Here is a 72,089-nt window from a genome sequence, read left to right as displayed (position 1 = left end):
CCTCTGGGATGCGTCTGTGGTGATGGTCACAGTTAGGTTTGGAGGTGTCAAGGGTTTCCCTGTTGTGATGTTTTCCCTGTTCCACCATGTTATCTCTTCCTGCACTGCGTGCGTTACAACCATTAGATCCTCCCAACTTCCGTTTGCTTGTGACCATTGTTGTTGCAGCCATTCTTGGAATGGTCTCATGTGTAGGCGTACATTGGGGACTAGGTGTATGCATGATGCCATCATCCACATGATCTTGCTCGCCGTTCTCACTGTCAGAGCTTGCCCCTTCTGGTAGAGACGTGTCTCCTTCAGCAGGGCTTCTGTTCTCCTGTTGCTGGGCAGGACTGTGTTGTTTATGGTGTTGATCTGTGCCCCCAGGAAGATCTTCACCTGTTCTGGTTCCATTGATGATTTCCCCCAGTGAATCGAGAATCCTAGACTTGTTAGTGTATTTGTCACTATTTCTGCGTGTTCCTCGCACTTGTCGCAAGTACTTGCTTTGATTAGCCAGTCGTCCAGGTAAGGGTATACATGGGTCCCTTCCCTCCGAAGTTATGCTGCTACCGCTGCCAGGCATTTTGTGAACACCCTTGGCGCGAACTTGAGGCCGAATGCCAGGGTTGTGAATTGGTAGTGATCCTCGTTGATGGTGAACCTTACCAGGTTCTTGTGTCGACCGTTCTTCAGGATGTGCAGGTAGGCATCTTTGAGATCCACCGTGGACATGAAGTCTCCTCCTCGTAACTGGGGCAGCACTTCTTGCAGCGATGTCATTTTAAATCTCGGAGTTTTTATGAATCTGTTTAGGAACCGTAGATCCAGGATGGGTCTTAGTGTTTCGTCCACCTTTGGGACCAGGAAGTAGTTTGAGTACACTCCCTTGTTCCGTTCTCTGTATGGCACCGGTTCTATGGCCTTCTTTTGGAGCAGTTGCAGAGTCTCCTTTTTGAGTTGAGCAAGCTCCTGCCCGGAGCGTTGCCTTCTTTTTGGTTTCTTGTCTGGAGGCCTTTTCTCTAGCTCTATACAGTACCCGTACTGTATGACGTTCAGAATCCATTTGTCTGATGTTATTTTTTGCCATTGTTGAAGGTAAAGTTTTAGTCTTCCGCCTACTGGTGTTGCATGCTCGTAGGCGTTTGGTTTGTGAACCCCCCCTACTGTGTTCACTATGCGCTTCACCCCCTGGGGTATCCTGAGGGTGAGCCTCTTCTTTCGATGGAAGTCACTTTGAGGAGGGTTGGTCTCCCCCTCTTCTTCTCTGTCCACGTCCGTTTCCCCTCCCGCGAAAGGACTGGCCCCGAGGTTGGTACTGCCAGTTCTGCTTCTGCTGGCCCTGCTGGCTGTGACCTTCACCCTGCTGGAAAGTCTGGTGTGACGTACCCGGCTGGTTTCCTCCCCTTCCGAAGGGTCTCCGAGCTGTGGTGCCTCTTCGCATCCCTCTGAATTGCAGGGCCCCCATGGACCTAGCCGTTTCATTTTCCTTCTTCAGCTGGGAGAGTTTTTCGTCCACCGTGGCACCGAACAGCATCTCACTATTGAATGGTGTGTTCAGTATGTTGTTCTGGACCTCCTGTTTGAAGCCAGAAATTCGGAGCCAGGCTTGCCTCCTCTACGTAATACCAATAGCCATCAGCCTGCTAGATGTCTCTGCCCCGTCCAATGCTGTCTTAATGCATGAGTTAGAAATGCTTTTGCCTTCCTCGACCAGATGGGAAGCTCTCTGTCTGTACTGCTCTGGGAGATGCTTAATTAGGTCTCCCATCTCGTCCCAGTGTTGGTGCTGGTGCCTGTTCAGAAGGGCATTGGAGTTGGCCATGCGCCAGTGCATGGCCGCATTTCTCTCCACCTTCCTCCCGGTGAGGTCCATTCTTCTGCTCTCCTTGTCGGGAGGCGGCCCTGAGGTAGCCGGCACATTGGCCCTCTTCCTGGCCGTGGAAGCAATGATAGAGTCAGCTGTGACTGATCCCTTGATATATGGAGGATCCTGTGAAGAGTGCTTGTATTTCTTTTCAGTTCTTGGAGTGATGGATCTGCAAGTTCCGGGCTCCTTGAATGCCTCCTTCCCTTGGTTCCTCACGCTTTGGCGCATGGGGAGGAACTGGCTCCTAGTCTGGATGGGGAGCAGTGTTTCCAGTAGAAAGTCTGCTTTCTGCTTCTCCTCATCCAATTTCACCCCAAAGGCCGCTGCTGCGCTCCGGACGACCATGTTGTATGCTCCAATGTCGTCTGGCGGCGAAGGCCTCGAAGGATATGTCTCCACGGGCTCCTCGGAACTTTCGGCGTCGAGGTCTTGCCATTCCATCTCCCGAGTCGTCGACGGCGCCGAGCCGTAGATCGACTGCTGCTCGTCTTCTTCTCCCTCATAGTAGGCTTCCTCCTCCTCCTCTTCAGGATCTCTCGACAGATCTTCGGTGTCGAAGTCCTCCTGTTCCTCGACGACCTCGGTCGGCGGCCTTACTGGGATCTTGTACTGTCTAATTTTTTCGTCGAACTCCTTCCTCAGAAGGATACTCTCCATCTCCGCCTCGAGCCTTCTCTTTTTCTTCTCCATTTCGGAGGCGGGATCGGCGTCGAGCGCTGGTCTCTTCGACGGAGCTTGCGTCGACGCGGCCTTTTCCTTCGTCGTCGGGCGGCTCACCTCGAGGCCCTGCTTCGACGAACCCTGCTTTTCGGCAGGCTTCGGCACCTGGGAGTCCTTCTCGAAGGATCCGCCGGGCCTTTCGTCCTTGGATCCACTTGCGGTCGTCGAAATTTTCGGCGCCGGTGTTCCTTTCGAGGACTTTGACTCTGTTTTTCGAGAGTCACTCTCAGGTTTTCGGGGCCCTTTCGGGGCTTTCGTACTCGAAGAGTCTCCTACCTTGTCAGGCGTTTTCTTATCGGTCTCTGCGACCGTGAAGACGTCGGGTCCTTCGGCGATGTCTTCATCGTCGGTGGAGAGGCCCAGCTCGTACAGCGACGGGGCCTTACCCTTGCCTTCCATGTTGAAGTTGGCTCGTCTCTGCCTTTCTCTCACTCGGAGCGTCTTCGGTGTGAAGACGGCGCAGGCGTTGCAATCCTTGCTCACGTGGTCGATCGGCAGGCAATGGTTGCAGACTAGATGCTGATCCTTCTGTGCGTATTTGTGGTGGCAGTTACGGCAGAATTTGAATTGGTGTCTTGTCCATTGCGGTCAGAGTCTGAGTGCGCATTTTCCAATGGGCGTCGAAGTTTCCATGGAACTCCACCTTCTTCGTCGTCCCAGCTGTATGTTCTTCTTCTCTGTAGTCTTGTATACTTTCTCCTTCGATGAAACTCGCGTATTTATCTTTTCCTTCGTTCAAACTCTGGAGCTTCTCGATGACGATCCAGACCCAACGGCGGAAAAAAGAATCTGAAGATGGCGCACCCAAGGTGGGACTTCCGCAGGAAGCGCGCCGACGACACGAGAGGTACACCAAATGGTGAGACGTCGACGCCCACCTGGGCTACGAAAAAAACAAAAAAACAAAAGAAAGACTACGAATCCGGACCCAACCACAAGATCGCGGAATAATGCACAGCATAGTGAATCCAGAAAGATTCACGCTGCAAAACAGATTGTTCCTGTAGCAATACTTGTTAAGCGTTAATTCTTCTTAGTGCAATGTATGATAGTGACTAACAAATTAGGTTGGTTACTGTTTCCACAGTACCCCGGATCCCTTTATGGGATAGTTAGTAACCCAAAAACAATACTTATTACACATTTACTTGGGCTACATTAACTTGCTTTTCACATTCACTGTGGTGCATTGAACCAAGTTCACCTGTCCCAACCATGGTTGGGAAAAGCACCCCTTGTAGAGTTGCCTTTTTCTCACAGGCTTAAGGGAATGGAGCTCTTGAGAGTTTGAGCCAAGGGTTGTGGCAGATGAACATTTACAAGATGACAAGAGAGAAGAAATTGAAACAAACTCCTAGACCAGGGTGCCTGATGTGGCCCGAATAAGTGATTTTAATAATGAAATTAAATACTTCAGAGAATGATATGCCTGTGCCTGAACATTGAGACTAGATTTTGATGTCTGAACTGCATCATTGGTAACCACAAGCATTGGTAAAAATATATTATATTTTTCACCTCCATAGATCAGATCCTGAGAATTTCTGGTAGGTCGGGTAGTTTATCTATTTTGGGCTGGCATAAGCAGCAAACCGCCACATCAGGATTAGTGGTCTCTAGACCAAAATGTAGAGACCAGCAAAGGATGCACTGTTAATCTTGATAGTGTTTGCACTTTGTGATCAATAGCAGATATCATGGAGGCCATCTGCTGTAAAAAGTCCATCAGAAGTTCCAATTTAGCAGACTCGCAAAGAATTTTACTAAACTAACTTTAATACATTCACCCAGGACAGAAAATTACCACCTTCCCCTGTGGGAGTATCCGGAGAGGATTTAATGAAATTCCCTCTCCAGCCAATGGCAGCTGTCTCCAGGCCAGAGATGTTTTGTGATTATTTCTCAAATAATTAAATTTTAAATTAGGATTGGGGTGGCACACTTGTGTGCATGGTCGCAACTCAACTCGCAAGCTGGTTAATTTCCATAACAAATCTGGCTGACCTTGAATATTGCGCTATTTGTTTTTTCATTTTTTTTTTTTTTTTTTAGAGCATCAGCTTGACGATGATGCTATGGAGCGTCGCAGAACCATCCCATTTTAATACAGCAATTTAACACACATCACCACATGCACCCACCTCTTTGCATGAAGTTTCTAATTTGGGGGGATGTTATACTAGAGTTTCTCCCCAGTACACGAAAGGGGGTAGTAGGGAAGCCACAACAGCTGGGGCCCAGCCACCCAAAAATGGTTGTATTAAATTTCATAGAAAAGTCATTTCATAGCATGCCACTGCTTTGAAACAATCTCACCAAACCCATTCCAGAAATTGCATTTACCAGTTCTTAAAAACAAAATGTATTAACCAACATGGTTGAAATTGCTTTTGCATGCTCCTTTTTAAAAGAACCAGTAACGGTTACAGTTCAGTTTTTTGCCAGGGTTTACATAGATCTTCACCCCATACATCTGAATGCAGATCCTGCAATTATCTGTGCTACAATTAATCCTTTAGATGGGGGGAGAGGGGGGGATTGCCCCAAAACCACTTTATGACAGTTGTTTCCAGAGCACCAATTCGATACGATAATAGTTACAGTGAAATAGCAACGTTTGGTAGGTTTTGACATTTTTACAAGTTTCTTCCAAAACTGAGTTCTCATGTGGGGGTCTGCTACCATTTCCCACAATTAAAATTCTGTAATTTATACGGTCAGCTAAAAGGTTTATTTCTGTAGTTTTGATTCACGTAATCTTACTTAAAACTGTTCCATTAATTTGTAGTTCCACAGAAAAAGTGTTGCTCCAAGATTAAGTTTTAACCATTGGGTTATCAGGTTTTTGTCCATATATTTCAATCCGAAAGAGATGGCTAATCAGTTCCAGGAGGTCACTGACCCTCCTATTTTTACTGGTTCTCATTCTGCCTCCTCTTCCAGCTGAGTTGGTCCTGAACTGGTGTATAGGTAATTAGGACTTCAATATTGGTACTGGCTTCTCCATTTCCCTTCTTAAATTAACCCAAAATAGTCTACTCAAATATTAACTTTATTTTCCCCCTTCATATTAATGTCAGTCTAGTGATGAAGCGTACCCCACTATAAGACCAGTGTCCGATTATTCTGAATCTTCCATGGTCTTATATACCAATTGTGCCTCAAGAGCAAGTATTAGTATATAGTACATTTCAACTCCATACCTTCTAAGCCAGAGTTGCTTCCATTTACAAATCGAGGATTTTCAAAAATTGTACAATTTTGTTTTAACTATTAGCAGTTCTCTCAGAAGCAAGTGTGCTTTTACATTTAATTATGGAACACACCCCTCTCAGTCACTGGGAACAGGACTGTGTTGCTTGGGGTATCGCCATGTTTGTCTCGTGAGTTTCACTTAAGAGCCTGACAAACTACAGTGGCCACACCAAATTGCATACATGTTTACGGTCTAATTCATGCACTACTGTGTTACATTAAGATGAAAGTGATAGAAATGAAAACAAGTTACTTACCTGTAGTTCTCCAGTATAGGAAACTTTCATAGATTCATATGCTTAAATCACTCTGTCGTCGAGATGGGAGTCCCCGGTACATCAAAAAAGACAATGCTTAAATCAATACAAAGCAGAAATATAGCCTAGGCCTATTTCAGTTCTGTAACCCATAACTCTTGTTTGTAAAAAAAGAACAAAAATAATCCTTGAACCAGTCCGGACACTTCACCCTCTAGAACCCTCCTGAGAGAACCTTAGTCCTTCTAATTTGCGAGCACTTGTGCCAAAGACAACCCTGTGAAGAAAAAAAATCAAAATCAAAAAGGTGAGCCTCTCAGGGGAGGAGGGCGGGTCGCATGTGAATTTATGAAAGTTTCCAATACTGGAGAACTACAGTTACAGGTAACTTGTTTTCTTACTCCAGTATTGGAACTTTCATAGATTCACATGCTTGAATCAGAGTAGCTAGCAGTACGTACCACATTTTATACTGCATGAACAAATTAATTGTCCATTTATAGGGCGGAACATTTTTACCTGAGAAAAAACAAACTCCCAATCGCTAAATATTCCATGCTTAACCTGTATAACCATAAACACCGCAGAGAATAAACAGTTCTTTTGAAAACCACTTCATTATAAATCTGTACACAAAATATGCACATTTTATAACAAACGCATTTTTCATTAACAGTAATAAAATAAAATAAAAAAGGAAGGTGGGATGAAAGAACTCACCGTCACTGGAAAAGGTTTCTCAGCACTGTCTGTTCCACTGCCACATCATTGTCCGCTGCTGCATCCAGGCAATAATGCCTGGTGAAGGAGTGTGTACTCTTCCAGGTAGCAGCTCTGCATATATCCTGGATAGGTGCTCCAGCAAACAATGCAGTGGAGGTTGATACTGCTCTGGTCAAATGAGCATGAACCCGTGCTCCTAAAGGCTTCCCTGCTGCTTGATAGCAATATTGAATTGCACTTGAGATCCACCGAGCAATTTCTCTTTTGGAAAGAGGATATCACTTTCTGGGTGCCCTAAAGGATACAAAAAGCGGAGACTATTTGCAAAAAGCTTTACTTCTTTGTAGATAGAAATTCAGACAACACTGGATATCCAGCGAATGGAGAGTCCTGTGCTGCAGTAGTTGGTTGAGGAAAGAAAATCTTAAGGATAAGAGACTCATTCAAGTGAAAGTCTGATGGTACTTTGGGTTAGTTCGAAGGACTAGCCGATCCTCTCTGATCGGTAGAAAAGGTTCCTGAATGGCCAGGGCTTTAATCTCCCCAACTCTTCTGGCTGACATGAACACCAGGAGAAGAGCAACCTTCCAAGACCAGAATTTAAGGTCCGCCTTTTGAATGGGTTCAAATGGATGCTTCATGAGTTGCGATACCACTATATTCAGCTGGCAGAGGTTTGACTGGGGAGGGGTACGAAATAATCCTCTCTCTGTTTTATGATTTCAGACCATAACGATGGTCCTCAAGAAGTCCTCCTATAACTAGATATAGCGGCTTGATAAACCTTTGACGCATAGGCTAATCCAGATTTTGTCAAAAGCAGGATGTAAGGAAGAATTTCATGAGAAGCAGATTTCAGAGGATGAATATTAGACTCCTGGCACAACAATCATCTCCATTTCATCCTGTACGTCTTATTCATACTCGGGCATTTGAGAGAAAACTCCTGCATTCAGATGCTAGTTGTTTGTAGATGTTAAAATTCAGTGTTCAGGAGCCATGCTGCTAAACGTAGTGACTTGGGGTCTTGATGAAGCACTGTCCCTGCAACATAGTCAAGAGAGATGGAATGGGCTGAAGTAGAATCCGTCGAGTTTCGGAAAGGAGAAGCCATTATCCAGTGTTTTCTGTGCCACCATGGGGCTATCAGGATCATTCTGCACGGCTTGATCTTCGTGAGAAGATGTGGTAGTAGGGGAAATTGGCAGAAATGCGAGCACAAAGACGCCTGATCATGCCATCAAAAACACATCCCCCCCCCCCAGGATCCCAGTTGGTGACACCAATTTGCAAAGAAGCAGCATTTCCTGTTCTGAGCAGTCGCAAATCGGTCCACTGTTGGCTTGCCCCCACTTTGGAAAGATACTGTGTCAGGTTTTCTGATTGCTCTCCCATTCGTGACTCGAGTCTGCTTAACGTGTCTGCTTCAACATTTTAATCCCCCGGAAGGTGTTCTGCTTTTAGCTAGATTCCATTCTGAACTGCCCCTTTCCAGATTCTCTGGGCCGCTTGAGATATAATGCATTGCTGTGGTGTTGTCTGTCCTGATCAACACAGCAGTGTTCTTTATCCTTAGAAGAAACGCCAGCAATGCTAATCACACAGCTCTGAGTTCCAATAGATTGACGTGAAGTTGTTGGTCTTGACTCTGCCAACGCCCACGGACCTCAAGGACTTGAAAGAAGGCACCCCCCCATACCTTCCAGGGAAGCATCAGTGGTGAGGTCCACCAAGACACGGCCTGCATCATACCTGGTGTGATGTGATTACTTCCTCAAAGGATCCCCCAGTTTTACGGCATTGCCGATCCAGTTCCTCCTGTAATGGGTGCATCCTTAACCGGCAGGAAGGGATGAGAGGGTCACCCTGTTTATTGTGGTGCCCAGAATTGCCCCACAAGAACGTAATGCTCTGGGAAGGATGAAGAGCTGATTTCTCCCTGTTCAGAGTCAGGCCTAATTCGGCTAAGTGTTGTGCATGCCACCATGGACTACTCAGCAGCTGCATGTGAAGGTGCTTTGATCAACTGGTCATCCAGGTACAGGAATACCGGATGCCTTGATTTCCTCAGAACAGCAGCCACTAAAGCCAGACATTTTGTAAAAATCCTTGGGGCAGACTTGAGGCCAAATGGCAGCACCTTGAAGTAGTAATGGCTTCCGCTACGATAAAAATCGAAGGTACTGCCTGTGGGAGGTCATATGATCCCCTGGGTTTAGGAGTAGCAGAATGTCCTGAAGGGAAAACATCCAAAAGGACTGTTTTTGAGATAAAAGTATTTAGAGTTCTCAGACCCAGGATATGACACCATTGACGAAAGTTCTTGCGAACCAGAAAGAAACGGGAATAAAACCCCTTGATCCTCTGGGAGATTGGCACCTTTTCAGAGCATTGTAAGAATCTCCAAGAGCATGAGAAGTAGATGTTTGACTTCTTGGCATCCCAGAGGAGTACAAGGGGGAATGTGAAGAAACTCCAATATATGGCCAAATTGTATTAAATTGAGGACCCATCGGTCCGTGGTAATTTTCTGCCACTGGGAAAGATGAAGAAATGTCCTCCCAGGGGATCTTCTGTAGAGGAAGGAATAGACATAGCCGGAGCCTGAAGCTAGTCATTGATGTCTTGAGGTGTCTTTTCCCTGACAACCTGTTTTTCCTCTGGGGTAGATCTAGAGAATGCCCCCGACTATTGCGGTCGTTGAACATACTGCTGACGGTATGGTTGGGAAGATGTAGCGTAAGAGGATTATCTGTATCGTTGGTAACCTCTGTAGGATGGAAGTCCTCTTCCTCCTCTAAAGGGCACCTTTCAATATTGTTGGGTCCCTATAGCCTTTGCTGTATCAGTATCCTTCTTGATATCCTGCAGCACCTCATCTACATGTTTTCCAAATAAAGCCTCTCCATCGAAAGGAAGGTTCAGGATCTTTATTTTGGACCTCCGTTCTAAATGATTGTGGCTTGTAGCCATCCTAGACGGTGCAAAACTACTGCACCCCCCCAGCGATCTGAAAGCTATAGTTGCGATAGCCATTGCACAATCTATTACTTCTGCAGAAGCTCGCTCCCCCTCCTAGGCAATCTTCTTTACATCTGGTCTACTTTCTTCTAGAAGCTGATCCATATACGGAGCCAGGTCACACCACATCTGCCCATTATATCTGCCCAATATGGCAAGGGCTCTGACGAACAGCTGACATTGAGGAGAAACGCTTACCCATGTTACCCAAGCGTCTGCCTGCTTTATACCGGCAATGTTTTAATGGGTGCCAATGGATTTCTGTTATACTGCCTGGGATATAACAGAATCTGGCTTGGGATGGCCCACCAAACAGGCTAGAGCGTCCTCTGGGGCCTTGTACTTTTCCAACCTGGAGAGTACTGGTGTTACAGTCGCTGGTGTCTTCATTAGTTAAGGCCTTCCTCCCAAACGTGACTTATCGGGATCACCCTCAACTACTTCCTATATGGCTCCTTAAACTCCTAAAAAAAACACTGTGTTGCTGGCATAGGTAGGTCAAATTTTTGCAGTTTTTTCCATTAAATTATGAAAACCACCAATATCCTCTGGTGGAGAGTCAACCTGTAAAGGAGAGGGAGAAGAGAGCATAGGAATGAGGTAGTCATCCCATTTTCTATTAGGATCTGTAATTCCTCCCTCTTGGTCGTCGCCCGTAGTAACCGGATCCTGTTGAGGGATTGGTGGAGTCGACCTCTGCAAGGGTTCCGCCAGCACAGCTTGGCTTCTCATCGGAGTAGATGGTATAGACCGTGGGCAAGGATCTGCGGATGGCATCTCTTGAGATACAGGAGTTGGTGGAAATCTCTTCCTGTAGTTAGCCAACATGAATTGTAGGTCCGTCAACAAAGAGGACAGCATGCAAACCACTTCCTCCCGATAGCTCTGGTGGTATTGTTCCTGATGAGGGATAATATTCACTATATTCCTAATCAAAATCGTCCTCCCGACACTTTACGTGCAGCTGAGAGGGGCTACTTGCATAGCCATAATGTCCTTGTTCTTCATCAGAATCCTGCTCTTCTAGCAGGTGAAATGGCAAAAGAGGCATAAGATGTAATTTCAGGCATAATTCTCCTTTTCCTAGCGCTTTGACCAGTCTGGTGTTTTCCCTTGACAAGCCCAGACTAGACCATCGTTGAGGATACCGGCGGGAAAATGGTCAACGGTGACATCTTTGTCAACAGGGCTCCTATCTACGCAGAGGACACTGAAAACTTCCTTGGTAGTAGGCAAATCTCAACCTTAGTCGCCATCGATGGTTTCTTCGACTGTCCCGACGACAAGGATTTCATCGTAGTTTTTACCTCAGGAGGCACTGAAGGCTTTTTGAAGGAGTGCCTGATCTGAGGGGGGTGTCTTAGGTGGCTCAGAACTAGCAATTTTAACCCGCGAAGCATGTCTCTTACTCTCCTTTTCAGGTCTCTGCGGAGTTTGAGGGACTGCGCCCGTGAGACCCTCAAGTGGTCTTTTTAAGGGCTTTTCCTGGACGCTCCTCAGAACAGCGAGCATGTGGTGATCTTTTAAGGGACCTTCTGGATGAGGATGCCTCATCACGGTCACTAGAAAACACCTCTTTGCTGGCCTTTAGCTATTGAAATTGTCTTCCTCACGCAAGGGTATCTACATCGGAACACTTCACTGTAATCATTCAGACATTTGCAAGTTGGTTTAAAGCAAAATAGATATGTTATTTTTTATTTTCGCGCGTTACATGATAGCAGTTTAGATTTCATGGCAAACTGATGGCGTTTGTATTTTGTAAACAAAACTTTTCACGTTCTTTTTAGAAGCACAAATCTATTCCGTTGTGAAGGAGAGTGGGATATGTAGGAGTTGTGAGTGGGAAGTAAGAACAGGACTGGTAAGCAAGGGTCAACGGATTGATGGTTTCTGCTCGAGTAATTCCAGGGCGAGTCAATGTACGACACGTGTGGAAGTGGCGTGAAAGGAAAAGTTTAAATAGCGTATATAGCAACGGCAGGGCGGCTTGAGCATTCGGCAATAGAGAGAACACTGAGCAGATGCGTAGCAACGTCTTTAAACATGTAAACTAAAATTCAGTAAACCGTGATGGTTTTTTGCCCAAGGTACACGGGGACACAATATAGTTAATATAGGTATTTAATTTGTTGGTGTGTTGGGAATAGGGCTTTATTAATTTTGAGGTTTTATATTCATTGCACTGGGGCGGTTTAGTTTTTATTTAACAACGCGGGTATAGTTTTGGCAGGTTTAACAGCGAGGTCGGAGAGGGGGAGCTCACCGCGTTGAATAAACTCTGGACATAGAAGGGTTTTGAGGGTTAGTGAGTGCGTTAGTTGCTCGAAAGGGTAACATGGGCTTCCCCTGACGAAGGACAAGAAAGGATGCCCGAAATGCATTGGGAGTATGATGTGTGCTGCAATTCATGAATTAAATGTTTTGACATGAAGTAGTAAGAGGCCTGGATTGGCACAACTTTCACGTGAAGCACAAGGATATTTGGACAGTTCGATTGTGCACGAATTAAGTCAAGTTGGATTACATGCGAATATCCCTGAATAAAATGAATAAAAAGTTTAAAAGCTTGCAACGTATTCTTCCGAAGCTGTGCGAATGGGTATGCAGCATAGTCATGCTGCATTTTGTGGATATGAAATATTGTACGTGCAATGAGGCGAAGTACGATCCCAGACTGCACGCATAAAAAGGAATAACAATGCAAAACATGAGTACAATCACAAATAGGTGTGCAACGGCTTTATGTGCTTTAGCTTTTGAAGCCATATAAAAAGGTGTCCTTTAAGGTCTTATTAGAAAAGGCAAGACATACCTTGCAGTCCTTTGCTTTGTGGTCTGGATAGAGACAAATACAGTCCTAGTGAGGGTCATCAGTATAAAGCCTCTTCTTGGAGCAAGTAGCACAGGCTCTAAACAGACCCCTCTTTGGACACAATAAAGTCAGGGTGTTAACAAACCAGCACTGAAGATGGATCCTGCAGAAGAAATCTGATGAAAGCCAAGAATGCTGTCCAAAAACACTCAAGCAAGAAAAAACTGAGCAGAGCTCAGAGGAGACTCCCTAGCACAACATGCGGTCGAAAATCTGAAAGTCTAAGGTTCTCTCAGGAGGGTTCTAGAGGGTAAAGGGTCCCAATTGATTCATGGATTATTTTTAGTCTCTTTTACAAAAAGTGTTATGGGTTATAAAACTGAAATGGGCCCAGGCCTTTTTTTCTGCTTTGTATTGATTTAAGCATTGCTTTTTAGGTCTAGTCTACGCAGCGCGCATGCAAAAAAGACCTTTTGGAATGGATTCGTTTTTCGCCCTAAAAATGTATATGCGTTGCATTGCTTTTGGCAATGCGTGCACGTTTGGAGATTCCTTCACGGGAGCGAGCTTTGACACCAATTTTTTTTTTTTGTTTGAATATGTTTATTAACATTTAATAGCATGCGAAACACATTACAGTCAGCAATCAATACAGCCTGAAAATATCCATCTGAGCCTCATACCTAGGACCATCATACCCACTGGCACCCATTGTCATATTTACTGATTAATCACTCCTCCCAAAACCCAGCGATATAGTCCTCAGTAGGTCCATCAGCAAGCCTTCCTGCAAGGCCAGATTGCGGACATACGAGCTTTGACACCATACGTTTGTAATTACCTTGTAAACACATGGTGCACCTGGCTCGCTCCCGCAAAGGAAACGTGCGCAGGCCCCCTCCTCTCGTCAAACTAGTTTATTTAGAGAGGGAGAGCACCGTCACTTCTCAATAGAACGATAAAACTTGTAATTGGAGCGTACCGTCACTTCTCAGTTGCACTTGTTTTTCAATTTCAAGTTCAGCATAATACATATACGTTTTGTATCACCAACACCAAAACGTACAAGTCTATAATAAATGAGCAATTCAGTTGAAGCCGACAACTGCGTAAAGTGACTCAAGGGTGCACTCTGCCTAAACGCAGCATGATATAGCGGCGATTTCAGAGGAAGCGAAACAAAAGTGCTTCGTAAGACGTGGTTATGCAGAGAGGTGGGGTTGTGACAACTCGGCAGCTGTTAAGCGAGCATGCAGTTAAATCAGCGCTTAATTTGTACAAATGAAAAAAATGCAGGGGGGGGGGTCAAAGATTTTCTTAGGAGCCCCTCACTGCCAAATACCACTAGTCTTGAATGCACACCGTGCTTTTCTTCCACCACCTTGACCTGTCAGTCCATCTGGCACTCAGGGTCTTTATCACTGCATTCTTTCTGTCTTCCAATTTCTCTTTTCCGCCCTGGGTCCAAGTATGGTGATGGTAACAAAACAGGTGTCACCAACAATAACAGACAGCGTATGCCACTTGAGTCCGCTGTACAAATTAAGAATTAAACGCCAGTCTTTCGAAGACATTCGCCGCTGTTTCCCTTCTTAAGTTTGACTCTTCTCTGGCACTCCAGTGCCATCTGCTGCCTGCAAGCGCCGTCCACAGATAAAGCAAGCGCCGTCCACAGATAAACAAAGCATCGCGTGCAAACAGCTTGCGGTTGTCATTCACTCTGGAATCGTTCACCTGAATTACAAGGAAGTGAGGGACTCAGTAGTGAAAAAAGCAAACCCAGCAGTGAGATGAGAATCGGTGCACTGTGCAGCTGGGCAATGGTAACTGCCACATACACAGTCCCATTCCTGGATAGCTCAGGTAAGAGGAGAGGACGGCTGTGCAGAGAGCAGCAGGCACCATCGACGCACCCTTAGACAAACCCCTTCCTGCGCTCAAGGGCAGGAGCCCTTTTCCAGGATTTCACTTTCATTCATTGTCGTTTTTTCTGTGTGAGCACAGTTTATCTTCTGAAGGATACTTTGGGCCTCAGGTTGTTTGCCTTCACTTTGGGTTAAGTTTATGAAAGTCCCCTTTGTGCAACTCAAGCGCGAAGACAAGTGCCTCTCAACCAAAATAACATGGAGCCTAAAAGAGTAAATAGAAAGGACGTGGAATTGCTGATGCTGTACTCACCTAATGTTGCACACCGCCCCTTCTTGACAGACTTAAGTGTAATTGCCAACTGTATATCACTTGATTTCTTAAAGCACATCGATCGCAGTCACCAGTGTGCGCCCGCGTGTGTGTTAAAAGCATCATTCATGAAGTGGTGAACAAGTTACTTACCTTCGGTAACGATGTATCTGTAAGAAACATTAGTTAGTTAGATTCCTCACCTTAGAATATCCCCAGGCGTCAGACTGGATCCGGAAGATTTTTCATCAGCAATACCCCTTGCGCGTCGCTAGGCGTAGTCTGCGGCTCCGCGTCCGTCGTCGGTGTCATGCGCCGGAATGACGTCGGAGTACTTAGACGCTGCCCTCGCGCGCCGACGTCAGTTCTTGTACATAGCTTTCCGCGCCAGGAACACAGAGCCATGCAAAGACCGACACTGGTGCCAAAAATAAAATCTAGGGGCCTGAAAAGGATAACCTTAACCCTAGATGTCAGTTCGCAGAACGGGGAGGATGGGTGGGTCGGTGAGGAATCTAACTAACTAATGTTTCTTACAGATACATCGTTACCGAAGATAAGTAACTTGTTCATCTGAAAGAAACACGTTAGTTAGATTCCTCACCTTAGAATAGATACCCAAGCAATACCATCCCCGGTGGTGGGTCTGCGAACCAAGATCACACCAGAAAGTCCTGGAGGACAGAACGGCCAAAGAAGCCATCCCTCCGGACTTGGCTGTCAAGGCAATAATGCCTGGCAAACGTGTGTAGCGAAGCCCACGTTGCCGCCTGACAGATGTCCTGCAAAGGGACACCCCGTCCCAAAGCAGTAGTAGCCGCTGTGGCCCGAGTAGAATGGGCGCACAGCCCAACAGGAGGGTCCTTTTTTGCCAAGGAATAACAAATTTTGATGCACAAAACGACCCACTGAGAGATGGTCCGTTTGTGCACAGCTTTCCCCTTCTTAGCACCCACGTATCCAACGAAAATTGGTCGTCCACCCGGAACTGCTTTGTGCGGTCCAGATAAAAGGAGAGCGCACGTTTTGGGTCCAGACGGTGGAGCCTCTCTTCCTCTTTGGAAGGAGGCGGAAAGAAGGTGGGCAAGGTGACAGACTGCCCAAGATGAAAGGGGGTCACCACTTTCGGAAGAAAGGAGGGACGAGGCCGAAGGACAACCTTGTCCGGATGAACAGAGAGAAAAGGAGGCTTTGATGATAAAGCCTGGAGCTCACTCACCCGTCTAGCCGAGGTGATGGCTACCAGAAAAGCAGTCTTAAGCGTCGGCAGACGAAGAGGACAATTATGAAGAGGCTCAAAGGGAGCGCACATTAGAAATGTGATAACAAGATTCAAGTCCCACTGAGGCATTACAAAAGGGACAGGAGGGAACGTGTGAGTAATGCCTTTTAGAAAGCGTGTAACTACAGGGGACTTGAAAAGAGAAGGCTGATCAGGAAGACGCAAGAAGGCAGAGATGGCAGCAAGATAACCTTTCAAGGTGCCCAGGGCAGAGCCCTGCCGGGCCAAAGAAAGAAGAAAGAGGAGAACCTCAGAAAGCGGGGTGGAAAGGGGATCCACAGCCTTTGCTGTGCACCATGCCACAAATTTGTTCCACCGGCAGGCGTATACAGTCTTTGTGGAGGGACGCCTGGCTGCCAGAATGATATCACAGACTTCAGGAGGCAAGTCAAATGGCATCAACTGCCGCCGCTCAATCTCCACGCATGGAGGTGGAGGCTGGACAGGTTCGGGTGGAGGACCGTCCCCTGCTGCTGCGACAGAAGATCCTCCCAAAGGGGCAGACGTATCGGAGGATCGGTCAACATACTGGAGTAGCTCGGAATACCAGTACCTTCGTGCCCAATCCGGAGCCACCAAGATGACTTGGGCCCCGGTCGTGCCTGATCTTCAGCACTCTGGGCAGAAGTGGTATAGGCGGAAAGGCGTACAACAGACCGCAACTCCACTCGTGACAAAAAGCGTCGCCGAGCGAGTGCCGCCTTGGAAATTCCAACGTGCAGAACTGCTGACATTGTGCGTTCTCTTCGGTGGCGAATAGATCTAAACAAGGCTCTCCCCACTGCTGAAAGAGACCTTGCGCCACCTCGGAGTTCAGACGCCATTCTTGATCCATCATGCACCGGCGGCTGAGTTAGTCTGCTCTGGCGTTCAGAGAGCCCACCAGATGTTGAACCACTAGGGTGACACCCTGGTGTTCCAGCCATGTCCAGAGGCGCAGAGCCTCCTGACAAAGGGTCCATGACCCCAGCCAGCCTTGTTTGTTGCAATACCACATGGCGGTGGTGTTGTCCGTGAACACCTGCACGACACTTCCCCTGACAGAGGGAAGGAAGGCTTTCAGTGCAAGTCGGATCGCTCTCAACTCCAACAGGTTGATGTGGAGACGAGACTCCGCCGGAGACCAGAGGCCTCTGATCTCTGCCTCTCCCATATGGCCACCCCAACCCAGGAGGGGCGCATCCGTCACTACGACATGCTCCGGTTGAGGAAGGGAGAGGCTCCTGCCCGTGACCCAATCGCGGTCCGTGAGCCACCACTGCAATGCTGTGCAGTGCCCTCCGAGATCAAGACCTGGGTCGGACAGGTTGCCGTGATGCTGGGCCCACTGAAACTTCAGGTCCCACTGCAGAGCCCGCATGCACCGCCTGGCGTGATGCACTAGTAGGATGCAGGAGGCCATCAGCCCCAGAAGCCGCAACACTAGCCTGACCAAAACCCAGGATAGAGGCCGAAAGATGGGAATATCCCGGACCCGCTGTTCCGGTGGATGGACCCGGAACTGCGCCGAATCGAGAACCGCTCCGATGAAGAGGAGCTTCTGAGAGGGACTCAGGTGTGACTTCAGCACGTTGATGGAAAACCCCAGCAAATGCAGGAGATCCGCCGTAGTCTGGAGGTGGGAGACGATTGCCTGGGGCAAGCCCGCCTTCAACAACCAGTCGTCGAGATAGGGGAAGACTGGAACCCCTGATCTGCGCAGATTAGCTGCGGCCACCGACACTTTCGTGAACACCCGAGGGGCACTGGTGAGGCCGAAGGGGAGCATGGTAAACTGAAAGTGCTCTTGGCCCACCGTGAACCGCAGGTAACGCCGGCAGGACGGGAATGTGGAAATATGCGTCCTGCAAGTCCAACGCTACCATCCAGTCTCCAGGGTCTATGGCAGCTAGAACCTGAGCCAAAGTTAACATCTTGAACCTTTCCTTCCGGAGGAAGGCATTGACGTTCCGGAGGTCCAAGATAGGGCGTAGGCCCCCTTTGCCCTTCTTGGGAACCAGAAAGTAGTGGGAACAACAACCACGACCTACTTCTGGACTCGGAACGCGTTCGACGGCCCCCTTGGCCAAGAGGACCGAAACCTCCTCGTGGAGAAGATGCAAATGATCCCCCGAGATACGGTGGTGCTGCGGTGGCATGGCTGGAGGGGTCGTCTCGAAGGGGAGGGAGTAGCCCCTTCGGACGATTTGCAGCACCCACCTGTCCGATGTGATGGACCGCCAGTGGAGCAGGTGATGGCGAACTCTGCCGCCCACTGGCATGGAATGGGCCCGAAAGCTCGGACTAGGAAGGCTTTGAGGCGGATGCTGCCGGGGTGGATGTGGGCTGACCGCGTCGTCCTCCAGAACCGCCTCGGCGGAAACCACATCCGCGCGCAGGTTGGTTCTGCGGCTGGTGGCTAGGCGTACGTGAGGAGGCACCCCTTCCTTGGCCACGAAAGGCAGAAGTTTGCGACCGCGGGGCCGAGAGGCCCAAGGACTTGGCCGTAGCCCGGGAGTCCTTAAAGCGATTCAGCGCACTGTCTGCTTTATCGCCGAATAGGCAAGTGCCATCAAAGGGCATGTCCATGAGGGTGCTCTGGACATCGCTCGAAAAGGACGTGGACCGCAGCCAGGCGTGACGTCTAAGCGCCACCGAGGTAGAAATCGCCCTACCCAGCGAGTCCGTAGTGTCAAACCCACATCTGATAGCATGTCGTGCTGCATCCCTCCCATCGGCCAGAGCCTGGGTAAGTCGTGTCCGGACCTCCTCTGGGCACAGGTGCAGCATGTCCTCCACCGTATCCCACAGAGAGTGGGAATAACGGTCCAAGAGACAGGCGGTGTTCAAAGACCGCAGGCCCAAACTAAGGGAGGAGAACAGCTTTTTGCCGAACTGTTCCAGTCTCTTGGAATCCCGGTCCGGCGGAGCGGTCGGGAAGGAGGATTGGGAGGTAGAGGCCTGGAAAACCAGGCTCTCGGGGGTAGGGTGTTGGGACAGAAAACTGGGGGGGGGTCGCCCGGAGCAGGACGGTGGCGCCTGGCGACGTTCCTGTCCACAGGAGGGACTGTGGTGGGCTTGGACCAGGTGCCCTGCAGAACATCAGTGAGGGCCTCATTGAATGGCAGCAGAGGCTCAGTGGAGCTTGCTGCAGACTGAAGCACCTCAGTGAGGACGTTAGTCCTCACAGCCACGGCAGGTAGCTCGAGCCCAAGGGCTGCGGCCGCCTTGCACAGCACCACAGAGAAAGCAGCACCCTCCTCCGAAGCCACAGTCGTAGAGATGAATCCAGTGTCTGGAGAGGTATCCAGACCACTGGCCTCCCCCAGTTCATCTGCCCAGTACTGTGACAGTTGAGCCTCATTGGCCATAGGATCCTCGGATCCCTCCCATTCGCCCCCATCATCCGATTCCTGGTATGCAGGAGGAAGGATCGGAGCCGGGCGATAGACAAAATGTGTCTCCAGCGGCGCCGAACGCGGCGTCCATCGACGCCGTAACGGCGCCGGGCCTGGACCGGGGCTTAAACAGGGCTCGACGCCGAGCGGAGCCGGCGTCAGGGGTGGAACCGGTGTCGACGCCGGCGGAGGAGGCGTGACTAGGTCGACCGGCATCGGCAGGGACTCGGGAACGGGTCCCTCGGGCGCTTGCGGCGTCGAGGCTGGAGCAGTCGACGGCGCCAGAGCCGCCGGCAGGCAAGGTTGTCCAGTCGGGTCCGCGGGGCCCGAAGGCGCGCCAGCGGGCGTCGACGGCGGAGCCAGGTTCCTCATGGCCGAGGAAGGCACTGACTTCCGCCGGCGTCGCGTCAGTCCCAGGGACCGGCGGGTATGGGGACTTGCGTGGCGCCTGCGGCTCCGCTGGAGCCACGGGGTGGAACCACCCTGACCCTCGGCCGAGTAGCGCGACCGGCGAGGGGAGGCCGAAGAGCGGTGTCGCCTCTTGGACTTCTTGGAGTGCTTCGACTTACCCGAAGACTTGGAGCCAGATGATCGATGATGTCGGCTGCGGCTCCGCGACCGATCCTTGGACCTACTCATCGAGAGGGGCGCGGAGCAGAGTGGCGAAGCTCGAGAAGCTTACGGGACCGCTCCCGTCTAGCCTTCGAGGTCAGGGCCTTGCAGTCCGAACAAGACACCGCGTCGTGGTCGATGCCCAAGCAGTAAAGGCACCGGCGGTGATGGTCCATAACCGACAAGCGGTTGCAGTCAGCACAGGCTTTAAAACCAGGCATCCTACCGGCACCGGAGTCGAGACAAGATCAAAAAGGATCGAAAAAAGTAAGTCAAAAAGTGACTAAAGGGGTAGCTCTCCCGGATCTGCGCTTACTGGCGCGGAAAAAAGAACTGACGTCAGCGCGCGAGGGCGGCGTCTAAGTACTCCAACAACGTCATTCCGGCGCACGACGCCGACAACGGACGCGGAGCCGCAGACGCCTAGCGACGCCCAAGGGGTATTGCTGACGAAAAATCTTCCGGATCCAGTCTGACGCCTGGGATATTCTAAGGTGAGGAATCTAACTAACGTGTTTCTTTCAGATATAAAAACCAATGTTTCGCAGGGAACCGTGAAACATGGAAAATATTAGTTTCTTCTGAAATATGGATTCATCATCATAATAACCCCCATACTACTCAGCAGAGCTTTAAAGTTGTCAGTGCCACTAGAAGTATGTGGCATGTAGGACCAAACTAGGTGCAATTATCTGAATTATTCATTAAACCCCCAAATTATGCAGCACATTCTTTTGCAATAAAACATTCCACCATTTGAGCCAGATGTCAAAGGTTTGTGAAATCTACAAATTATGCTAGTTGTGGCAAATGCAGTAAATCAATTGTGCAATAAGTACTGTCGCCACAGAATTAAATCAATCTGCTGGCTCGCCCGTTAGACACTTTGAAGAACAGTATTTTAAAGCCAACTACCCCAAAATAAACATGCAATATTAAAAATACATAAATGCCAATGCGTAAGTTGGTTCTATATTGTCGTCTTAGAGTATGAAAAAGGACAGTGCTAAGTTCTTCCTTTTCAAATACTTCGCTTGGTATTTGGTCTTGAAATATTGTGTTTTTTTCAAAGAAATTTTTGTTAGTTATTCTCCATACATACGCAGCATCTGTATCTCTAGGCACGTGGCTGTGCTTCATGACTAGTGCGGCCAACCTGGTATGCCATACTGTAGACAAATTGCATATAGAGATTTTGTTACTATTATTCTCCAAACAAGAGCTCTTTTAAAGCCCATAATCCATTAGTTGGTGTCGACCCTGTTAATTTCACATAAATCACTGCAAATTTCAAGTAATGGGAAGCTAAAAATATTCATTTTCTATAGGCAGGATACAAGCAAATAATTGGTAGCACGTGCATTGTGTTCCAGGAGCCATTAACAAAGTACTGTCTGTGGTTAGTGATTAATTTTCTTGTATCATAGGTCTTTGGTGACAAATACAGAGGTAAGCACCAGGAGTCCACCAAAGCTCAGCTTTGACTGACTACTTTGCCAGCCTATAGCTTTTTTTTAAACGGTGTATGATAAAAGTCTGGTGTCAGTCAAGTGCTGGCTCTTAATTTTAAAAAAATATAAACACATAAAACAAACACTTTAGTCCATAGACGTCTCACAAAATGAAACTTCAGCTGATAGTGGCCTTAATGTTGTAACCTCACAAGATGCACATCAGATGAATAAAATAAAGGCAAGGGCATTGCTTATATTCACTGTGAATCAGGTGTGGAAGTACAGTTTTCCCGCCCCCCCCTTTACAGGTCTGACAGGTAGCAATGTCTGGCACGCACCTGTTGCTTCTGCACGCACCTGTTGCTTCTGCTTTCCACACAATGCCGCCTCCAGGAGAGCGCATGTACAAGCATTGGCATAGCCAATAGGTCTCGCCTTTGGGACCATATAAGTATTTAGTTATGCAGTACAATATCCTTGGTGCAACAACATAAACTGCTGCATGGCTGAACACAAGGACCCAAAGGTGAGACCTACTGGCTATGCCAATGCTTGTTTGATATACCGGGGACTACCATCTCGACAGGGAATGAGTCAAGCATGTGCATCTATGAAAGTTCCAACACTGGAGTAAGAAATGTTTCACGGCATTTGCCCTTATTAAAAGGGTATCTGGACACAAGCAGGACTATTCTACGTTTGACAAGTAGCAATGATCCCATGGCAGAGAAGGAATATGCTACTTACCAGTATGCATCTGTTCTTGGCATGTAGAGCTGCAGATCTACACTGTGCATAGATCGCCATCTGGTGTTGGGTCCGGATGTTTGCACTTGTTTTTGTCTTGGAAAGTCTTTGGAAGTCACGAGGTATGCGACTCCTCCTTTGAATCATAGTGCGCATGGGCTTCGGCTCCATCCTCAGATTGTTTTTCTCCAGCAGGGAAATGATGGAGCTTAGTAAGAAACAGGAAAGAAGCCCATGTGTGGTGTATCTAAGTAAGATCATACCGGAACAGATAAAGGTAGCCGGGAAGGCAGGTGGGCATGTGTAAATCTGCAGCTCTACATGCCAAGAACAGATGCATACTGTTAAGTAGCATATTCCGTTCGAGGCATATGAGCTGCAGATTACACACTATGCATAGATTGTATAGCAGTATCCCCTCCTAGCGGCGACCACCAGTATCTGTTGCAGTAGTTTGAAATCGTGTTTTGAGTTCAGCCTGGCCCACACCAGCCTGTTTAGTTTGCACATCAAACAGTAGTGTTTAGAAAGGAATGTTTCCTAAATATGCCATTGAAGCACCTATCTTTCGTGTAGAGTGGGCTTTAGGAGGAACAGATAATGTACGTTTTGCTTTATGGTAAAAAATCTGTATGCATTAACAATCCACCTAGCTATCCCAGATTTTGATATGGGGTTGTCTGTGTGGTGGTGAGAAAGACGAATAATTGTTTGGTCTTACGAAAGGATTTTGTTCTCTATGTAGTATAGTAGTGCTCTTTTCATCTAAGGTGTGAAGAGCTCTTTCTGCAACTGTTTGTGGCTCCGAGAATACAGGCAGTTCTACAGATTGAGGTGGAAGGGAGAAATGACTTTAGGGAGGAATTTAGGATTGGTCGCGAGAACAAATTTATTAAGATGCATCTGGAGAAAGGGTTTTTAGAATGGTTAGTGCTTGTAGTGCACTAACTCTTCGTAGAGAAGTAATGGCTACGAGGAAAGCAGTTTCCCATGTTAAGAATTGTAGCTCACATTTATGTAGAAGTTCAAATGGAGGCCTCATTAGTCTTGTGAGAACTATGTTCAAATTCAACACAGGGGAAGGTGGTACTCTGGGAGGAATTATTCTTTAGAGTCCTTCCATAAAGGCCTTTATGGCAGGTACTCTGAAAAGTGAGGTCGCCCTTTGGAAAGGTTCTTGGTGTTCCACCCCTGCAGAGCGCGATGGGTACGACAGTCTACCAACACCAGATCAGTTAGCTGACCTTGAGCCTGGTTCCATTGGCGTGCTAAGCACTCTACAAGAGTGCTCATCTTGAGTCTTGCATGAGGCACTATGAATATGCAAGAGGCCGTCATTCCTATGAGTTGCATGAACACTCGAGCTGTAAGAGTGTTGCGGTTGGAATCTGGTGAGAAGAGCTTGGATGCTTGCTATCCTGGCAGGATTGGGATAGGCGACCGCTCTTGGTCTCTATTGTGGCACCGAGGTATTGTTGCGTGTGGGACGGTTGGAGCTGGGACTTTGCGATTTGTGAATCCCAGATTGTGAAGTTGTTGAATAGTGGCGCGAGTGTTGTACACACCGATTGTACGATTTGGCTTTTATGAGCCAGTCGTCTAGGTATGGGAAGACATGTAGGTTTTGTCTTAGATGTGCTGCCACTACTGCTAGGCACTTTATGAACACTCTTGGTGCTGTGGTGACTCCGAATGGGATAACCTTGAATTGATAGTGCTGACCGTCCACTACGAATCTTAGATTTTTACTGTGAGCGCTATGAATAGGAATGTGGAACTAGGAGTCCTTGAGGTCTAGAGTAACAAGGAAGTTGCCCTGGGAAAGCAGAGGGAGGACCTGCTGAAGTGTGACCATGTGGAAATGGTCTGAATGTACGTATATGTTTAGAGGTCTGAGGTCTAAAATAAGCTTGAGGTCCCTCCTTTTTTGGTATGAGAAAATAGAGGGAGTAGACTCCCTTGTTTTGTTGGTGCAGGGGAACAGGTTCTATAGGACTCTAGTATGAGGGAGATTACCTCCTGCTTTAAAAGTGACAGATGTTGTGGCATTGGGCGGTGTTTGGGTGGGATGTTGGGGGGGGGGGGGGGGGGGGGGGGGGGGGGTAGATGTTAGTTCGAGACAGTAGCCTGAATTATTTCGTGGACCCACCCGTCTGAAGTGATGTTTATCCAGGCAGGGAGAAATCAGTGGAGTCTTCCCCCGACTGGAGTGGAATAGTCGGGTGGGAAGTGGAGGGAAGTCATGGGGTAGGTGTGGAGGCAGAGCGGGTGTTATTTTTGCCTGTTATTCCCCCTGTAACCACCACTTTGGTAACCTCTAGCAAGGTGGATTGTGCGGGAGCTTTGTAAGTCGTGGAAGGGCTATCTGAGGAGTAGCCTCGATGGGTGCTTCTGAAGGATGAGCAACGAAAGATCTGGGGGCTTGCGATTGCAAGGCTCCCATAGATTTGGCGGTCTATCCTTTTTCATTTGAGGGATACGTCTATGTTGGGCCCAAATAAGTTTTGCTTATCAAAATGTTGGTTGAGTGTAGAACTCTGTACTTCTGGTTTAAAACTGGATATCCGTAACCAGGCATGCCTGTGCAAAAGGACACTGGTGTCGATTGCCCTCGAGGCGGTGTCTGCTGCATCTAGGGCACAGCAAATGGAGGTATTGGCAATTGTCTTATCTTCATGGATGAGTTCACTGGCCCTGTTTTTTATTGGTCAGGGAGGTGCTGTATTATGGACTCAAGTTCGTCATAAATGTGCCCCGTCATATCTGGCTAGGAGCGCTTGGGTATTGGCAATGCGCCAAATATTTGCTGCCTGTGATGCTGTGCATTTGCCAGAAGTCTAAGAGTTTGGATTACTTGTCTGGTGGTGGTGCGTCACCCGACGTCTGGAGGGATAAATATCTTGTGGGGTGTAAGGGACATCTGGGACACAATCATCCCAGGGGTCAGGGGAGCCGGTAGGGTCCCCAAGGGGTTGATCATCCTCACCTCCTTCTGCATCGTCTGATGTGTTATCATTCATTGGGGTAGGTGATGGTGTGGTAGGAGAGGAGGAAGAGAAGTAATCCTTAATGGAGAGGTGGCAAAGTCTCTCTTCTTTGGTGGCGGACCAGGCGCAGACATGTGTAGTGGGTTTTTTTTTTGCTACTGAGCATTAAATGACCAGTCTTAGGATCCTTCATTAGTCTTTTGTGTTGGATCTGGTTGAAATAGTTAGTTCATCTGTGGGAGACAGATCCGTCGGTGCCGCAAGTTTTTGGGGCGTTGCCTCGGTAGTGGTTCTAGGTTTGGAACCGTGTGGTTTTGAGGCGTCTTTGGGAGTTGGAACCGGGTGCAGTTTCTTTGGTTCCGAGGTTTTCGGTTTGGAAGTATCGGGGCCTTTTGGTGGGTGGCTTTTAGTCAGCTCTGAGGGGGTTGTTGGTGCCGAAGAGCTGGTGCTGACTTTGGACGCAGAGTGCTTCGATGTGGGAGCAGCGGTTGGCATGGATGAGGTCAAACACTCCTTTCTCTTCTGTGCCGGAGTTGGCTTGTCGGTACCGAGGGTAGGCTGACTCGAGCCAGTCGCCTAAAGGCTTTGCAGGCTTCTTTACCGGGCCCGAAGGCAGGGCATGGGAAGCAGTGTCTCGGCGAGCACCTGGGCCCGGAGGTGGTACGGAAGCCTTTTTCGAGTGTGGAGGGGGTGGGTGGGGGTCTGTACTCACGGCCCTTTGAGCTGGAGTGATGTTTTTGACGTCTGAATTGTCTGCTTCGGAGGCGCGGATTGCTTCCCCCACTCAACCCTGCTCCAGAACATAAGACGCCCTCTTGAAAAATGTCAAAGATGACCAGCGTGCCATTGTTCGAGCTAAATCGGTCCTGGATGTTTTTTGGAGCAGAAGAAGGCACAAGCTGGATAGTCTCTGGCCTCGTGCTCCGGTGAGAGGCAGAGGTTGCACACCTCATGTAGGTCGGCGTGGGGAAACTTCGACCCACAGAGGACACTTTTTAAAAATGGCGTCCTTTCCATGAGCCGGAGAGGAGGCCCTGGTAGGCCCAAAGGCCTTCGTCAACCAGAATGGAAGACAGTGAAAGGGCACGTGTGGTTGGAAACGCGATTGAAACAATACTGTTGAGATGGGAATGATTGCGCGTCGAAGAGAAACCGTTAACGGTTCAGAGCTGGAACACGAGAACACATCCGAGCTCGATGGTGGAAAAAACAATCTGAGGATGGAGCCGAAGCCCATGCGCACTATGATCCAAAGGAGGAGTCACACACCTCATGACTTCCAAAGACTAAGACAAAAACAAGTGCAAACATATGGGCCCAACACCAGATGGCGATCTATGCACAGTGTGTAATCTGCAGCTCATATGCCTCGAACAAATACTTTTTTGATATGGGCAAATTATGTGTGTATACTAGAGAATGCAAAATTTAAATTACCACCTCATTCAATAAAGAGCATCAAGTTTTTAACAGAACAAGTGGACGTTTGTAAAATGCCATTTTATTTTAAGTCTGCCATTACATGGGGCAAAACATGATCACAAGGCTTTCTGGGACTACAGTCAGCAAAACACAATAGTGGTCGACATCCAAATAACAGTCACTGGACAAACTTGGCACGTTCTTACATGTGCACAACATGGAAGAGTTTCAAGTGTTATTTTAGGGCTGAATATCTGTAATCGTTTTCCAGGACTAAAACATGCCTGTGTGTTGCCAGAAATTCTTTAATGTAGACAGATGCATGCTGCTGCCTAGAATACACAGTAAAAGTTAATACCAGTACCACAGGCAGGAGTGTAAGTGAGACTTTATTGGGAGAGTGAGGTGGTCAACATAGCAGCAAATAAAAGACAGAAAGTCCCCGGTATCACAGCCCGACATACAGAGGCCTCTGGCTTAATCGTTAGAGGCAACTATGCTCTTAAACCAATACTACAAAAATTCAGTTGGGCCAAAACTTCAGTTTTGTTTGAGGGTACACACAAGTATTAATTATAAAGAATACCCTACAGAAAAATGAAAATTAGAAAATAAAAGCTGTGCAGACACCCAGTTTAACTGCAGCAATTAACTAAATGTTCATATACTTAATGAAATACAAAACAAGTCACTTTCAAAAACTGGTTTCCAATTGTCACCTTCCTTTAAATACCAGATACTTTAGTCCTCTACACAAGTGTTTGGAAGTTGAAGTGAAGCTATTAATACTTTTCTACAGCAGTAACCGCACACCAGGATGGCCAGGACAACACACAAAATGAAGGAATGGAAATCCCCAAAGCTGCAGTGTGAACACACTAAACTGTTGATTTCCATACATATGGATGGGGGTTTCTTTGCTTTAAGAAATCCAGGTGGAGGAAAAAAAAAAAAAAAAAAGGAATGGTGGCATGTAAAAAGGTTTTTAAAGTTGAGGGCCCGAAGAATGACCATGAAACATTCAATGCACGAGTTTAGTTATTTTCCGGTTGTTCTGGCTCAGCCTCATCTTGTGCACTGTCAGATGTCCATAACTAAAAGAAAGAAAAATAACGCAATTTAGAAAGAAAGCAAACAAAGAACACAGCCATTATATCCTGCTGTACTATATGAAATACCAAAGTACTGTCCGCTTTTACCAAGAGCTAACACCAGTCTAAAGGCGTACTAGATTGCTACTCAAATGTTTAGTTCGGTCTACTAAAGGCCGACAAGTCCCTAGAAAAGTCACCTTGCGCACAGCAAGCAAAGCTAGGGCAAAAGCTACACAAGGCAAACTGTGCAAGCAGTTCTGTTGCATTGATCACCTGTATTCCCTCACATAACTATGTTCCAGGAACATCTACCAGTAAGATAACTTCACATGCAGCCAAAGTTAGGAAGATGTATGGTTTAACGGAAGAACAAGTTAGCTACCAGTAAAGGAGGGTCTCCAGCATGGGAGAAGTTATAGATCCACATACTATTTGAATATTTCACCGTGCCAAGATTGAAATCTTTGAATAAGTTCTATTTTTACAATACAACTCCACAAGCAGGGTAATTTGCTGCAGTCTACTTTCTCCTTAAGTAAAAGTCCCAGCCACGTTGTATTTGGTCACAAGTGCAAGCAAATCTATAAAAGGGCTTTTCCTAATCAAGGGTTAGAAATTTAAGTTTGCACATGGCAGGTGAACAGAGTGCTACATAAAGTGAGGTACCATTTTTCTTGTGAGACCAACAAGAAAGCTGGGTGGTAGGGAATTTGTGCCTGCGCGGTGATCCTACAGCTTTCCCACACAGAAATGAGGAAAATCTGAAAATAAGCCACACCACCACCCAAGCGCCAGTCCATGCACACCATTAGCCATGTCTGAGCACACACAGCCAGCCAAATGCCAGTACATGCAGACCGACACCACCTCCAGGTTGGAATTTGTATGGATAGGGCATTGGCATGAACATTTTGGGCAGTCCCCCACCCCTATACACTTAAAATTAATCCCTATTGCCCTCCTTCTGCATCTCGTTGGGGGAAGAAAGACAAATGTATGGCAACCGGGGTGGGGACGAACTGGCAAAGGCACTTGGCCCAAGGGACACCACCTCCCTGGTGCCTAGTGGGTGGATCCCTGCTTTGGGGGGGGGGGGGGGGATCATCCTCATGCAGCAATCCCCAAGCAGGGATCCACTAGGGAGGAGTACAATAGAAAAGGGGAGATTCTAATTTTTTTAAAATTCTTTATTGAACAATCAAGGAAATTGTCATTCCATACAAGAGATCATTCCTAATATCGGTGTTACATTGTAGTCAGGCAGCAGCGTCATACATTATAATAGTGGACAGTACTAAGATGTTCACATTCTACTTAAATCGGGGCGTTAGTGGTTCGTCAAGGGAGGGGACACATGGGGGCTCACACATTCCCATGATACACATTCCATTTAGTCCAGAGCACTATCCATTCGAGGACAGCCACAGGCTACATACACTGTTTGCTCCTGTGTCCTACACCAATCCAAGTCCTCTCTCCAGGCATTGTGTCGGTGGTGTTGCCGCTCCCCAGAGACAGGCTATATTTCGCTTAGCTATCATCTGTCCAAGCGTCACCCAGGTTTTGCCCTTTGTGTTCCAAGTCCATGGGCTCCCAAATGTTCAGGAGACATCTTTTGGCCTCAATTTGAAGTTACCCCCCCCCCCCATACCGTACTCATACATACATGCACTTTTTCCAGTAGTTTTGAATTAGTGGACACTCCCAGAGTGTGTAGAAAAGTCCCCTCCAGGCCACACTGCCTCTTACACATCCCATCTTCACTCCTGCCCATCAGTACCTGTGTCCAGAGAGGTACACCCGGTGTAAAGTCTTTAATTGGATTAGCCTTAGTTTCGCTGAGATGGCAACTTCCTTAGGGGAAGTGTGTGCTTCCTGCCATTCCTCGTCATCTATTTCTAGACCGTAACTCCCCCATTTCTCCCTCAGTGTCAGTAAAGGATCAGGAGTGTGATGTATAAGCTTTTTATATGTAAGGGATATACCTCTCTGGCAGGTATCCGTCAAGTAGTCTATCCTCAAGAGGGGAGGACTCAGGAAGTGATGACCCTGCTGGAATGTTGGCCTGAACGGAGTGGAGTGTCTGACTTGTGCCTATCTTAAGTATTCCGAATTAGCCATCTCATGCGTCTGCTGTAGTGAGGCAAAGGACATCACTCCGTGCGGTCCCCAGAGGTCTCCTATGCGGGAGATCCCTATTGGGTCCTACTTGTCGAACCCTTTAGTCCGACCCAATGTACCCAGGCGCTCGGAGTCCCAGAGTGGAGTCGCAAGCGAGAGTATTGACCCACCCCAAGCTACGGTTTACCATGTACCAAAGTTGGACCGAGTGTCCTGTAGGCCCTGTAAGGGGATATTGGTTTGGTTTAGAGTAAAGCTCCCTCGTAAAATCGCCACTCGGGAGAATCCACCTGTCCATACAATAGGCGGGATCGTCACCACTGTGGTATGTACATTGGTTAATAGCGGAGAGGTGCGCTGCCCAGTAGTGTTTTCTAATATCAGGGAGGGAAATACCCTGATCATACCAACCAAGTGTTACTTTATGGAGTGATATGCGTGGTTTCCCGTCCCATAGAAGGTCTGTGTGGCTTCAATGGACTAAAAAAAAAAAGCAGGCGGGTCTGGGTAGTTCTGGAGGGCATATAGGAAACGTGGCAGTGCTATCATTTTAAAGAGTGATGCCCATCCTAGGAGACACAACGGGAGTGTTTTCCAGGTGGTGGTATCTCGCCTGAGCCTCTGCAAGGGTGGGAGGAGGTTCCGCTCATAGCGGATGTTGGCATCGATGGTAATAAAAATACCAAGGTATTTAAATCCTTCTGTGACTGTCTGAATAGGGGTACAGAAGGGGGTGGTGATGGACGGATCATCAGAACCAATCAAACACACGCACCAAGTCAACAGATCTGGGTTTGATCCATCACCATTCTTTAGCCCACTCTGCCACCCCAGTTCAGACATGGCCATATGCAAATCAGTCTGACCCTGTGCCTCATGGGAACAGTCCAGCCCGAATAGGGCAGTCCTTTGGCATGGAGGGGGGGGGGGGGGGGGGGGAATTCCCATGTAGGACATAGAACAGTGATTTGCTCCAGTTAATTTTGTAGCCGGAGTTTCTCCCGAAGCAAGCGAGTATATCTAGACCCACCCTTAATGACTTTTGGGGGGAGGTAAGGTAAAGAAGGATGTCGTCTGCGTATAAGGAGATCCGGTCTTCCCACTCTTCGGCCCATTCAAGTCCCTTCGTATCCAGGCCGCGAGCGGCTCAAGGGATAGAGCGAAAAGCAGAGGCGAGAGTGGAGAGCTCCGTCTCGTCCCCCTACAGAGTGTGAACACTTCCGAGATTTTGTTGTTTACTACTACTTGGGCCATGGTTCTGTATAGATGAGTCACATCCATCCGATGAACTGGGGCCAAAGACCATCTTTTTAAAGGACCGCCATTAGGTATGCCCATTCCAGTGTATCGAACGCCATGGTCACGTCTAAAGAAACTACTATTGCATCCTCTTGGATAGTGGAGCAGCGCCCCAACACTCCGTGAAGTCGACGCAGGTTGAGAGCAGTATTGCGGTGTGGCATGAAGCCAGATTGATCTGGGTGGACTAATTTCAGCTATTATTGGCCGGAGTCTATTTGCTAAGAGCTTGGCGAGTATTTTGGGTTCTGCGTTCAACAAGGAAATCGGTCTATACATAGCACATTAGTCTCTTGGTTTCCCCGCCTTAGGAATGGCCACCAGTGTGGCGATAAGCTGGTCTCGTGGCAGCAATCCCACCGTCTTCATACATACAGATGATGTAAGGTGCCAATCTGTCTTGTTTGAGCTTGTATAGCTCAATAGGTAGGCCATTTGGGCCCAAGGCTTTGCATGGCTGGAGGTCCCAGATTGCCGTAGCCAGCTCATCGGTGAGTGTGCTCTCCAATGCCTCTCGGTCAGGGTCAGAGAGGGTGGGTGATTGGATGTCTGCAAGTAAGTTGGAAGAGTCATCCTCCGGGAGTTGAGCCCCTTCGATACACCCGCTCAAAATGCGCAGCGAACTCGAACTGTCATGGGGTTCAGTAAGATTCTTATATTTTAATGATACCTCTCCCGTCTAAAAAAAAAAGTCAATCTGCACGCTGATTGTCATTTCAGTGAAAAAAAAAGTCTACGCCTCAGGAGCTTGAGTAGGGGGTAATCCCTCTGATGCCCACACCAGGATTTCCTGTGCCACATGGTCAGACACGTGGGAGTCCGGCAGATACGAGCACTTTTGCATTGAATGGTTCCCACGCGTTCGACGCATGGAAGGGGTTAAGAACGACCGGCTGCAGTGTCTACTCTTGCATCGGGTGCATCAAGAGACTCCTGCAGCAGTAGCACTCTTGGCTCCCGCTTATGTAGTCTGCCCACATAAGCAGTTGAATGTTTGACTACAACAATTTCATCATAGCACAGTAGTAGTGCAGAGCTTTTTTTCACATCAAGTGTTCAGGATCTCCGCATCAGCAGCTAGAAGTTCAAGTCTGATCAAAGCTAGATAAAACTTCAGACACTAGAGTTAGTCGGGCAATACCTGCACTGAATTTGGTGCAATGCTCCACAAGCGAAGTTATGTTTTCAGAAACTATCCTTGTTATTTTTTTAACAAACACTATTTCCCAGTTAAGGTACTTGAGGGGTGGGTTGGGGAGGCTCCAGAAACTGGTTTAATACAGGTGAATAATAAGACATTCATTCAAAGCCCAAATACAAGGCTAGATCTCACTCTGTGGAATATAGTTTAAATGCAGTCAAGATATTTTAAACTGTAGATTGCATGAAAATGGTGCCGTGCCATGACCTTCTTGGAAAACACATCAACACTCCCTGGTGTACTCCAACAGGTTTTTCACCAAGACTCACATTCTTCTGTGCTACAAAGCTACACGATGCAATCGTTAAAGTATTCATAGGTCCAAATACTGTGCAGGTGAAAGGTAATGGGCAACCATATAACTAGATTCACTCATTATAAACCTCTAGTTGGGTCACATTCCACCGCACACAATCTGCCCAAAACAGCGCCTCGCCATTTTTAAAGGAAATTACTTACCATGCAATCATTGGTTTGTGGCATATAGTTTTGTACATTTACATGCTGTGCATTCTCCTACCATCTAGTGTTTGGCTCAGACATGTGCAAGTTCCTCCCCCCCCCCCCCTCCTCACCCCATGTCTTGAGTTACAAGGTATAGTGACCACACCTATCGCTAGTAATATGCATGAGCACTGGCATATGACAATGCTGTGGCATGCTTACTCACCCAGCGAGCAGGGCTCTCACATGAAAACAGATACTTCTGGGAACGGTCTAGGGGCCCCGGATAAACTCCAGACTCACTAAGGCTGGCCACGTGATGTGAACAGTTTTAGCTTGTAGCTGTCAACGTAAAATTCTACGAAAATTAAACCTAATTCAGTAGCCAAGCACTTAACGAGGGCCACATTTGGCTCCTAGTTAAACTACACCAATGTGATGTACCTTAACTACCATCTTCTAACTCCAGATGGTCTCAAATTTGCTAGCTTTCTTGAAGGTTGCTGTAGGTTTGAGCAGACCAGTTCTGCATACCCTCCATTGGCTGGCTGCCCATTAAACCAAAAATGTATCTGAAGAAGCTCTGCCTCGTCCAAAAGTGCCTATATAGGGAGGCCATGTATTTCATTAGGTGTCTAGTGGTACACGACATACGACAATGGCCTGCGACGTATGCCTTTAACACTTAAAGCTAGATTTGTGGATAATCACACGGTGCACCTGCACAATGAACGCATTAATCATCCTTTCTGAAGTTCAGATGAAGCTGTTTGACCAAACTTTATGCCTAATGCACCATCTGTCTACAGCATTTCATATACCTAGAAACCCATGGTGATAGAGCTTTGTAGAAATACATTTTTTTAAATAAAAATCAGACATGAGATTACAGGTGCTCAAAGCTCCTAATGTAGTAGACAGACCAGGGGAGAATGCTTGTTTGCGAAGCTGTACTAAGTCAGTTATTTAAAATAAAAGCACGACCCAGCACCCCCTGCCCCTAAATAAAGTGCCATTTACTTTAATACAAGATCATAAAACAGTTTAGATAACCAAGACTTGCCTTACAAGAGCAGGAGATTGGATCAATAACTTTAAACATCCCTGATCCAATTTCTAAAGCAAGCGCCTAGCCTGGTTATCTAGTTATGGGTTGGTAGGTCCCAGGGCTGGATCAGGGCAATTGGTTCTAAAATAGGTACAACAAAAAGTGCGACTCCTTTAACAAAACTAACATTCAATTGAAGTGAGAGGCTTTAAACTATGGAAGTGGTGGGCCACAAACAATGACAGTAGCTCTCACTGCTTGAAAGTGTCAGACTAACAGAAGCGCTGTTAACAAATCTGGATTACAGTGGCTAAAGTAAACTCACCGTTAAATTGTCCCGAAGTAACTGCATAATGAGGGTACTGTCTTTGTAGGAGTCTTCATTTAGGGTATCAAGTTCGGCAATGGCTTCATCAAAAGCCTTTACATATAACAAACAAACAAAAAAGTCAGTCCTGTACAGAGGGCAAACATGCAATGTATGAAGAAAACGTTATTTGAAGGGAAAAGTACAAAAAAAATAGTAAGAATTACACCAGAAATAAATATAGAAATTACTTCAGTAACAAATTAAACATCTACAGTATGACTTAAGTTAACTGCATGTGTGCCTTGCATGTCATCCAATTGCCAACTAACGCTTTAGCATTTAACCCCTCTAATGCAGAGTGCAACCCGTTAGTAACTTGCCAATAACAGTTGTAATATTCCGTCGCAAGGAGACCGTATGTGCAGCTGAGACACTGCCATGGTAACCCAATCCAAGTTCAGGCAGTTACTGCAGAGGGACAGTGCTCATCTGTCAGCCACAAATTTACCCAATGACTGTCGATGTTGAATGAAAAGTTAATACTGCAATTTGCCCGTTTACAACTTTCACTTTTTTGGGACGTTGGCTTCCTTGAGGAAGTGACATCAAATTTGCATACTGAACCATTTTGATAAAATGTCGACACTATAATACCTTATTTTATGGCTAGAAGATCAAAGGGAAGTGAAACCACACCAGAAGCAAAAGAACACCAGAAGCAAAAGAGTCAAAGAATTTTGGGAGACCATCGCCCACTGGTTTTTATCAGGGGTGTAAAGGATATACACGGATTTACTTGTAGCAGTTAGTCTAATCGCTCTCCTGGCTGAGTATGGGGTTGTCCAGGTAGGTATGGCCTCAATCAGGAAGAGTTTCTGGTTACAGAAATATGGTGGAATCTGCAGGGGTAGTTCATACTATGCCTAACGGATGCCATTATAATAAAAACACGAATCGGGTACGGTTAAATAACACAACTGGATGTGTTCGGGACATATGATCCAACTCTTCACATCACACAAAGGTGAACTGCAAGTTTCAGCCATCTTACACCCAAGTAGGTCGGTAGGATTTCTTCAGGACCTATGGATATTTGATCCCAGTGTTCACAGTAAGGAACCCTATACAGCTAAATGATAGTACATTTACCTACATATTTTTAGGAATTACTATGCCAATCCCATAGTTACAGTCCGGACAGTGAAGCAGGCATTTAAAATTGAAGCATTGTAGTCAATGATTGTCGCATATCCAGGACAGGGAGGACGCAATATGTAGATATGAATGGGCTAAATGTACTACACTTCATTTTTAAAGCTACCTGCCTCATTACTGCCTCCTATGGGGCCAGTCCTGACCCCGACTAAGGGAATGGCATACTAATTCCTCCATCCAAATATGCATTTTGACAGGCATGCATTTTAAAAAGAATCCAGTGCTGGGAAAACCAATGGCAACAACCATCATGCGAGAAGAGTCTAGGGAGCCAAGCAATACACAAAAATCTGAAATGAATGGTGTGGGAGGAAAGCAGACTAGTTTGCAGGGGGGGGGGTAACAGCAGGTGACTACGTGAGAAAACTGCACATGGGTCGGGAAAGGAATTGTAAGCACTTCCTCTCAGCATCAGAACACAAAGTAATACTCTGAATCCAAGCATCCTCTGCAGTGGGTGTACAAGTCCAACAATCAAAACACCAACCAAAATGTTTCTAGATGGGACAAACCCAAGTCGAGGGGGAAGCCACTAAATGAGCAGTGAAACAAGAGCGAAAAAAATTAGTCCATCTCGAGCACCAACTCAAACCCTACAATGTGTACATGCAATGCATGACAACAGATACCTTTAAAATAAATTAACCACAAAACACGATTTGCTTTCAGTAGAGAATTTAGGTGACACCGTGCAGATGTAAAATGTTACCTCAAGCACTTCGACGGCAGGAATAGCCCAAATAGCAACATAACATCAACTGAAAGTATACTTCTGTGGATGGAGCTGAAGTCCCCTGTGTATATTAGAGAATTGGTAATAAGGCAAACACAGCTGTACAGCCAAGCCAGACGTAGGAGCCTGAAGGAATACTAGGCATTTCCCTGAAAAAAGAAATCCGTGCACATGGGTCTGCTAGACTTATTTAGCATGGACTGCGGCCATGGGTAGTATCAGTTGAGTGATGTGCTCAGCCTTCCAACTAGCGGGTCTTGGTGCAAAAAACACCACCAACGTAAATATTTCCATGCAACAAAAAGCTTAAGTCATAAGAGTTGTATACCCCCCATGCACAAAGCATTCCAGTGCAGCCAACTAAATAATAGATTGTGTACCACAATATGCCATTACCTAATCGGTCAATATAGGGTAGCAGTGATGTACTGGAAGAGCAAAGAGCAATTGCAAACCTCCATCTAAGACTACTTCAAATCAATGCTAGAAAGGAAAAGGTTACTCTAAGCATCCGTTTGTATTGCTGTAGATTCACATGTGCTGCATGCTCCTGCCATATAGTCCCGGGCTCAGACATTTGTCAGTTATTTTCTTCAAAGTAATGTTTTTAGTTACAAGGCATGGTGGGACTCTTCCCTTAGCTGGCAATGTGAATGAGCACAGACTCTGCTAGTTTGCTTTTCGCACAGTGAGTAATATGGAGTGTAAGTCAACGCAGTATTGTGCACGTGTATTTTAAAAAAAAGCTAGTTATTGAAGTACGAGATCAGAACTACGCTTCCTTCAGGGGAGAACAGACATATGAATCTACAAACAAATGCTCAGAGGAGAACGTTCATTTCATAGCATGTATTGCTATAGATGCACATGCTCTACATGGACTAAAGCACAACCCCTTCTATAGGCGGTGGTTAGCGTGTGGCTGATGGAAACCTCTGAAATAAGGTCCTTAAAATAGTCTAGATTACCAGGCTGGGATAGCCATATAATAAAGCTTAGTGGATGTGTGTGGAGGTAGAACAAGTGGCTGCCTTATATTAGATTAGGGAATATTTCCTAGGCGGCCATGGTTTCAGCCTTCTTACGTGTAGTGGGCCAGGAAGGGCACTTAACTTTGTGATAGCATGTTTGGGTGTTCTTGACTGAACATTTGGCAAGGCTGGCTTTGGATATGGATGGTCCTGGTAAGGGTTAATTAATCCTGTAGATATAATACATGAGGTGTAGAGGACTCTTTCCTACTAAGTTTTGTTGTGAGAAAGACTAGGAGCTCAATTGTCTGTTTGATGAAGGACTGCAACTCACTAATACGTTTAAGAGGTTATGGCCATAAGGAAGGCCACCTTCCAGGAGAAGGCAAGAGTGCAATGGGTCAAAGTGGGGGACGTGGCAAGGACAATAGTAAGAGTCCATATCGGAGCAGGGGAACTCCGGCAGGAATTACTTAAAGCCTTCCATGAAGGCTAGAACAATGGGTGTGTGAAACAAGGAGGAATGTTCCCCATTTCGCATATAGGCTCTCATAGCTGCTAAATTCAGTTGCATGAAGCGTAGGTTATGCCCGGAGTTTTAACACAAGAACGTCATGGAAGGAATGATTGCAATTAAGTGTAGCTACTGGCAATTGCTCAGGTTAGCACAACAATCCATAGTGCTTTTGCCCACCATGCCACCTCAGATTAGAACCAGTCATATGCAAAATCAGTCTTGGCCCGTCTCCAACAGGATCAGCCTAGCACGAACTGGCAAGCCAGGTCCTCTCTGAACCAAAACACTGGCTCCTATGTTGGATGTAGTAGTTTCAGTGGCAAAGTGAACACAGGACCCATCCATCTGGGCAGAACACAGATGGACTGGATGTGGCCTAGAGGAACTACGACTGGAAGAGATTGGTTGAAGCATTCCATCCATTTTCTGATTACATCATTATCTGGTGGGATAGGTATGATCCCATGCACACTGGAACATGAATTGAATGAATTGAAATAAGCTTTATTTCGATAAAAGAATATCTTAAAAAGCACAGACAAATATCAGTTTTAAAAACAGGTGATGCCAAAGAAAAAATCATGCAAATATAATGACAACATGATCCCAAGATATACAAAGAATTATAAAAAACATATAAACATTATAAATAGGACAATATAAAATAGATATGCAGGCAGGCAATGTAAAACAGTCTGACTACTTAGTCAAGGGCTGCAAGGCCTTTAGACCTTAGGAGCCAGGACCACCTCAAATATTTCGATAGGGCGCAAACAAAGAGATCGTGTGTCTGATTTAAGAATGCGCAACGCTATGAGGTGGTCACGCGTGCCCAAAGTTCTGCATAAGGGTTTGAGCCAATATGATCTTGGGATTTTATATTCTGGGCATGCAAAAAGCACATGTGCAAGAGATTCAAGTTTAGTTACACAAAAAGGACAGGTGGACAAAGTTTGGAATGGAGGTTTCCAGCGGGCAGTCAGCTCTCGTACTGGAAGAGTGCCAATTCTGAATTTAAAGTAGAGGGCTCGATCGTATGGCTTCTGAATAATGTCAAGATAAGGCTCAAAATGAACGTTATCTTTGAGGAGAAGAAATTCGGTGGTACATCTACTGGAATGGGAGCTGGAATTCCTTTTTCCTATAACCCAACTCCAGTAGAGTTTCTTCAGCTCGGCTTTCGGGGGCGAAGTTTTATTTATCCAGGCGTCTTTTAGGCCGAGATCGAGAAGCAGGGACTTTACCTCTTTTAACCATTTAATTTTGTTCCAAGAGGGCATGGAAAGTATTTCGGATAGGCCCTCCGCGTACTTGACTAACTCGGGGGTCCGCCAGAGCCGAGCCCAGAGGAGTAAAGGACGAAGTTTGGCCAGATCTTTCAACGCATGGCACCCTAAATCCGAAAGTAAGGGCACTATAGGTGTGCTCTGCGGAAGTGCCATCAGTTCCTTGTAGAAACTGGAGTCGGATTTGGCAAGTTCCTCAATATTGTTTGAGCCCCATAATTCGGCTCCGTAGAGTGCCGAACTCACACCCTTAGCTTTGTAGATTTCCAGTGCTGGGGCTATTGGTCTAGAAGAAGAGGAACGATGTTCTCTGAGGAGGGCACCAGTGACCCTCTTATGAGAAAGAAGCATTTTGTGCAAGTGAGATGTCCATCGCATATTATCTGTGATGCGGATGCCTAAGTAATCAAACTCTTTGACCCTTTCAAGAGGAACTGCGTTCAAAACTGGAGGCTGACCTAATTTTTTAGGTGGATTTAAAATTAGGTATTTCGTTTTGGTGGTGTTGATGATGAGACCTCTATCATTACAGAAGGATTGGAAACTATCAAGAAGTGTTTGCAAGCCCATAGGTGTTTTGGAAAGGAGGAGGGTGTCATCAGCAAACAGGAGAGTTGGAACACGTTCGCCCGCCAGGGATGGTGCATCAGCAGGAACTTTCAGCAGATGGTCCACTACCCCATTCACATAAAGTGAAAAAAGGGTGGGAGCAAGAACACACCCCTGGCGGACGCCCCTGTTTACTGGAATTTTCTCCGTTTTTTGGCCCTGTTGGCCCCAACGCACTTGGGCATAATTGCCGTCGTGGAGTTTTATTAGCAGGGCCAATATGTAGGAAGGAATGTGCATGTCGGATAAGACACGCCAAAGGGTATCGCGGGGGACAAGATCGAACGCTGTTTTTAAATCTATAAAGGCCAAATAGAGACTGCCTTTTCCAAGGAGGACAATCTTCCAATAGATAAGGATCAGTCTGAAGACCTGTTCTATAGTGCCCGTCCCGGCCCTAAAACCTGCTTGATAATCTGAGAGAATGTTGTTGTCATTTGCCCAGGTAAGTATCCTTTCCAAAATCACTTTCCCAGTAACCTTCTGAGATGAGTCGATCAGGCTTATTGGGCGGTAATTAGCCGGATCTCCTCGGTCACCCTTTTTGAAAATGGGAACAACCTCAGCCCCCTTCCATGACTCAGGGACTGGGGCGCCGTTAACAATAGCGTTGATAAGGGTCGAGAGGAGCTTCCCCCAACTTGATGGATCAAGTTTAAGCACATCACCGGGGATACCATCCGGACCAGCTGCCTTCTGCGGGACAATAGACTGGATAGCACTAATTACCTCCCTGTCAGAGAAGGGGTCAATATCCTGGGCGTCCACGAGGGGAAGCATCCCCTCAGGGAAGAACATCTCCACCGTCTTGGATCGAGTGGAATAGAGATTGAAGAAGTGCTCATACCAAACTGGACCAGTGATATTACATGTTAGAAGTTCATGGGCTGGTCTATTCTTTGATCTTATTGTATCCCAGAAGGCACCGGGGTTACGTTTAAGGGAAGCCTCCCTTAGGGTCTGCCAAAACTGTTCCTCCCAAGACTTTTTTGCTTTGAAAACCGAGATCTTATAATCTTTCCTAGCTTTCTGGATCGTGGGTGTATTCCCACTCTTTAGAGCCGCTATTAGGGCAGATTTGTTAGTCCTGCAATTTTGCGAATACCAGCCATTCTTGGAGATGGGCTTTAGCCCTCCCCTCGGCAGGCCACCTTTGCAATGTATTCGAAATAGATTCCCCAATTTAAGGAGGGTATCTTGAAAGACTAAAGGAGCCCTATTAAGGGAATCCTGAATATTGGTGGTTGGAGTCAGCTCAGCTTGCGTAGCATGTAAAATAGACCTAATTGATTCGACTTTGACATCAGCCAACATTACTTTGCGCCATTTGAGGCGCCTCTCACAGTTGGTCGGGATAACCTCCGAAGATTGGAGGGGGTTAGCCGCCAATGAAGACAAGGACCCATGTGATTGTGCCCATAGTGAGTTTAGACAAAGAGATAGCCGGTTATGGTCGCTATCATGGGAGGGAATTATTTCCATGTCCACCATGTGTGTCCAGAGCTCAAGATCGAGAAGTATATAGTCGATCCTTGAGGTGTGATTAGGTCTGTTGTACGTGTGGGCGCCCTGGAGGTCAGAGGGTGTTCTACCATTGGCCGCCCGTAGGCCAAATTCTAGTGACATGGTGTTCAGAAATACAACGGATTTAGTCCATCTCTTGATAGGGGGCAATGTTAGTAGTGGGATACCTCGCTTGACGTCATCCTCTAATAGATCTGGAAGGTCTGCTGAGGCAAGGGGCTCGAAGGAGCAGTTAAGGTCACCTGCTACTAGGACGTAAGCTGCATGGTGATACTTGCGTAATTCACCTTCAAGAGATACAAGCGCAGGTGATAGAGCACCTCCGCTAAGGCCCCTCGCATAGACGTTAAATATCTCAAGAGGTTTCCTTCCCTGGGCTCCCTTAAGGGTAAGCCTTAGTATGTCAGGGGAGACAATATGTGCCCGCCTAATGGTACACCCAAGGGAAATACTAACCCAGATCAACAGGCCACCCGAAGGACGACCTCTTCCTGTTGGAGATAGGATGGCTGGTATAAAGAAGGTGGTATAGCCAACCATATGATACGGCTCTACAGCCCAAGTCTCCTGGAATATACAGATGTTGTAAGATGTTATAGAAGACTCCCAATGAGGAAGGTCAAATTTGCTGGCGAGGCCGGCAACATTCCAACTTAGAATCCTGAGGAGAGTAGTGGTGGTGGCTACATCTTGTGGGATAGGTAAGTTGGAGGAGTCAGGAGTAACCTGAGTCGAGTTGCTGGAGGAGGGTAATAGAAGATGATTAATACCCTGTGGAGTTGGAGTAGGCTGAGGACAGGGCTGGTGGGCATATGGACCCAAGCCGGTTTGCAGAGGCTCCCTAACCGAGCCAATGGCTACTTCGGGATCATCTGCAATAATTTGAGGACCAGCAGAAGGAGGAATATCGGCCTCAGCCGAGGTTCCATGTCAATAGTGCTCATAACGACTGTGGGTGTCGTAATAGTTGCTTGGGGCAAACATGGAGGAGGCCTTATTGCTAGTGTTCCAGACTCCCTTAAAATACCCATCACAAAGTGGTTGAAGAGGAGGGTATTGGTAATGGGAGTAAGGAGTGCCAGAGTAAAATTGGCTTAGATCTAGACATCTTATGGCACTCAGTGGGTTGGTGGAAGTTGCAGATTAGCCTTACAACCCGAAGATCTCTAAAATTTATGATGACACAGTCACCAGGGATGTTTTTTGGTTTATTGCCCACCCAGGATACCCTTCTGACATGGAGAACATGACCGTCCAGATCATGAGGGAGCGGTCTGTAAGTGTTCAGCCAGTGTGTTGTTTTGTTACGCAGTTCGATGTAAGATTCTGGCTTGTCAGATTTAAGGCAAGGAACTCCAGTCAGGATGGCAACAAGGGGTAGGCACTCCGGTGGAAGATTAACATGAGGTAAACTCAGTTCTTGGCCGGGAGAAGGAACTTTAGGATGGGCTTGTGTGTGATCGTTGTTGGATGGTTTAGGGAGGATCTGTTCAGGCTCTACAGAGCTATCAGTCGAGCCGGAAACCTGTTTTTTATTAATAGAAAAGTTGACCAAATGAGTATTGGGTAGTGGGGGCCTTGGGGCTGGTGGAGGAATTCCATTCTTAGGGCCTGAGGTTGAGGCAGCATATGATTTAGGCAATGCAGCTTGGGGCGTGGACTCAATGGAAGTAATTGAAGAGGGGTCGACAGTAACACCATGGCCCTGACCCGTCTTTGCGTGTAATTTAATTAGTGACTTAAGAGAGAAGAAGTTGTCCAGAGAGGCTTGCTCAAATCTCTCAAGCCTCTCGGACAATAATCTCACTCTTTCCGTCATAGGAAGTAGCAGGGATTTAATCAGTACTTCAAGTTGACCAACAATTGGATGCAGGGGTTCAGGGACAGTTTGAGAACCAGATTGTTGATGAAATTGCTCTGCGGGGATATGGGTAGGCAAAATGGTAGAGTGGACAGGAGAAGATCTTATCCTCTGCTGATGTGAAATAGGCAGTGCTGTTCGACCCGCTTTCTTACCCCCGATAGTGCGTGGTTTACTTTTATATTTCTTCGATACTTTTGCGTAGTCCTCCTTGTTACCACTAGCTGCTCTTTTCCTTTTGCTTGGAGCGGGTATTGGGTCTGCTGCAGTAGGTGACCCAGTGAACGCAGGAGTGACAGGGTGTGAGATGATAGTAATAGTGGAGTCGGAAACTGCCTGGGAAGTGACTAACAAAGGGGAGTATGAAAGGTTTTGCGATGTAACTTGAGCGGGGTCGATGGGATTGGTGGAGTTTGAGGCCGCACTCGGCGGTGAACGCTGCAAAGTCTCAGTTGCAGTGCCATGCACTTGAGTGATCGTTCTGGCGGGTGACACAGCTCGCGCAAATGCACCCATTGAAGAGCGCTTATCTTTTAGTGCGTCGAGAGAGTCTCCGCTCTGTGAGGGCAATTTCTTTCTCTAATACAGAGCAGGCACGAATAATGAAGTGATCAAGGGTGCCACTGACGGAAGCCCCACCTCCCTTTCCCGAGCGTGTAGACATTGCCATGGCTAATAAGTAGATACAAAGATCACAACATAAGGTGTAGCAAACAATCAGTCACAGATGCAATGCGTCAAGTCAATAGAGCAATGAGGGTCTTTACCAGATAGAGGGTTGCAGTGGTGACAAAAGGGGTGGCCCAGCCCGGCCTCCTTTGGCCCCTGACGGCCACAGACGGCCCGCCCTCTGCCCGGGCTCAGCCCGGCGGCGCCCGCGCGCGTCCCGCGACGCGGGGGGGTCCACGTCCTTTTGAGCGCCTCCGGGCGCGTGCTTTGCGTGAGGCGGGCGCTAGGGGACCTGGGAAATGTAGTCTCCCCGCTCTTCGGCCGCGCGATGGTAAAGCGGCAGCAGGGGAGACACGATGTAATTTGGCCCAGGAACAGAGACGAGGCAGCAGGTAGGGAGAGCGCCAACAGACTTTCCCCCACAAAATGTCCAGATAACGATTTGGAAGGTTTCCCCTGGAACATGGAACAAAGCTACCCTTGCTTTGATGGAAGAAACTTTGTAGAGATTTTACCCGTTTGGGGATTGATTGAGACTTCGGCATCGTATCCAACTCATCCTAAAGATGCTGAAGGATGGGTGGCTCCGAGAAGTCTGAGCCCAGCGTTGGAAGTCATAGATGCGGATAGAAAATCAGTCTGAAGGGAGTGTCAGTCAACACAATTGAGTTTTTGGTGCTGAAGGCAGCTTGGAGGCTTGTTTTAGCATCGAAAAGGTGTTTGTCCTCAAAAGGGGCTGGAGGCCTGTGGTGGATCCTTACGCAAAAACAGTTTATGGACAAAGCAGAATAATGTCATACATTCACCCCAGTACAGAGATCTGGGCCTAAATCCATCTTTTGTTGCTCACCATGCCATGCCATTCCAGTTTGAACCCAGCCATATGCAAATCAGGCTTGCCCCTGTGTCTCATGGGAACAGTCCAGCCCGAACTGCCAAGGCAGGTCCTCCCTAGACTGGAAACAGGCATCCTAGGACCGGTTTTGGGGTTTCACCCCTCTTCAGCCAGGATAGCCAGTGGTATGAGAGCACGGGACCCACATCTGGGCATACCCGTCCCACTCGGGGTGACAAATGCAAAAACAGTTGAGTAGTGGGCAAAAGAACAATGGATTTAACCCAGATATTTTGACTTGAGAAAGTTTGCATTGTCAGCATTCTGTCCCATCATTTGTTTGCTGTAACAATGTGGTGGATCCTTAAGCAAGATGGCTGGGAGTGTTGAGGGCTCTGAAGCCTTTGGTGCTGATCACAGGATGAATCAGATTGTGGTGTAGAGGGTTGTGCCTTAGTTGGAGGGCACAATTCTCAAACCTCCAGGGAATTAGGCTTTCCCTTAACTTGGGGCCTCTTGGAAGGCTTGTTATGGTTCTCAGTGGTGACCACACTTTAGGGCCGTGCAAATGTTTGCTGGGAGATCAAAGGGAATGGAGGCGAGGGAGGACTACTGGACTTCTTCTGGTTCGGAATGGGTCAAAATCCGAGACTAATGTTGCCTCTGCAGCATAGATTTGCATATTTTGCTGCATTTTACTTGTAACCATTCCTTTTCAGCCTTAAAATCAATGGAAAAGTTTTAGCAGAGTATTCCACTTTGAAATAGGCATGTTTAAAGTGTCAGATAGTGCTTGTTTGCTTTATTCTCCTTGGTAATTAATATTTTGGATAAAAAAAAGCCAAGCACTATTTCACAGGATTGCTAGTCATCCTGTTTTCTGTGGCAAAGGTACCCCTGCCAGACATTAAGGATATAGCTAGGCACTGAGGAGTTCCATGACATGAGAGGTCCTTCATAAGGGTATGGAGCTGCGAAGACTTGCGCAGCTTTAAAATGTCCAACTCATTCGGAGTGATGTACAGGAGTGTGCTGGCACACCTCAAAAGAGCCAAACTAAGCCTATCCATCATGCTTTCCCCATTACAACTTTATTACCCACTTGTGCCTACTTTTACGCAATTGAGTTTATGAAAGGCTAGATTCCTCATCTTACAGCAACTTCAGTGCTCCCACTCACACATTAACATTTTAAGACCCATTTATCCAACAGGGAAATACTTTGTTTTGTAGCCTCAAATTTACAGCACCCACAGAACAGAGGGAAACATGCGCCAGGGGCATAATATCAGAGGCCGGTGCAGGGCCCCCACGCCCATAAGGAGGTCTCCATTCAGCCAGAAGCCTATAATTATCAGAGATAAGGGGAGGGGGAGAGCGCTCATTGCCCACAACTCATTCTGCAGCGGGGCCCATCATTGTGTGTTAACCAATGATTTATGCAGCCCGTGATATGTTTTGTTCTGCCCGAGGTTATTCTGATCACCCCATGACTAAATTAATATTTTCCTCTAAAGTTGAGTTTTGTCAACGCCAGCACTGTGCCTTTAAAGGTCAAATAATGTGTTTTATTGTCAGTGTCCATGCTCTAGTAATGTCCTATCCAACATCTGAGGAAGGTAACAGTCTGGCGTGGACTTCTCTCCGTGAATTATCCTAACTGCTCACCAAGTTAACCAAATAGCTTTCCATACAAACTTTATTTAAATACCTATCTCGAATAAACAGGAAAACAGCATAAAGCCACAAAGCAGATCAAAGACATTGATCCCAGCGACAGGCTATTCCCAAAACCACAAACAAACGCCAGCACACCACATTTTTGTAACCTTCCTGAATACTTTATTAAACCTGCCACACCTTTAAACAAAGGCCAGAACTCCGCCAGCCCAATGAAAAAGCTAAGATTAACTAAAAACATTCATAATATAGCCAAAAAGTTTCAATATTTTGTGTCTGCGAACTTACCGCCTCTGAGGTGGCTTAGTTAAAAAAAAAAAAAAAAAAGTGTATACAGCTTTTGACTGTATGAAGCTTATCACAAAGAGCAAGACAGGACTTGACTAACCTGTAATTTTAAGTATTTGCAATGCAATAGGTCTCGCATTTACAAGAGTTTGAGCATTGGCATTGTAAATGACGATGCTTTTGATTTGTGTGGTTAAAACAGATAAGAGGCATTGTATTTTTACGATGCCAATAGCTTAAACTCTAGCAAATGTGAGACTTATTGCATTACAAATGTGTTCGGCGCCTGTGGTTTAATTTTTTTTTTTTTTAGTGTTAGCGTGTCCAGCTATGAGAAAATAGTGCTCAGAGGCTGTAATTAGAGCCTACCGAGTAACACGCGTAACAGGGGGTGCCCCAATGGGAGGTTTCAAAACGAGACAAGGCGATGTTAAGAGGACAATGACAAGCCAATGAAAAATATGGGCTGAATACAGCATGCCTCGCAGAGCATGTGCTGCCCAAGATAGAACTATAAACAAGAAATGAGGACAGGAGGTTTCTGAAACATACTCCATCAACTGGCTCTGGATCCATGCCCCAGAGAATGCTAGCTCTGCACAGGGCCATTGACAATTCTAGATATAGGCAGCTATTACAGCTGTACAGTGTTATATAGTGATGTCTGTGTGTACAGCCATAAGATGTCATTTTTGCTGCCTCCCATATCCCTTTCTTTACAGCCAAAAAGAAATATTGCAGTAATCTCGCTTCTCAGCTGATTTCACGATTTTGCAAATCAATGGAGGGTCTGACCTTAAACACCTTAACATGGAGTTCAAAATGTATGATGCAGTTACATGGCCAAAATAAAGACCACAATAGCAATACTTTGGTGGAAACCGCAAACAGACACTGCACACAATAAAATGAATAAGTACTATCCTTGAACGTCAACAGAAGCGGTCTATACTTTTCAGGCTTAAAATACTGCGATAGGTCTGTCATGTTTCTAGATAAACAAGAAAACCACAAGGAAAGTGCATTATAAGGCTTTGAACAAGATGCAGCTAGAAGCAAGGGAGGAGAGCAAACCCAACTCAATTACTCATAGTATACCTGAAAAGCAGTTTGTCCTTTTAACCAGGGTCCTCTGAGAATAATTCATATAAAGCCAACAGGAAAAAGATAGGGGGTCAGTAGAGAAGCAATCATGTTCATGATCACACTTTTTTTGCATAGGAGGACCACTCTATGGTAGCACACCGAGGCAACAGTTTATTATGAGATGGCATAGATGCAGATGAGCTAGTACTACCATTTGCAAACATCAAATTACTTGCGATGTTGCATTCCTCCTCTTACAGGTGAGAACGTGGACAACCACAAAACTAATCCGCAGACCAACTGTGCCTCATTCTAAAGAAACTCAACACAACCAAAATATAAGTCACTAGAGTCCACAAAAAGAACCCCAAAGCATGTTTTAACACAAAAGCATGAGGGAAAAAAAACACCAATGTCAACACGGAGCTACACTGCGCAGACGTAAAAAACGGACACAAAAATGGCAAAGTCATATGCTATGCAAGAACATTCACGTCCTCAACATATCAATGATTACCTATTCCTGCTCTATGTCGCTCGATGCAGAAAATGGCCTAACACAATGAAGCCATGTGGTTCAGTATTCGATGTACGTTACACAAATAGTGCCTCAAACAATACAGCCACTCCTGACTCTTCCAAGAGTCTCTATACCTTGTTAGAAGTGTCCACTCACTAAAAGTCAGACACCACCCATGCACGCTGAGTGGGCATTAATAAACATGAAAAGTTCATGTACAACATTAACATTGTTACTTTACTATCACACTAAGCAGAATGAAACGGACTGACAACGAGTGTCTATTCAATACCAGTAAATACTTTTCACATGATTGCCAAACTGGCCTTCGGTCAAAAAAATGAAATGTTTACAATATGCAAACATTACATGCCAAACGTAAATATCCGTTCCTGGGCTCCTGGCATGGAACCAAAAAAAACAAACAAAAAAAACAAGACCCAAATTAAAAGAATGCACATAACGAAACTAAGTTTACGTGGGTGACTTCACGGACTCAAGACTGAAAACCCACACTATTAAAATAAATTCTCCAAGTGATAATTCGTTACACCGCGAACGGCAAAACCGAAGCCACTGCCTGTCACTTCCTACCACCGTTTCGGATGTTCGGTTTCAATGAATTACAAAAGTGTTTTAAGAGCACCTGTCCTTTGCACAAATGAACAGTTCTAGAATGTTTGACTCGATGATAGACTTACTAACCGTTGTTACTTTATTACAATGTAAGCGCTCACGTTTTGGTGCACAATATTTTTTTTTTCTTTTTTAAACGCACACAAATCCTGTAAAAGGCGATTAAGCCGGCATAACTACACCAAACCTAGCGTTCTTGGATTAGACTTTTTTTTCGGTACTGTATTATAATTTTTTTTTAAATATATATACACACGTGCTAAACAGGAGCATGTTCCCTGCGCTTAAATGTGCGCCGCGTGCCTGATGTGCATACACTTTCGCCCCTCGTGTGACTGAAGACCTTCAAAGTTAGGATTCGGGGTCCCAAAGTGCAGCACTGTTGAAAGTCGGTGCAGCTGCCTCTACAGAGTACGTATCGTTTACACGACCTCACAAGTAGTTACCTTCACAATAAGCAAAGCATGAATTCTAAAAATTCAATTTGTTTTAAGCGAGTTTGTCTCCGCTGCGACTGTAGTATAACTTGTGTAAACCAAGTGTCAACGACTTGCTAGATTAGTTAAGAAAAAAAAGCCAGGTTATGTTAACGATTTCTATCCACTTTTGGGTGATAGCAAGAGGGATACAACATACTCCGTGCCCAAAAAAGCCTCGACCCACGTGCAAAGTATACAAAAGAAGCAATTTCTTTAAGTCTACATTGCAAGATTTAAGAAAAATCTTAAATGGATATAAGATGGTAAATGCTACCCCGCACGAAACAACATTCTACAAACTTCTTAATGAGCAACAAGAAATAATGAAATTATGCCTAGAGCAACTTACGGTTTTAGCCAGTGCACACGCCTTTTCAGGACTGTTGAGAATCTCATAGTAAAAAACTGAGAAGTTAAGGGCTAGGCCCAAACGAATGGGATGTGTTGGTTGCATCTCCTTCTTGCTGATATCGAAAGCATCCTGATAAGCCTTCTGCGAGGACTGTATCGTTTCTGAAAATAAAATACAAGTGGCGTTTAGAAAGAAACATACAAGCAAGACAACAGGTCAAGTACAACTGGACAGAACTGTAAGTGGGAACACCTGGGCACATGCAAGACAACCCAGGATCGGATTGGGAACAAAATTAGGCCCGGGCGCTGAAAGAAAGTGGCCCACATTTGCAGATAATGTTTTCATGAAACACTGCTTCGTATCGGAAGTAATTTAGGAGAAATCTGATAAATTAAGTTTCCTAAACTCATGGGGTCAGTAGCACTGGCCAAGACTAGACACCATTATTCCACTGCATCTCACACACAGGTCTCCTCACCTGATCTTCAGGCAAACATTTCTCTGCAGTGCATGTGAGGTAGTAACCACCCTTCCTTAATGTTTGACGCCCTCTGCCTTCCTCGCCATTTCCTTAGTCATTCACTTTTTTGTAGTTTTATATAGCGCAAACTCTGCCCAAAGGTAATGGAACGCTTTTCATGGACACTTTTTTTAAGCATGGGGAGATAGTTATGTCTAGAATCACAGGATGTTGAGCAAAAAAAAAAAAACTCAAACTTGGTTTCCAAGGTCGGCAGCTCTGGCTCTTACGCCACACCCAGTACCATTTTCCCCGTCTGTCTTCACGTTCGCTTTCCAGCTCTCTACATCTTTAATTACTGCACTTCTCTCCATTGTCTCTAGCCTTCCTTCTCACTTGATTTACTCTTACTTTTCACATTTGTCATTCTTCACTGTCATTTTTGGTTCTCCACATTGCCCTCCTCGTTCAATCCATTTCGTTACGATCCTGCCATGTCTATGCTTCCTCGCCTTTGTCATTTTGGTCCTGAATGAATTTTCACAGTAATGTTTAAAAAATAAAAACGTTGTGAAAAAGTTTTTTTTATTTGGGCGTTGGCTTTATTTTCGTTCAGAGGTGAACTACAGTCCAGTCCCAATTTTTAGGACAACAGCAAACGTCTGTGGTTCGTCTGTCTGCTGCTGGAGACAAAAGTTTAAGAATTTTAGATGGCCACTACAATCAGTCTCCCTGCACAGCCCCCCCTTCACCCAAACCCCAGGTAACATTAGTTCTGGATGTGACGCTGGGAGAGCTCAGCCACTCCCTGGCTTCACTGCCACGCTGAGACTTTAGAATAGTTTTCAATTTATGACCGGCATGATATTTCAAATCCTTTTACTCGAAACTCTAAAGAACTTTAAAAGAATATGGAAATATTAGAAAGTAAAAGGAAATGCTTCCCCGGGATTAACATCGGACAGTGCTCGGTTATGTGCCCCTGAGAACTAGCAAAGGGAGCAGGTTTATGGGCCCCCAGAAGCGTCATGCTTCCTCAGACACCAGTACAGTGCAGCAGATGCCCTCCCACCCAGTCACCTAATGGAATCCTTTATGTGCTTTACAAAAAAAAAAAAAAAAAAGAAAGAAAGAAAAAAAAAAGCATTGGCATAGCCGTTAGGTCTAGTCTTTGGGACCATATAAGTTTAGTTATGTAGCACAAACAAATTCTCAATGTACATTTTAAGACAATGGGGAGGGAGTATACAGGAATTTGCGCTTCGTCTCACTAAACTTTTGTTAACGTGACGTGCAAAAAGTTACAGAAACATGCAATATCCAAAATAAAAATCCTGAATGTTCTTTGAAGGATTAGTAGGTATAGGATTAAATGCGGTATTTGTTTTATATGTTAATGTTTTGAAAGTAGCTGCATATTATAACAGCAGCAAAACATGTAGCACAATATCTATAGCCAACGACTTAAACCCTGTTCTCCACTTTCAAAGTTTGAGGGTGCTCTCTCCATGCCTCTCCCTAGCCCCCCCCCCCTCCCACCCCCATGGCTGGGTAGTCCTCTTGTGGCTGTGCGCCCAAGCAAGATGCGCTTTTCTCGTTAGCCAAAGAGGGCCGAACTGGAGGTACGCACCTCCGTCTTCAGAGGGAAACACCTCTTTGCCTTTGCCTGTTCCATCCCATACACAGACACGTTCCTTATATTACGTGGCCTCGGAGTCCAGAGAGAGTCTGGGTGACTGCCTGGACTGCGACTACACCTCCAGTCTCCACAGTAAATAAACACTTCAGACTGGCATTACACCGAAGCTTAGTAGCAACATTTCACAAGAAACAGACCTCAACTAATGTTAGCCTGCACTTTGCAGCTTGTAAGAAAGGGGCTACTGTGTCGAAGTATAGAGTGAAGGACCCTCTTTTAAAAGCAAATATCACTTCAACCTTGCGTGTTTTGTAATTGTATTGCAGATTTATGTAGCGCAAACTCGACCTGAAGGTATTGGGGCGCTTTACATGAGCCCCAGTTACGTTACACAATCAGTTGCGCACCGATGGCAGAAACACTAAAGAGCATGTTTGCCTTTCTTGCATGCAGCTCACACTTTTGTGACCCTACACACTAGTATGTGCGGCAGCATATCTTCTGCACCCTTCCATATTGATGAGCACAATATTTTCAATTGGTATAAAGAACAAATACACATTACATTCTTAAGAAACCGCTTGTTTTTTACAGTACAAAGTAAAGTGACAATACCTTGTTGGTATTTGGTAAAGGAAAATACGCTGCATCACCTTCGTTTACAACACCCCCTCAAGAAAGCCATTACAGTCGGAGTCACGTAGTGGTCCGCCCAGCATTGGCGCAAAGGTAACCGTTGGGAAGCAGAAACTCTCCCAATGGATGAAAACTCCAGGTAAACAATCGTAAGCAGTATTTTTAGAGAGAAAGGAGTTTGTAATCAGCCTGGCCACAAAATGGAAGACTGATATGGCTTTGACCAAGAAAGCACGATTATATCGATTGTAGTACACTGGGTGCTGTAAGCAGGGCCACACACTAACAAAAGAAATAAAACGCCCTGATGTTTGCGAAAGCAAATTGTATGTGGTAACAGCGGGTATAAAATAAGATGCTGAGGTTGTGGAAACGACATGCGCTATGGAGAGCTATAATAGAGCAGAACGCAGTGCTGCTGTTTTGCGAGAAAAAGATGCAAAACATGTTTGTGAGGAACATTGCGCCGCTGATTGAGGAGCATTCCCCCATACAAAGGAGATTGCATTATTAAAGCCAAGAGTATAGAACAGAACGCACGAGTGCTGTATTTTAAAACATGCAGCACTGCTCTAAAACATAATTCTGCCAAAGTGAAACTGAATTGTATATGGTAATGGCGGATATAAAACAAAACGCTGAGGTTGTGGAAACGACATGCACTAAGAGCTATAGTATAGAGCAGAATGCATGAGTGCCGTATTTTAGGAAGACAACAAGCAGGAAGTGGGATAAGGGAGGGGGGTAGGGCACGTCACGCGCACTAAGGTGGAAAGAGGCACGCAGGCTGGCAAGTGTGCGCGCACCCGGCGCACATGCACTGGAGGCCTGAAAAGCCACTAGTCTGCACTTCCAAATCCCGCTTACTAAACTATCGCCAGAGCAGCGCTGAAGCGCTGGCTCAGGCGAGACCTAAAAAGCCTTGAAGTCTTCCTTTCAGCAAGTCCCCAAAAGTATCCCCGATGTGCTTTTCCACACAGTCTGGGAGGAGAGGTGTGCAACAGAGCGAGACAAGAGAAAGCTACCAAACATGTACTCACGGAATGCTAAATGGAATAGAAAGAAAATTAGCAATGCAATAGGTCTTGCATTTGTGAGAGTTTAAGCTATTGGAATTGTAAATGACAATGCCCTTCAATTACGTGTTGGTTTTTACAACATAAAAGGCATTGCCATTTACAATGCCAATAGCTTAAACTCTTGCAAATGCGAGACCTAGTGCATTACAAATGCTTGTTGTATTTGGGGCTAAACTCTTGTTTGAGGGCTCAGCCTATTGGTTTTTGGTTTGTTTGGCTGTTTTTGCTTTCGACCAGCTTAGGAACTTATTGTCCACAGATGGCGGGGATAGCATGCTTGGTTCCAGACAGGGTACCAGTTCAAGTCGCTTGGGTCCCTTGGGTGGAGGCATATTGCAGCAAAAGATGGGCATGGATTCTGGATGGTGGGAATGGCAATGGGTTGAAGGAATGAATGCATGCATGCATGAACGGTTCATCTCCATGTGCATGCCATCCATTATGCACAGGCAAAGTACTAGAGTGTCTGGGACTTGTGAAGATTTCAGCAGGATCTGTAACGAATGGGGTGGAAGAGTCTGCTGTGTCACTTAGGAGTGCACCGATTTGCCAGTGTTTGCAACTAGAACTCAAATTTTAGTTTCTGAAATCAGAATGCTCTCCGTGAGACTGATTACATTTTCCATATACGATGGTTACTTTGCTAATAGATTTTCTTCTATCCGAGTATGAAGTCTATATTCCATAGGAGGATTCTCAAGGCCTTGCAAAAAGCGGAGAAATTGAGCCCTTTAAGCTGTGGGGCAAGGTTGGTCGCGAATCAATATTTATGTAGTGACATGCTACAAAGGAGATTTTGTGGAATAAGATGTTAGTTCTGCAAACTAACTTGTTGCTATTGCATTGAGTGACGTAAGAGGAAAGGTGGAGTCGACAGTTTCTATATTCTAATTGGTCACCTTTATATAACAGAAATCTGCAGGAGAATATGTGGAGCAGTAGATAAACAGACTGCTGTATGGGAAGTTGTTGGTCACAGACTTCTCAAAATTATTAAGAACACAAGTTAAATGTTATACTTTGCACTGCATTCGCTTGAATGCATTGTCTTTTGAGACAGTTTATGTCACAAAAAAGAAAGCATACGTTTGCCACTTCGCATAGAGAAAGTCTGCATAACTAAGTTGCAGAAAACAACATATCTGCCTATATTTTTTAATCTTGGCTGGGCTTGAATGGAGTGATCCGATATTGCAGAGGAGTCAGGCAATGTGCAGAAAACTGTAGGTCGAAAGACTATTTAAATCCACAGTTTGTAAATTTGGGTGAAGTTAGGATCTTCATACACCTCGAGTAAACACACGCACACAAACGTGCAAACATCTATTTGAAGCCAAGAGTCCTGTGTTCGATTCTTAGCTTTCCCACTTGATCAAATTGTTTGGAATTCGGCAAATCCACCTGTTTCCTTATCTCCTAATAACGTTATTAGAGGTGATTAAATGTGCGCAGTACAAGAAAATACTTGCCTTCCGTGGCAGTCTCATTCCACTCTGTGCTGCCTTTAGCAGGCCTAAACTTTCCTCTTAGGCCCTTCCTGCCCCAGATTAGAACAAGCGTCCTTCTGGTGATTTGAAAGGCTGCGGAGGCAAGATTCAAGGACAGCGTCCTTTCAGTGAAAGCGGAGATCAAGCGCGCGAAAGGGCGGTGGGAGCGCGTGAAAGCCAGAGAAGAGACGCCGCCGTGCACATCTCCTGTCGGACGCGTGCACATCTCTTGCCCCCCTTCGCTAGAAAAATCGACAATAGAACTCGCCAAGCGAGCAAGGCATGCGCTGCGTCGCTAGGCGAGACCTAAAAAGTAGTGCCATAAATGGGAGCCAGTGGAAGAATAAAAGTCAAAAGGATCGCATAAAGGATATTTCCCAGCAGAGTGAACACAAAAGTAAGGCAAGCAACTGAATGGCACAGCCGAGCGATGAGAGGGCTTTAAGCCGTCTAAAATCCCAATAGATCTTTCATAACCAGACAGCTGTTAACGGGTAGGCTGGACCCAAGGAGGTGAAATTAAGTAAACACTTTAGAAGTGAAGGGCAAGGTGATCAGAAAATAAAATTGGTATTTGCTGAACCTTACTGACCAACGTTCGAGCCCCATAAAGCGGCGGAGTGTAAGCGCATTAAATGGCTTAAGCAATATTCATTCAATGAGCCTTTGTAAACACAGTTATTTAAACACCGATGCGATTAAAACATTGATAATTGCCCATCTGACACAGACTGCCCCCTGGACAGTGAAATTCGAAACTGGATCTTCGGCTCTTGAACGGCTTAAATTTTACAGTGTAGTTTGGTTAACAAGACCAACCTAATTCTCAAAGTTCACTCATTGCAGATTATGCATCCTAGTCGAGTAAGCTTTCAGTTTAGGGACCTAGGAATGCCTAGCCCTATGAGCACAGAGTCCTGGAGGACGAGTACCTGTCAGTACTGAAGATAGGGTTAGCAGCCGGAAAGACTGAGACCGGCAATTAAAAATTAGATGCTTGCACCAACAACGAAGCCACCTATAAGCAAACATGCCCCAGCGAAGATGCGTTTACTTAAATGTGATGACCATAAACTAAAAAAAATTCTAAACAAATAAAGTGATTCTAGAAGTACGGCCAACATAGTTGCACGGTCCCCAATAATGCTCATTACCAGCAGTACTGTCACAGTGGGTGGTCGCATGAAATTTAAATCAGGTGAATTATAGTAACAGTAGCATTAGCTTGCTGCTTGGCAGGGGGGGAAAAAATGTATCTGTGGGGTTGGCCTTTTGATATTTTTACAGACCACGTGCCTTTGTATATGCTAAAGCGTATTGGTACAGACAAAGCTACAGTGAGGTTGGTCCGGCTTTTGGCTTTCCTTTAGGAATACATACAATTGGCCTATCAAATATTTTATTGGGAGGTAAAAATTAGGGCAGATTGTTTATCAAGGATTCCTTTGGACGAAGAAAGGGGTGAGAAAAGTCAGATTGAGGCTAATGTGTTACCATCAATAAGCATAAAGGCATATTTTTTGCCATTTACAACGTGCAAGCTGTCAAGAGGTACATAAAAGGTGGACTTCGAGATGGAGGCAGATTTGAGATATTTTGCTTAAGTAGCAAGCGAGTTAACTATATAGTTTTTACATTGATCTGTTACCCCCACTTCCCTATGCAATGTTTTAATATCTATTGCAGATGAGACACTTGGGAATTTCTGAAACTTCAAACAATTGCAAACAGATTTACTGGTGGCCTTCCTTAGATCAGCTTGTTAGTCAACACATTACGACGGGTGAAATAGGTCATCTAACAAGCACTGGAAAACTGTAGAAACTCCTTTACCTACAGCGTCATTTGCAAAAGAAGCCAGGAAAAAGGTTGCACTTCTGTTGCTGGTCCCTTTGAACTGCTTTTGTGACCGAAGTTATTTACTCGTACTTAATATTTCTCAAAGTAGGGATACTTTGAATTAGTTTCAAAAGCTAACGCCACTTGTTTAACTCATTTTATATAAATATTTTAATTTATTGACCTCCCAAATAACTTAAATGGCACACATTTCACTTCTGTTCAAATGAGTTTGTGTAATCCAACATTGAACATCTTAAAATGGCGCTTCATTCGCCTTCCTCAAAAGGGGTTAGGAGAGAACACATTTTTCAAGAAGGTGTACAAACGCCTAGAGCAACACTGTACAATGTCGAACAATTTTAACATAAGTTGTGGACATATTTAACGACACCTCAGCACAAGTGGTGGTGGTCCTTCTAAACTGTTGCTTAAGAGTAGTGAGAGGACAACACTGCCATTATTGTGAGTGACACACCCATTACAAATAATTTCAAGCAAAACGTATTTCAAGGAGGGTGTTTATTTTTTATTACCACCTAAACAGTTGTCAAGGGGCATTCACATTTTACTTCTACAGTGAGCATAGAAGTAGTGTTAAAAACACAAGAACGTTTTGTTAAGTGGCTGTGACTGGTCTCGTACTACATACAAGTGGGGAAATTTCGTACCCAGATTTGTCTATTGATGATATAAGTAATGCCATGCTGTGACACAGTCCACTCTGGTCGTGAGCTTCTTCTGTTATACTTAATTCTGCAAATAACCTTTCCAGCTTTTATCCTGCTTCCCTGGTCGGAGTATTTGAAACTGGTGATATGGGTTCATTGTGACGGTCTTTCAAGGTAAGGTTATTTCATTTATTTACTTGCAGAGTTTTATATAGCGCTGGCTAGATCCGGAGGTATCGAAGCGCTTTACATGAGGATTAGTTACAAAATTACGTCAGTTACAGGAGCCTAGTAATAAACATGGGGGGAAAACAGTGTTACACAGTAACACGAGTTACTAGAGCGTCCCTTAACATACACGACCTATGTGGTATTGTAGGAAGGGGGGGGGGGGGGGGGGGGGGGGGGGGAGGAAGGGGGGAAAAAAGGAAGAGGGGGGAAAAAAAGTAAGAGGGGGGGGGGGGAACTTCTAGAATGACAGCCCCCCACACAATTACTGTAATCACTCCAGCTCAACTTCTGAGGAAACATGCAATCGATTACTTTTGGTTAATTAACACCTACGCTGCAGAAGAGGCCAAGTTGATAAGAAGAGGTAGATTCTGAGCCACGAAACACAGGACTACCACCGTAGAAGACAGTGACGAGCTGCCCCATTGACTTTTCCACAAGCAAAGTATTAATATTTGGGTATCGTCACCGTTAGACAGGCCCAATGGAGATGATGTAACCACAGGAGGCTGTCAAGAAGGTGGTGAACATGACAGGGTCCTAGTATCTAGAAATGGAACACGAGAAGAGTGTGCGCGGAGTTCCAAAAGGTTGTGGGGATTAGTGTCCTGAAGAGCACCCCTGAGGAGTGTAACAGTGCCACTTCTGCTGCACTGCAGTACAGGAGCGTTTGCCAGTGCGTGTTGGTTCATCAAGGTGCAGAAGGCTTCTGATGGATAAGTAGAGTCCAGGATAAATAAATAAATAGGTACACTGATCTAGGCCTTACTGGACTTATGAACTCTATAAACAATGAGGTCTTGTCACATAACAAGTGTAATCTAGGGTAGTGGGGGAAAGGCCGCAGTTCAAATAGTCCGGAGTGTCACGAGTTTAAGGTGTCCAAAACTACTAAAGGAATGAGCGTCATACATAGCTTGTTAAAAATGTATAAGGCCAGACATTAGAAACCAGAACTGCGAAATCTCGACTTCTTACTCACATGGATACCTGTAGCATCTACTCAGCCTCGGTACCCTCCAGTGACTACACCACACAGCTTAATATTCAATGTCTTTATTTTGCTGCATGCAACTGCCAACTGAACATTTTAAAAGCAAGCTTTCATCGCGTTATGCTCCAGCGCTGACGTCACAGGTCTACGAAGTACAATAAGAACCAAAATAATTCTGGCATAGAAACTCGCAACACACAATCCCTCCCTCAGTTAAATTAAGTAACAATTCTCAATACAAAGCAGTATAAACATACATTTAGTCAATAAGTCTGTTTGGCGATTTAATCATTCAACCTGAACAGGTTACTGTAATCTATTGTCTTCAGTGTCAGTGATCTTCAAAGACAGTGAACAGTTAGTGGCTTTTCAAACTGTCTTTTGTTCACCACTTTGATCCAGAGACAGATGAGTTAAATGCCTGAAGTGAGAAGAGTCTTTGGTCACAGATGCCACTGGGTGTTCACCATGTCCCTTGATTGATACAATGGGGAGCATCAGACTTCTATCATCGCATCTGCCGGGCGTTCACAATATCTCCTCCTTGGAACAGGCTCTTTGCCCGCCACCTCGTCTGCATAGACTTGGTAACCAAGTCTTTTATACAAGCGGTGCTTTCGCTCTCTCGCCGGTTGGTCCAAGCAGGTAACTTGGTTTTGAATGCTCTCCCGAACATAAAAGTTGCTGGACTTACCAGTTATCAAATGCAGCGTTGAATAGGATCTGTAGGTAGACTTCAGGACTCTTCTCTACTAAGCATGTTCAGGGAGCTCAGAAATACTTGGTGTATGGAGTCACATTTGTAGATGGAAAGTTGCATAGAACCTGGAGTTTGACTCTCTGATCTAGGAATGGGGACCAAATTCCATCTTATGAGTTCTTTGTGCCGGCTATAACACAATTTCCTTCGTGAGCAGCTTCAATCATTCTCTGCCCCACACTTTGAAATTAGGACTCAATCCTCATAGTATGACTAGAGTTATGGACATTTCATCATTGTTTTTGTATTTTTGATATTCACCCTCATTGGTGAGAAGTCTGATGTGTCAGTTCCATGACTGACGTGTAAATTAGGAGTTTCAATTTCAGCAGGTCACCATCATGACTAGTTGCAGGGATAATCTGGGCTAACGATATGGCAGCTGGTGTATTTGTTTTGACAATGAAATTGATATAGGCCACAGCCATCTTGGGTGGAGTACCTTGACCCTGTTCCTCAAGCTGAGTAGACAGGCACTTGTTGCTGTGCCTTGAAGCACATGGATGGGTGCCTGCACCTTTGTTTTGTGTTTCATCGCCGCGACAAACAAACCTTGACTTTATGGGCGATGAGGCGTGTGTACACTAGTTTATGGCGAGTGTAATGGAAAATTCATTATATTTCTCTACAGGCATTCTGTTTTTGAAGCACCACGGTCGATAGAAAAAAAAAGTATTGAACATCTATTTATTCCCAATATAATCTTTGGACAAGGTTTGTATAACTTTGGTGCTTTAGCATGTTGACTTGTATGTGACATTTCTCAGGTAGTGTGGTGTTAGAAAGTCAGAATGTAGGGCAACAGATGCCAATTAGTCTAGAGGCTTATGTACCCAGCAGGACAGTATCAGCATTCTTTACAACAGGCACATATTGACCAGGGGGGAGCGCAACCCCCCTCCCTGAGCGGTACAAGTAAAAAGACTGGTATGTATCACAGACACATACAAGTGGCAGATCTCACAGCAAAAACTAGATGTAATAAGCACGTACTGTACTACTAAGTCACTATAGAGGATTTTTTCTATTACGTGCTAGCTCATGCATAAATGGTAACTACACATTTAATTAAGTTATTCAACAAAGCCCTTGCATTCTATTTAGTTTTAAATATTTTTACTGGATAGTTAACAAAGGGTTGCTTAACTGAGGGGGACCAAGAAAACAAGTCAAAATCAAACATGTGAAGGTAGGACACAGGAACACGTTCAAAAAATAAGGCAACACCATAACTTAAGTAGGAATTACCAAACCCAAAGAAAAAGCCTCTGGATGGCCGGATGACTAACTATAGATCAGCAGGTGTTCATTGAAGGTGAAAGCCCCAAAAGGAGCATATGCTAATTGAAGCATATATATTTTTAAACTATGTGCATTTCAATCAAGCATTTGCAATGCAAATCGGTGCCACATTGAGAATTAAAGCTATTGGCATTGTAAGTGACACTGCCATATATTTGTTTTGATTATTAACACAAATAAAAGGTAGTCATTTACAATGCCAACAGATCAAACTCCTGTAGATGTGATACCCAGTCCATTTCAAAGAAGCAACCACCATTGTCCTCGACTGCTTGGAAAGTGCAAGCGCTCATGGCGCTCTGAATGTTGCAGGAAGGCATGTCGTGCCTGCAGGAGAAACTACATGCATTATTTACATTCACAGTTTAACCGATTTAACGTTAAAGTGCGCGGTCTGTAGACTTGGAGACATCACATAGGTGTACAATGCATCTATAACTTCCAAAAGAACTCTCCCGTCCTTCCAATTCTTCCCCTCCAGTCGCTTCCACATGATTAGTCATCAATGCGTACAATCAGAAGTATAAGCTGGTAGGATCCTCAGCTAGGTCTCACACCCTAAGCTATCCCATATGGTATCAAATCCCTGCAGTTAGGGCTACTGTATCGCATCTATGCCCACTCAACACTGCAGTTATCCCACCCATTGGAGACCTGAAGCATATATTCTTGATAGGGCCCCCAAATGTCTTCGGGCCGCAGCCGTGGAGGCCGTAGAGTAGTGTAGGTTTCAGCTTGGTCATTGTAAAAAGCTACATCCCTGAACCAGTCATCGCGCTTAGGGGACACGGCCCTTTATTCACACCCAGGGCCTCTGGCACCAAGCCAGGAGCCACAGTAAGGCAACCAGCCCCCTCTTGGTGCTAGATGTATCCGCTACATAACTAAGGACCGTAAGAAGCTTGGCACAGTGGATCAGTGTGTGACGTCAGCAACTGTCAGGTACACCTGCTCAAAAAGTCCTGACTGTTTTAAGCAAGTTACAGGAAGTCGACAGGGTCTGTAGATCACTGGGCACATGCAAAGGGCCTGGGATTATCGATCCAACGCAAGTTAAGAGGGGTATGGTATACTCTTAATAAAATTAAAACAAAACAGTCTATGGTTAGGAGAGCCCAGTTCCTCAGGTCGGTCTACCAGTTCGCCTAGGGAACTGGGGGTCAGACAGAAGAATCTCAAAGTTATTCTGAACAGTCTGAAGATCCAACACGTAGCGTTGGTGGTTGTACATCTGTAAGAGGGGGTGGAAACTCCCGCAGCACAGATGGAAAGTCGAACCACTAGGCCGCCACAGCATGGCAATTCCGAAGATAGGAGAAAAAAGTGCATTTCACCCTCCCTCGCCAGGGACCGAACTGCCCCACATTGGTAATCTCCAGCCAATGAAACGTCTCAACTGTTTTGACCAATATAGAAGGCAGGACCGGGTTATCTGAAATGTGACTACGCGTGGAGTAAATTAGGGGAGAGTTTCACACTGTGCTAGTGTCCATATAGCCCGGTGCGTATAACAGATTAAGTCAATGTAACAACATGGGCCCAGCTGCCAGACAGGGAGTATATCATTGAGACAGCCCATGACCAACTGATCATGGCTTGGATGACGAGTGGCCTGGGATCCTGAACTAAGCAATAAATAGTGTCATGTGTCTGGGCCATGAAAAATTAGCGTTTCGGGACCACAAAGCCAGCCAATTCGAAGGCCTGTGCAAATCTTCCCAGTATTTAGAAACGAAGAAGCTAGAGTGAGACGTGCATCCTAATTAACACCACCATCCATGCTAAGGAATGGGTGAACGACCTTTCAATCCAGGCCACTAAAGTATTCAGCAGGACTTTGCATTCTGAAGAACTGTAGAAATACTAAAGTTATACCTACCATAACTTAAAAGTAGACCAAGCCCTCATAGTACCAAAATTAAGCTATGGGAATGGCATCCTCTATTATTCCCAAAATCCAGCTCATTCTTCTCAAAGCTTCCTAGAATGCAGGAGCCCGCCTGATTTCAGGGACTGGCTGCTTCCATCACATTACTCGCATATTACACTCCGAATTTGCTTCCTCTTGAGGGCAGAACTACATATAAACTTGTTAATTTATTACATCAAGTCTTACACGTAGACCATTCGCTACCTAGTATAGTAGTTGAAGACCTCAAGAGGCTCACCATCTTTGAAGCTCTCAGGCACTAAAGTTCCCAAAATCTTCATCTCGAAATATAATTAAAACACCCACAACCCTGCCATGCACCTTTCAAAGAACGAACATTTCTCCCCCCCCCCCCCATTCCATTCTCATTGAACGGACCTATACTAGTGCGAGTTCTGCTTAGGTTGTTGGTACACTGCACCCGAATTCTTAGTACTAAAGAACGAAAGACGAGAGCTCAAGCATTTTGCTGAAATGGTAGCGATTCAGTCCAGTACTTTATACTGTTTTTCATTTAAAGTTCGCACGAGTCCTTAAACAAAAAAATAAAGCCTTCAAACCACATGTTACAGATTCATTGCCACCAACCAATAAGAAGTTTAATTTGCATACACTCGCAGAATATTTCAGTAAAAATAAAAACGTACCTTCTCTGGCTTGATCGCTTGCTACCTCGGCTAGGTACCGGTAGTAGTCTCCCTTCATCTTTAGATAGAATACTTTGCTCTCAGAATTCTCAGACTTGGCTATCAAGAACGTGTCCAGCAAATGCTGAAAGAGGGGAAAATGTGGAGGCTTAATTTATGTAGTGAAATAAACACCAATTAAGCGGCAGGGTACATTTTCTAAAACTTTAGAAAAGGTAAAGCAGGAGTGCAGTCCCAAAACATTCATACTTTGCAACCATGGCATTTCCCTGGACAAGTTTCCAAAAATCGTACAAAAAAATTAATCTACAATTCGGTTTACATAACCGAACCCAACGATAATCTTAAATCAGCCATTAGCAATTTATTACGCTACGAGGGTAACTTCAAGTTCGTGTTCAACAAAAAGTAAGCCTTAAGTGCAACAAACTAAATATCTAAAGAAAATTGTAGAAAAGGTCCATCAGCAATTATCAAAAATCCCAAAACTTGTAGGTTCCACGGCTATAACGTTACTAGGTTTGATGAATTACCCGAAAATGCATTTCCAGTGCAACCTTGTTCGTTGCAGACATACAGTATATACCCTTTTCAGTCAGACATTACCCACTCGCACTCTTAACACCTGCAATACATTTCGGGGTTAATTTTTGGACCACACGGTCTACATTACTAATACGCTGCATAAACAATACCACAAATCGAATACGTTTATACGTAACATGCTCCCAGAACTAGCTTCCAGACCCAAAATGCAACAAGCACGGACAAATTCAACCAGTCTGGAGTTGGCTGTTGCCAGTTTGACTTTGCCGGTGCTTGCTTCGTTTAAAACATATGGCGAGTATCCAAATAAACCCTTGGAGGTTTATAACTCAAGTGTGGTGAGATCACTTCTTCATTCGGACACAAGCCTACTATTTAAAAGCTTTCAATGCAATGGAGAACCAAGCTGCAAAGTAAATCACTGCAGTTAGTGACCGTGAGCGGTGCCACTTTTCCTAAGGCGATGAGTTTTAATCGGAGCAGGAGAATTAGTATAGGCCACAAAAATAGGCATTCGTTCCCTGTCCGTTGAGGTGGAGTGTAGTTTCACATAAAGCGGCGCACCAGTTAACACCAACAGTAACGTTGACAGGAGATCTACTCTATTCCAATCCAAGGTAGCACAATTTCGGAGACGGTCCTGGTAGATAACTGCAACGTTGCCAAGTTGACCATGGCGATAACTTAGGCCATTTGAGTTTTCTGATAGCAATATTGCTTTCGGGGACTTATTTCAAGGTATCCGCATCTCAAGTGCTTGCTACGAATATCGCACTTAACACGGGGTATCATTTTTTAATAATTAGGTTAGAAAGGTGCAATCGTATATGTAATAAATGACAATGCCAGCAATGAAAATCAGGTAAGTACTGCCTAAATAAATACATGGATTACTAGCAATAAACATGGGGACACGTTATAACAGTTTAATTAATAAAAATGTCATTCAGGGACAGAGCTAGTCAATTCATGTTCAGCAAATGGAAGGAAAACAAAATAAATCAAGAGAAACAGTGGTACAAACAGCAGATCAAGAACCCAGGCCAGCAGAATTTTTCAATTCTAAGAGACTGCTACTGGAAAAAAACAATTTCCACACGAGTACAAGAAAAGAGGTACAACAATTCAATCTTGGCGTTGTCGTCAAGGGTGGGTGGGGGTAAGCTGGCATAACAAATGCCAAGTTTGAAAGTAGAGTGGATAGAGCAGTCGGCCTGCTTTGCAGAATTATAGGTTTGATTGCTACAGCAGGTGCTGTGGCACCAGGTCCCAGTGATATAAGGGGCCAGCTAAATCACATCTATTTTACTATTCTATTGGCATTAGGGTCCAGTGGCCACTCGCTTTGGGCCTCCGATTAAAAATTGTAGCAGAGGAGACACCTTACTGTGGGCATCAGAGAAAGACTGACTGGGATGCAGCAAGATGGAAACTAATGTTTTAACGAAGGGCAGAGTAGACATCCCAGTTGGCGAGGCAGTACCTATCATTGGTTTAGTAGGTGCAGCAGCACTGGGGTCCAGTGGTCCAAGGGGCCCACTGCATTACAATTATGTCTTTTTCCTTGCTAGCATTTAGACCAAAGGCATCTTTGCTGCATAAAAGAGGGCAAAACGTATTGTGAGAGATGCTGACTTTGGAACTAGTTCAAGTCCCAGCTTTCGCTCAACATCCAGTGATTCTTGGTAAATCACTTCATTTATCCAAGTCTTACAACAATCTCACCTTGTGTACTGTAATTGGAGGATATTTCTTGCCTCTCAAGGGCATGGTCAGCATTCCTGCAGCAGGTGCAATTGCATTGAGGCGGAGGAGATCGATAGGTTCACAAAAACCCAATCGTGCTGGCAGGGTCTTTGGGTTAATTCATGTTTTTGCTTGATGAATTTGCTATTTTAGGTCTCACATTTATTGCAGAATACATGGCATAGAAAACATCCTGATCTCATAAGCCCCATCCCTTGAGTTCAGTCTTGTCCCTCCCGCAATCCTTGTAATAAAGGTTTGAGGGGAGCCCTGGCTTCAAATTATTTTATTTGAGGGGGGCTTAGAGCAAAAAAGTTTGAAGACCTCTGGTATAAGCCATTGTCAGCTACCACAGGCCAGTTCTGTTATGGCAATAGGCCATTGTGGAAAGCCAGGGGTGTTGAACTCCTAGCGCGCGATGCCCAGGATGTTATTTGGAGTCTGGGACAAGTTAGCATTTTGTTCACTGAAAGAGCACTAAAAAGGAGTATTGCCTGCCATTAAGGCAAGATATGCATCCAAATGTAGGAGTTGTTCAAACTTGCATATAGGATTCATCAAGTAGCCTAATACGCAAACCTTGTGCTCATGTACATAAATAGAATATACTTGCATGGTGTACTAGTTTTTTTGGAGCGCAATGTAAATTGCCGATTAAACTCACCCACTTTGGCCAACTGTTTGCCAAATTGGTCTGACAAATCTTTCCATGGCTTAGTTTCTTCTAGACAAACGAATCGTTTTGACTTCTGACCGTTTATGACACTCCAATTACCATATTTTGATTGGTGGGAGGGGGTGGGAACAGACTACTTTATAGTAATCATGCACTATGCACAGAGCAAGGTCTAGAAATCCAGTGGTGGCCCAGCCAGCACCTGATCAAGGAAACTCCTTGTATGCAGATTTTAGGATTGTCTATATTCGTGAGCGATGTGATGAGTCCTTGTAATTTGTGTCCAATGTTAAGCTAGGACTGGGCATTCCCAACCCATTTCAAAAGCCAGCCATGTTATATGGACATCTCAGGCGTCACAATGGGGTATTGGGATAGTTCTTATGTAGCATGTCACGAGCAAATTCTCAATGGGTGGGAAGAATACACAATATTGAAAAGCAAATATTTCTAGATAAACTGTGGTAGATAAGCTATTACGTCATTCTATTCCCAATTGGTGGCATCTGCTCAGATCATTGTTCAGTTTACTTCCAACTTAGAAAACTGAGCACTTACTACCTTCATTGGGGCTTGGTATAGCCAAGTAATTAGAGGTCTCTACTAAGTTAGTGAGGCAACGTTGGAAACTGCCCAAGGAAAACCCCAAAATGCTCCCAATTGAGTAAAAACAAAAGAAGCTAACAAATCACTTAAGAAATTAAAGTGCCATGGGTCTCCTCTAAAGCCATTGAATCTGGGCAAATGTGGGTATGCTTGTGAAAGCCATATTACATTAAATAAAAGTCTAAGATTTAATAACTCGTTACATCCAGCTGTAATAGCAACTGGGCATTTTGGACCAGCCCGGGAACATGTGGAAGCAATGCTACGGGCATGTTATATATACACACAAAGGGGAAAATAACAATTGATGGACAGAATGTTGAACCATCTCAAACATCCACCCCAGTGCACAGATCTTGGCCCAAATCCGTTGTTTTTTGCCGCAGATGCCATTTCAGTTTAAATTCAGTTACATGCATATCAATCTTGACCCTGATCCCCATGGGAACAGTCCAGAAAGGCCTACCTTTGACCAGAAACTAGCATCCTGGGACTGGATTATTTTTTTTTTTTTTAAACGATTCCAGGCTGGTCGTTGACGGTCCAGTAAGGACATTGCCTGACAGTTCGGGCTGGGATTTGCATATGGACAAGTTTGACCTGAAATGGCATGGGGAGCAAAGGAACAATGGATTAAACTCAGATTTGTGAGACTGGGGGTGAATGTTTGCATTGTCCAGCATACCGTCCAACATTTGTTTCTTATGTCACCCCCAAGCGGCAAGGGTATGCCCAGACGTGGGTCCTGTGCTCAATGACACACTGAATTCAAGCTAGCCTGGTTGAGAAAGGGTGATGCCCAGAAACAGGTCCCAGGATACTTGTTTCCAGTCCAGGGAGGACCTGGCTTGGCAGTTCACACTGACTGGTCCCATGAGGGGCAGGGCCAAGATTGGTTTGCATATGGCTGGGTTTAAACTGGGGCAAGTGTTTACATTGTTCAGCATTCCACCCATCATTTGGTCCTTCTGCATATATTGAAAGGGAGCAATATATTGCCATATCCAATGAGTCGTCTTTGTTAGAGTATGGCTAAAACCGGAGCTTTAATAGTTGAGCCAACCCAAATCTACTGATTGATTATATATCAGCTTGGGTGTCAAATTTAACTGGCGGGTCATCTGTTGCTGATGTTTTATCCCAGATGTCACCCCATAGTTATTGATCATTGATGGGTAAACCCAATTAAACACCTATCTTAGTCAATTGCAGAGAGGGTTAACATGTCTAAAAACTAGGTATTCTTCTTGTGTAACCGGATGCTGATTTTTTTGTAGGTCTGACTAGTTTGGCAATAATGTAATGGTAAAGGACATATGAAACTAAATATGGTATTGTGGAAACCTACAGTTACTTTTATAGAAATGTTCTGGACAACTATCTTCAGGGCTTTTCAACCTGCTAACCAATTGAAGTCTGATACAAGTGTTTGTGGTTCCCAAACTGTGCACCATGGCTCCCTGGGGAGCCACACACCAAGCACTTTAATGCATTATATGTTGATGGGACTGTTGGCTTCAGAAACTAAATAAGACTTCAATGCATAATGTCGCGGATTTGAAGTGACATGCCTAAAGCTGTAAACGTAGTGCTTAATTGAAGGCACATTGAGGGAGATAACCTCCATATTTCACTTGAACCCCCACGTTGCAACACTCCCAAAGTAAGCGGAAGATTCCAGATTTATTTTGTTAAGTTTTGTTTTTTCCCCAAATGCATTTTACACCAATGCAAGTTATCAGGAAAGTACAGTTGTCTAGTCTATTAAACACACTAAGTATTGACATTTGCAATTGAGCCATAGGTACTTCCAGTACACATTTCTGACAGGCCTGCTCTCCTTGAGCAAAGGAAAGTAAACCACGATATACGGCATAACACGAACATTTGGAAGCAAGCAAGAGGGACTTTTTTTTTTTAAAAAGGGGGAATTTATTTGGCTTGCATTGATTTGGAGGCAATTTTAGGGAGCAGACAGCAAAAAGAAAGCTGCATGTGGTTTAAAAATAAAATCGTAAATCACCCTGCTGAGTTAGATGTGTTGGCATGTATGACATGGGTAAAAAAGTAAGTGCTTTGACAATGAGACCTACATGCATAGGGGTGCATGTAGGTGTAAATGGGATACAATTTGAGAGGGTACTCTAAAAAAGGAATGGGCAAAGCAGTAAAAGGAATAATTTGAGGCGCCACCTCAGTAATACGAAACACCCTGCATATACGATTATAATACCATCAGCTTCATCCCAAATATTTTCATGGAGAAAATTGCAAGTATTCCTGAGGCCAGGCTTACATCCCCCTCTCCCTCCAAATAAGTAACAGTGAGGAGCCAGGGGCAATGGCCAATGGGAGCCACTGGTCTAAAAAATTTGGGAACCAATTGGTTATGGTCATGTACTCCCCGATTTGTAAACTGCATCTTCCAAATTCATTATTTCTACCCGTTTACTGGATATAGGGGCCTGCTCCCTGTTGTAACTTTACAACTAGTGGGCTATGATCCCATTTTTTATCTAATTAAATGTTGCCATCTACAGTCACCTTGTGTACAGAGTATAAAGTCTAGCCTAGACTAGAGCTGCACTCTTACGAACACGCACTCATTTAAGCACCTGGATGAGTTGGGCGTTTACCGGAGGTTTGGGTGGGGCATCCTCTACCATCGAAGGTATTCCAGGTGTAAATCCTGCCCTTCGTGCCCATGCGTCGTACTGAGAGGTCATTGCCAAGATATACAGCTGCAACATTCTTGATACTGCAAACATACTAGGTGACCCTACACCGCAATCAAAACCCCACTGTTCGGAAAGCGTCTGGTCTTCGAAGATGTGACGGATTACACAAGCAATGTTTCACTTACACATCTTACACTAGGCCCAATATTATGGTACAGACAACTCTTGCTTCAAGAGCTTCACATGGCGTCTCACTGGAAAGTCTTGCGAGCTGATATCTAGTTGCGGCTCGTTAGCCGGATTAAGGCAACACAGGGTGCGTACAGCCTTTCAGATACTGGAGTGCCCAATCTTGGGATTTATCGTCCATCGAACTGCTCAAGGTCCAAAAATATTGAAAAAATAAAATTTCCATGCGTTTGTGTTGCTGTAATAGGTTAGTAGTAGAACAGTTACACGCTCTATGGCAAAGCTGCTCACGAATTTACAGTTTAATAAGAAAACACCCTTGGCGCGTGCGCTATGAAGGCGGCGCAGGCGGACTTAGGACCCATGGTAAGCCTGTCAAAGCGCATGGGCCCTGCCGAGATGTGCAGCAACAGAGACCGTGCGATTCTAGCAGTTACTTACCAGCACATCTTTGCAGATATCCTTGAGCTCTAGCTCCACCTTCTCTCGATACTGCCGCGCCATATCGCACTTTTTGTCGTTGCCTTCTGTCTTCTGTTCGATGCTGGAGATGACTCTCCATGCAGATCGTCGAGACCCCACCACGTTTTTGTAGGCCACGGACAACAGGTTGCGCTCCTCGTTGGTGAGCTCGCCGCCCTCCTCAGTGACAGTCTTCATGCAAGCAGCCATGTCATCGTAGCGCTCCGCCTGCTCGGCTAGCTTGGCCTTCTGGATGTGCTCAAGGCGCTCTTGGTTGTCGGCCTTCTTGGTGTCCGCGGCCTTGTCCATGGCGGGCAGAGGGGGCGATTCACACACCGGGGCTGGCGACCTGCGGTGGGAAGAGAGAGAGACTATAAGGGCGCGGATCTCAAGGCACAGCGCGCGCGAACAGCACCACGCCTAGCGCCCGCAGCAGCTGGGCCACGCCCTCAGAGCGGCCCCACCTGTACTAAGATGGCCGTCTGCACGTTAAACGCTACCGCCTCGCCCATTTGGCAGAATAGTGAACCCCCCCCCCCCCCCCCCCCCCAATACACACAATTTAATGACCATCCTCACCGCACTTACAAGTCCACATCTATACCGCGGAACGTATTAAACATCCCTCCTGCAATGACAGTCTTGACATATCACCCTCACGCACCCAATGCCGTTTGATGCATTTTCTACCCGTTGCCCTGGGAGGAAACGAGGCGCAGGTGGGGATTAATAACTGTCCTAAAGGCTCAGAGCGGGTGCAACGGGCCTCACTTACAATTCCATAAAGACCAACCCGACAGCGCAAACCCCACAGTTAACAGGACCTATGCATACGGTGGTGAAAAGCTGGGACTGCAGCAGATCACCCTCGCCTTTTGCAATGGTTATACCCATTGACAAGATGGAGTTACTGCCAGTTGCGACTAAGGCCAACCGACGCCGAACATGCCTCCACTCCCCGAAAGGAGACCCTATTCTCTCTCTAAATCTTAATTCCACAGCCCGCCCTTTCTCCAGCGAATCTAAATCCAACGTCCAGGAGAAGCAGCCACGCTCACCTTCACAGTCTCCGCGCTGCACCACCGACTCGACCCGCTTTGAGCTACAGCGGAAAAAAAGAGACTCACTCGTCTCAACCTACCCGAGGAGTCGAACGAGGCGGCGGAGCTTCACCTAGGAGCGACGTTCGTCTTGACCAATCGCTGCTACAATGCTTGATGAACGGCAGCGCTTTCTGTCGCCGTTCTATCCAATTAGGTGAAAGTGGTAAGGCGGGGCTAAACACTGGGCAAGGAAGTTAGGTTAGAATGGTAGGCAGGGACCGCAAGCCACGGGGTTTCCTCCAATAAAATCCAGGGCGTGATGACGTCATTGTCACCATGGGGATGTAGTGATAGTCCCCGCCTAGTAATGAAAAGGATGTGTGGGCATGGCAAGTCGAGGCCTGTGACTGGGCGTGGCGCATAGACTAGTGCAGAGGTCCTTCCTACATGAGGTAATGAACGACCGCAGACAGTAGCTGTGAGTACAGGCTCTGCTTCCAGCGTTGCATAGCCCGCAGCACTGCGGAGAGGGTGGGTCCGCTGTTTCACACATCCTGCAGCGACCTGGGTCTTCACCAGGGGAGACTGCAGACGCTTTGACTGTCACCTCAGAAGTAACGAGCTGATAATCACTTTCTGTTCTCGAAGAAATTATCTTTGCTAATAAGATTTAAATAGCTTCGAAAGTTTTCCGGAAGTCTTATTGCTGCGTTTACGGGATTAACCTGTCAATAACAAAATACTGAATAGTACACCGTGCTTCAAGGATTGCTGTTAGTTTTCTACGTTTAATTATTTCGTAGAATTTTCCGCAGAAAAAAAATCTTGCCCGCCTCACTTGGCCCATTTCAACATTCATATTACGATGACTAACTTCACAGAGACATGAGGCGTTGATTGAGTTTTGGGGGATTGTTGTCTACAGCTTTTTTTTAAATTATAAAGTATGATTTGAAATTGTCTGTCATTTGAGGTCATAAATCAC

The 72,089-nt window shown here is 45.7% G+C and overlaps 1 protein-coding gene across 2 annotated transcripts; it reads right to left on the bottom strand.

Moving 5' to 3' along the window:
- Positions 1-27,073: 27,073 nt before the first annotated feature.
- Positions 27,074-71,339, bottom strand: YWHAQ (tyrosine 3-monooxygenase/tryptophan 5-monooxygenase activation protein theta). Of its 2 annotated transcripts, none has more exons than XM_085610724.1 (6): positions 71,203-71,339; positions 70,041-70,410; positions 63,159-63,282; positions 49,478-49,641; positions 34,235-34,330; positions 27,074-27,796 (listed from the first exon to the last, which is right to left on the bottom strand). In XM_085610724.1, the coding sequence occupies exons 2-6, from the start codon at positions 70,368-70,370 to the stop codon at positions 27,737-27,739; spliced, it is 774 nt and encodes a 257-aa protein (XP_085466850.1). In that variant the 5' UTR covers positions 70,371-70,410; positions 71,203-71,339; the 3' UTR covers positions 27,074-27,736. The 2 variants fall into 2 exon arrangements, with proteins under 2 accessions (XP_085466850.1, XP_085466849.1); XM_085610723.1 differs by lacking the exon at positions 71,203-71,339 and adding an exon at positions 71,120-71,182.
- Between the last annotated feature and the right edge of the window lie 750 nt (positions 71,340-72,089).

Source organism: Triturus cristatus, chromosome 6 (genome assembly GCF_964204655.1).
Source record: "Triturus cristatus chromosome 6, aTriCri1.1, whole genome shotgun sequence".
In the NCBI taxonomy this organism is placed as follows: domain Eukaryota; kingdom Metazoa; phylum Chordata; class Amphibia; order Caudata; family Salamandridae; genus Triturus; species Triturus cristatus.
The sequence above is the reverse complement of the archived record's forward strand: the minus strand, read 5'-3'. Positions and strand labels throughout refer to the sequence as shown.

Excerpts from the sequence above, each read along its gene's own strand:
- YWHAQ (XM_085610724.1), bottom strand. The coding sequence starts at position 70,370 with ATGGACAAGGCCGCGGACACCAAGAAGGCCGACAACCAAGAGCGCCTT. Across the intron at positions 63,283-70,040 it reads ATATCTGCAAAGATGTGCTG|CATTTGCTGGACACGTTCTT; the intron begins GTAAGTAACTGC and ends CCCCTCTTTCAG. Across the intron at positions 49,642-63,158 it reads AAGCGATCAAGCCAGAGAAG|AAACGATACAGTCCTCGCAG; the intron begins GTACGTTTTTAT and ends TTTTATTTTCAG.